The 72,089-nt window shown below is 38.5% G+C and overlaps 2 protein-coding genes across 4 annotated transcripts; one reads left to right on the top strand and one right to left on the bottom strand.

The window, feature by feature from the left end:
* Nucleotides 1-13,498: 13,498 nt before the first annotated feature.
* Nucleotides 13,499-34,828, top strand: LOC121259851. 3 transcript variants are annotated; one of them, XM_041161643.1, is made up of 9 exons: nucleotides 13,499-13,691; nucleotides 13,783-16,077; nucleotides 17,049-17,187; nucleotides 17,299-17,381; nucleotides 20,313-20,539; nucleotides 24,573-24,659; nucleotides 27,833-27,932; nucleotides 32,769-32,982; nucleotides 33,091-34,828. In XM_041161643.1, exons 2-9 carry the CDS (start codon nucleotides 13,939-13,941, stop codon nucleotides 33,606-33,608), a joined length of 3,507 nt encoding a protein of 1,168 aa, XP_041017577.1. In that variant the 5' UTR covers nucleotides 13,499-13,691; nucleotides 13,783-13,938; the 3' UTR covers nucleotides 33,609-34,828. The 3 variants fall into 3 exon arrangements, with proteins under 3 accessions (XP_041017577.1, XP_041017575.1, XP_041017576.1); XM_041161641.1 differs by having other exon boundaries at nucleotides 13,500-13,691; nucleotides 17,046-17,187; XM_041161642.1 differs by having other exon boundaries at nucleotides 13,500-13,691; nucleotides 13,777-16,077; nucleotides 17,046-17,187.
* A 10,597-nt stretch (nucleotides 34,829-45,425) lies between these two features.
* LOC121259850 (transcription repressor OFP12-like) lies at nucleotides 45,426-46,589 on the bottom strand. The gene has a single exon (XM_041161640.1). It carries the CDS (start codon nucleotides 46,415-46,417, stop codon nucleotides 45,719-45,721), a length of 699 nt encoding a protein of 232 aa, XP_041017574.1. The 5' UTR covers nucleotides 46,418-46,589; the 3' UTR covers nucleotides 45,426-45,718.
* Between the last annotated feature and the right edge of the window lie 25,500 nt (nucleotides 46,590-72,089).

Below are 72,089 nucleotides of genomic sequence, written 5' to 3'. Positions count from 1 at the left end.
ATACATACATACTGGACGGATTCAACAGAGTTTAATGCTAATGGTCTTAGGCCATCAAGTTTTAAATGACTCCAACAAGATGTCTAAGAATACCTCATTTTCATCCTCATTGCTCAAGCTGATGACATGCTTTAAAAATATGTATAATTAGAAAGCTTTTCAAGACGACCAAGACAAGGTTGTCAATTTTCAAATGGCTGAATGTGCATGTGAAATACATGTCATGGGCTCATGGCTGTGGAATTTTCAAGTTGTTGTTGTTTGTCATCATTTTCATGTAATTCTATATAAGGTATTGACCTATAATTAGAATGCAACCTAATAAAAACAAACCTAAAGGCTTCTCTTAGGTTTCATCGCCCCCTTTGATTTTGTTTTATCTGTTAAGGAAAAAAATGGCTCAACAAATCAAAACGGGAGAAAGAGTCATCCCCAGCCTATGAGGTGACTCGGCTTCGAAGAAGCAGTCTGAAGCCCATGGTGGTGGGTTTGGGCATCGGTATAGTGCATGTAGATACATACATAACAATAAATAGTAAGAGAATACATGAAATATAAATAGAGAATAAGACACACGAGTTTACATGGTTTGGCATTGAGCCTATGTTCACGGGTGATTTGGAAGGCAAATCCATTCTTCAGCCAAAAAATTAGCATCCCGCCTTGCTTAGTTGAAGATGATCTATTTCTTTGATCCGATCAAATCAGATCCCCTTTTATCATGGCTCTTGGGAATGGTGAGGAATGATAGCTTTATGTCACCTCACATTTTACGTGTCTGACTTCCCTTCCTTAGTTTTTTCCATTTTACGTGTCTGACTTCCCTTCCTTAGTTTTTTCTTTGTCTTATCACTTCTTTCTTTTTCCCTTTGCATCCTAATGATTGATTTATGGTGGACTGGGCCTGGAGCGTCTTGGGCCTGGTTTATTTACCCCCAACAGTCAAGCCGTAGCAAAGATAGTCCGTAGCAAACTATAGAAAAATATATTTTGGGAGCTGGTCCCTGGTTTTCTATTGTTTGAGTGAGGAGTTCGAGAAGACTTGTGAAATTCATAGTAAGGGCCTTTGAAGATAGGCCTCTTAGAAGTTTGTTTGTACGAACATTTGATCTTTTATCGTTAGTAAAGAGTGTGTAATTTCGTGATCATTTTTGTTTTTGTTTTTTATTTTTATGGCGTTAGTGAGTTTTTTGCCTCTTGAGGCGATTTTCTATAGGTTTTTCCATTTAGGTGTTGAGGTCAGAGCTTGTTTGTTATAACTCGTACTAAGTGGTCAGGGAGTCTGTCGACCCCCTAGGTCCATCTCAGATAGTTGTTAAGCCCGTTGATTCATTCCCAAAGGTAACCCATGCAAGGTGGTTGTGGAGATCAGGAGCTCGTTCCCAGAGTTAGTATGCTAATAATGGTTGTGGCATGAGTGTCACCACTCGACATTTGAAAAGGGCGGCGTTGGTCCATGCTGGCGTTGATGGCTTAAGTGCAGGTGCAAGGGCACGCGACTTTAAAGGGCGAGGGTTGAAGCAATCAAGGGACTGTCATCTCCTGTTGTTCATCATGTGAGTTAAGGGACTCGAGTTTGTGGGAAAGGGTTGAAGCAGTCAAAAGATTGTCATCACCCATAGTTGTTTGCTACGAGTCAAGAGACTCGACTTTCAGGGTGAGGGTCGAGCAGTCAAGGGACTATCATTGCTCATAGTTCACTATGAGTCAAGGGACTCAGTTTCATGGGCGAGGGTCGAAGCATTCAAGGGACTGTTATTGCCCGTTATTCGCCACAAGTCAAGGGACTTGACTTTGAGGGCGAGGGTCGAGCAATCAAAAGACTGCCATCGCCCATAGTTAGCCGCGAGTCAAGGGACTTGGCTTCGTGGGCGAAGGTTGAAGTAGTTAAGGGACTCAGCTTCGTAGGCTAGGGTTGATGCATTCAAGGGATTGTCATCTCCCGTTCTTCGCCATGAGTCAAGAGACTCGGCTTCATGGGCAAGGGTTGAAGTAACCAAGGGACTGTTATCTCCTATTGTTCACCGTGAGTCAAGGGACTTAGCTTTGTTGAAGGAGATGCTCGACCGTGCTATTGTGGTGAGAGACAGGCCTAGACCGCTATGTTGTGGCGAGAGACAGACTCGAGAGCTCTATTGTTTTGGAAAATTCTCCAAAAACCAAACTAGTTAGTGTAATCGAAATCACAAGAGTTTGAGACTTGCAAACCTGAGCCAAGTGGTAATACATCTGGTAAGCCTTCAATATTTGCAATGCTCGAGCAAGGCATGAGGTGTCGAGGCGAGGCGAGGCTCAAGGGTTGAACGGTCTTTTTGTTATTTGCTTTTTATTGCCGGCAACAGTCTTTGGCGCTGGATTGTATGGCATTGGGGCCGTATCGGGCTGGTGTCAACTAGGAGCACTCAATTGGAGTCAATGGGAGATAGACTCGACTGTTGCTTGGCACTGGGGTTGCATCGGATGAGTGTCAGCTAGGAACTCTCGGCTAAGATCAATGAGAGGCATACTCGACCAATTTGCTCCTGTAGGAGACAGAGCACGACGACTTTGCTATGTGTACTTAACTGCTAGATGAGTCCCACAGGTAACCATGCCTTGAAAATGATGAAGATCTGGAATGCCCGCGATGCCGAGTAGTCTGTTCTGATGAATACAGATTAAGACGCCTGAGCGACGCCCGTATTGGAGTTTTTGTGAAAGTGTAAATATGTAGAGTTGAAAAATTGTTTGAACATGATTTTTAAGAGTATTTTTGTTTTAGTTTGTAAAAGTTGTATCAATAATTTTATTTGAGTAATGATTAGGTAACGATTCAATGAAAAATGAAATACAAATTCTTTTTAGATTTATATATGCTTGGTTTGATTTTTTTTTTAAAAAAAAAATTGAAAAATCTTGAGAAATTTTGTTTAATCAAACAAGACCGAATGGCATATTCGGCTACCCAAAATCCTCCAAAGTTGAAGATAATTTTGGATTAAGATGCTTTCATTTCCGAAGAAACAACATCTATAATGTAAAAACCTCTAAAAATTCTTAACAAGGTCCAAAACCCAAAAAGCCATCTTCCAACTAATATTAAAAAAAATTAAAAATATTTATTCACATAAAAAGTAAAAGAGTAAGGCACCCTCGAGTGGTGGCTACCACCACACACCACAAGCAATCCAAATTGGGTTGCCCATGGTGATGGTGACTCCTCTGATCCATTGTTTTAAATACCGTACCGTACCGTACCGATCGCTACGATCGGTATATTTATACTGGTCTAGTATAAATATTACATATATTTCATACCGACCTAAATACCGGCCGTACTTGAAGAAATTTTGAGAAAAAGCTATCTCACGAGTTGAGATAGAGAGGGTGTATATTATTGACATATATAGGATGATTACAGTCTGTGCACACTAAATAATTACAAGCTGTTACAATTTGTAAATAAGGAAACTATTCTAAGAAAGGAATTAGAGAATGCTACAATAAAAGAGCAATAGTAAATACAATTGACTAACAGCCTGGACTTCCTAGAATAGCTATGTACACGTACTGAGATTATGAAATCTCTTCTCTGATTTTCTGCAATCCTTAAGTTTTGCTGATTTCTTGCATTCCTGCTTAAATGCTTTCATTCCTTATATTTCCCCTCAAACTTGGTTGTGGTAGAGAGAAAATGCCAAGTTTGTTTCATAGCTGCTTGAATTGTGCCTTAAGAAGTTGCTTGGTGAAGATATCAGCCAGTTGGTCAAGTGAGGTGACAAACTTGATTTCTAATGACCCGAGAGCTACCCTTTCCCTGACATAATGATAATCAAGCTCTATATGCTTGATTCGAGCATGTAGAACATGATTAATACTCATGTATAATGCACTCATATTATTACAATGCAATAATGGAACTTCGGTTAATGGAACACTAAGATCTCTAAGAAGTAGAGACAGCCATGTTAACTCAGCTGCAATAGAAGCCATAGCCCTATACTCAGCTTTTGCACTTGATCTAGCTACTGTAAGTTGTTTCTTTGCACTCCATGATATACAATTACTTCCAAGAAACGTGCAAAAACATGTTGTAGACCTTCTTGTAGTGGCGCAGCCAGCCCAATCTGCATCTGAAAACTCATATAGATCAAGTGTACTATTGGACATAATTCTAAAACCAAGAGTAGCAGTGCCTTGTAAGTATCTTAGGATTCTTTTAACAAGCTGAAAATGGAGTTTGCATAAATTGGCAAACATAATTGACACTATAGGAAATGTCTGGTCTTGTAAAGGTTAAATATTGTAAACCACCAACAAGGCTTCTATATGTTTTGACATCAGGAAATAATTCATGAGCACCAGATTTTTGTTCTCCTTTTGATGGCATAGGAGTTGACAATGGCTTACTCTCATGCATACCTGCTCGAGTGAGTAAGTCTACAATATACCTGTGCTATGACAAAAACAGATCAGTACCATGTTTATGAACTTCAATACCCAGAAAATGAAGAAACCCAAGGTCTTTGATTGAGAATTGAGTACTGAGCTGTGAGATTAGACATTGGATTCTTTGTGGGTTGTCACCTGTTACTACCATATCATCTACATAAAGTAGAAGAATGAGTACTCCATGCGTTGAGTGTGAGACAAAGGGACTTGGATCTGCTGAAATTGAGTAAAATCCAAGCTGGAGAAGATAATAACTGAGCCTGTCAAACCAAGCTCTAGGTGCCTGTTTGAGGCTATACAAGGCTCTTTTTAATTTGCACACATGCAGTAGGTTATCTCTATTTATATACCCTAGAGGTTGATGCATATAAACAAGATTGTTAAGATATCTATGGAGGAAAGCATTCTTAACATCTAATTGATGAAGTGGCCATTTTCTGACAGTAGCAAGTGTAAGAACAACACGAATACTAGCTGGCCTTACCACAGGTGAAAAAATCTCATAGAAGTCCACACCATCTACTTTACTATATCCCTTTGCAATCAATCGAGCTTTAAGCCTTTCCAGTGTGCTATCTGCTCTTAACTTAGCCTTGTACACCCACTTGCATCCAATCACATTCATATCATATGTTCTTGGCACTAATTCCCAAGTGTCATTCACAGCAAGAGCTTGTAGTTCTTCTTCCATTTCAGCAGACCATCCAAGATGATTCTTTGCAGTTGTGATTGTTTTTGGTTCAGCAGGTATGTTCACCAGGTTATGCAGATTTGCATATCGTGGATTTATTTTATGAATTCCACTTCTAGCCCTGGTTTGCATCTGATGTTGCAATGGTGGTACTTGCAATACTGTTTCAGCAACACTCTGTGATGAGGGAGCTGTCTGAGTATTGGGAGAAGAAACAGGTTGAGATGACTGTTTGAGGGTAAGGACTCTGATTGAGTTGGAAAGGAGGATGTAGATGCAATAGCATTTGGAGTTAAATTTAAAGAAGGAGGTGCAAAAGCAGAGGGTAATGGCTGATTGTCATTGTGCCATTCCATAAAACTTGAGAAATCACCTTCAATAGGAGGAGAAGCATACAGTTGAGTTGGTTGAGAGTATGGCATGACAGATTCATCGAAAACAACATGCCTTGAAATATAAACTCTACCAGTGGGTGGATAAAGACATTTGTACCCTTTATTCTTGGTGTTGTATCCAATGAAAACACATGGCAGTGACTTGAGCTCTAGTTTATTAGACCTATAGTCTCCAAGATATGGAAAACACCTAGAACCCAAAATTCTAAGGATGCTATAGTCTGGATTCTTATCATAGAGTCCGAGAAAAGGAGAGTCCATGTTAAGCACAGATGATGGTAACCTGTTTAATAGAAAAACAACAGTAGAAAAACAGTCTAACCAGAATCTGTTTGGGAGTTTGGCATGAAACATCAAGTTTAAGCCCAAATTTGTAATACTTCGATGTTTCCTTTCAGCTTTGTCATGTTGTTCAGGTGTCTTAGGACAGGCAGCTTGGTGGATAATGCCATATTTTTGAAAATAAGCAATAAGGTTCTTGTCATTAAATTCACCACCTTCATCACTTTGAAAAACATGTATTTTGGCATTAAATTGACAAGTGACAAGCATGTGAAATTGAAGAAAGGCTTGGAAAAGATCAGATTTATGCTTGAGTGGAATTAACCAAGTAAAGTTGGTAGCCTCATCAACGAAAATGGCATAGAATCTGTATTTTTCCCTAGAGGGAGTGGGAGCTCGTCCCCATAGATCATAATGTATTTTTGAAAAAGGAACATTGACATTATACTTTCCCCATTTTACAACTTGTACAACTTCCAATGGAATGTTGTTTAGAATCAAATGAAATGAACTTTTTATTACAAAGATAATCAAGAACTCTGGAATTTGGATGTCCCAGCCTTAAGTGCCAGTTGTCCTTATTTGTTGATCGAAATCTAGAAGAGAAGTAGGTTTCTTTTTTTGGAAGAGTTGATGCAGCAACATTAAAAACATATAAACCCTTCTGTTTCCTCCCTGTTGCCACTGTCCTCTGTGTTATCCTGTCCTTTATCACAAAACCATGTCCATCAAACTCAAATTTTAGTGAAAAATCTGAGGTTAGCCTACTAATTGAGAGCAAATCTTTTTTTATATCAGGTACCACAAGAACATCATCTAACTAAAGTGGTGATTGAGCAGGACCAACCATGGCCTTACCAATATGTGTAATAGGCAATATTTTGCCATTCCCAACCATTATACCATCATGACCAATATATGGAATCAAAGATTGGAGGATAACTTGACTTGTTGTCATTTGATCAGTGGCTCCCGTGTTAGGATGCCAAGATGCTTTTGATGGTTCTTCCATCTTCATTGCTACAAAACTTTGAGGTAGAGTATCATTTGTAAATGAATGATTAAATCTATTGAAACACTTCAAAGCTGCGTGGCTCCTTTTTATGACAGATTTGACAAATAATTTCATCTTTTTGTGCAGATTTGCTATTGCTGGAACCTCGAGAGTAATTGTTGGAGGGTTGGCCCTGAGTTGATGCTTTAGACCCATTGGTGTGCCCTTGAACAAAACCACGTCCCTTAGAAGTAAAGGGACCAGTCTGTTTTCTATTCTTGTAAGACTTTTGTCCATAGAACACCACTGATGCTGGAGGAGCATCAAGTTTGTACCTGTCAGAATAACTTTCAAGTAATGTTACCACTTCAGAATATGAGGGGATAGGGGGCCTAAGCATTGTGGCTGTAAAGACCTCAAATTCCTTGTCAAGGCCATTGAGAAGCCACCAAGACTTTTTGTGTTCTAAAAATGGCTTGCCAATAGCAGCAAGCTCATCACAAATTGTCTTGAATTTCCTGAGATAATCACTTAAGGAATCAGATCTTTTAGTGATAGAGGTTAGCCTTTGCTTGAGTGCAAGGCTACGGTATGAAGATACTCTTGCAAAGGCATGAACAAGAGCACTCCAAACCTCTAAGGCAGTGTTTAATCCCACAACAATGCCTAAAACCTCCTCAGACAGTGTGTCTGTGATCCAATCTTTTTATCAACCTATCAGACCTGTGCCATTTGTGATAGATTGGATTTTGTTGTGAGTTGGATGACTGATCAAGAATTATTTGGGGTGGAGCTTGAACTTCACCCGTGATAAATCCTTGTAGATCATAACTCTCAAGTATATTTAGCATTTGTGTTTTCCATAACAGGAAATTAAAGGAGGTAAGTTTGAGAAAGACATAATTTGAAACATTTTGTGAAACTGGATAAGGGTAGGTAGCTGAAGACACAGAGGAGGATGAATAATCCATTTCTGGAAGAATAAAGAACACCACTCTCTTTCAACACGTTTTGGCTCTTGATACCATGAAGAAGTTTTGAGAAAAAGCTATCTCACGAATTGAGATAGAGAGGGTGTATATTATTGACATATATAGGATGATTATAGTATGTGCACACTAAATAATTACAAGCTGGTACAATCTGCAAATAAGGAAACTATCCCGAAACGGTATGCGAAACGGTACCAGTACTAAAATATTTCGTTCCAATACCTTGACTGGTACGACGTTCGGTATGGTATTCAAAAATTTGCTCTAATCACCAGAATAATACGATATGAACGGTCGAATGTAGGTGGCACAATCTGCCAAGTGGCAAGTGCTGAATGGTCTTGATATGTCTATGGTGGCCTTTCCATTACATTGTCAATCTAGAAGTTCAATTGATTCTATTTATTAACATTTGTCTTCAATTACTGTTCACTAGAAATAAAACTAGGGTTTTAAACTTTTAATTCTTTTTCAACGCAATAAAAAAAATCTGAAAATTTCAGAAATAACAATGAAAACTTGGATGAAAAATATAAATAATCTATTTCAAATTATAAAAAAATATAAATAAAAAGAAATTCTACCAACTTATTGACCAATAATTCCTAATTAGATTATTAATGAACAAAAGAAAAGAAAAAGGGAAACCAACTAAAAACTCTGAATTCTTTTAAAACTTCCATTTTAAAACTTCTTTAATTCTTTCCTCTTGTTGAGTTTTCGAATTAGGAAAAGTCTGACATGGAAATATTCATAAATAGAATTAAAAAAAGGCAAGTAATCAACAAGACATAATTGAATTTATGACAATCTTAGCACTAGCTTATGTGTCTTATTTGAGTAATATTACGTGTAATCGTGAAGTGCGTAAATATTACGTAATTATTTTGAAAAAAAGTGAAGTTTATTATTAAAAAATTAGTTTTTTTATGTGAATCTCATATTTACTCACTTTTTTTAAAAATATTATACAATACTTATATACTTTATAATTATAAATATTATTTCTCTATATGTAAGAATCATACTGTAAAATCCTACGCAATTAGTAACATTATTAATAGCATACCTATGTAATAATATTAATAAAACTTTTTTCGATTTCTTGTTTTGGTTTCCTCGAATTTTGGGTCGACGCTTTTAATTAGATTCATCTCATTTTTCTTCATTCACCTTGATCCTACCGAAGTTGAAAGTTGAAACAGATAATTGATACTTTTTTTATCCACAAAGTGACAAAATTGGCTAAAAGCGTAATATTATCTTCTTCTACATTATTAGTTTCACACGTCTTAGGCTTAGTTTAGATATTAAGGTATTCTCATAAGTATAATGTTACACAATTTTTTTAATCTCTGCATATTATATTTTTTAAAAAGTTGTGTGAATAGTAAAAAGTTATACAAATTTTTTTTTCTCATAATACCTCACTATTATTCATTATTTTATTATTACTTTTTACTTATTTTTCATTACTATTCACTATTATTAAATATTATATCATTATTTTTTTATTGATATTCACAAAATATCTAAAAATACTTCATTATTCAAACATAACCTTAATCACCGCGTGTGTATATAGACACGAACACGTGCATATGGTAATCACAGTATTAATAAATGAGAGTTTTAATGAAATTAGATTATCATTCTCTTCTTTAAAAAAACATGCACACACATATATAATATAAAGTTCCACATGGTGTAGTAATGTACATAATCCAATGAGTGTCTAGCATAATATATTAGTTTGAGAAATCTTTTACATTTTCTTCCTTTTTTTTTTTCATTTATCATAATAAATCGATCGTGAATCAATTTGATAGCTATTACATCAATAATTATGGAAAATGTTAAGTAGCTCCCTAATTTTGCCCCGCTTGATCACTCATGTGTTCTAATTTAATTTAATTTATTTTTTAATAGTTAAAAAAGTGACTACTAGTAAATATATGTACTTTCAAAAATTTTAAAAAAATATTTTTTTTAAAAAGAAATAAAAATGCACTAGAACACACCCAATACATGCTGGATGGCCCCCTAGTATTGTCCATATACCAATACGACCTGCACTTTCTACAATTACATAACAATGTTTAATCTAAGGGTTTTTTGTGTTTATTTATCTTTTTCATATCTATTAAAATCTCCAGTAGCGTGAACTAGGGTTGTTCATTCGAGTATACCGGGACTGAGACTCAGGTTTCAAACTCAGGCCAGAACACGGACCGGGTTGGTCCGGGTCAGACTCGGGCCAAAACCATGGTGGATCCGGATTTTTGAAATCTAGAAATCTGGGTTCCAGGTTGTACCCAAATTTTTTTTAAGTAAAAACCTTTATTATTATTATTATTATTATTATTTAAATAAAAGCTTTCATTTTATTAATTTTTTTTTCTAAAAAGTCAAGTTCATGAAACGCATAATATTTGTGTTCTAAAAATACTAAATGCATGTAAAACAAAAAAATAAATCCAATATTCATCTATGCATGCATCACAATGCAATCCACTACATATTACACTATTGGTATTTATAAATTACATTATCAATACAAAATTACAAGAAATGAGTTACAAAATTAACAGCACAGTCTTTCCATCAGTGATTTAATCTCACACCAAAGAAGCTCCCCAATGAAGCCTTTGCTGACATTTCATCAAGAACTTTTCTAAGCTTGCCTAACACAAATTGCTTCATCCTAACTGGGTTATCTTCTATCTCTTTCTTTGCAAGATAGTTACATGTAAGAGAAAATTGTGACAATGTTAAGCATAGATTCCAATAGAAAATTGTACTAAGATATAGTATCTTTGAAGATCTGTTTAATGATGGACTTAAAAAAAAAATATTGATCACTGAGTTCCATTTTTAAATCAATAATGAGAAGTTGTAACCCTTGTAAAGACTTTTCAAACATGAAAAGTAAAATTATTTTCTATCAGTACTGCTGCATAACAAGTCAAACTTTTCAAAAATACAGTTAGAAGACATTCTTTTTGGCTCTCAAGAAAACAACATATACCAAGACACACACACACACACACAAAAGAGAGAGAGTTCCATATCCAGACGTGCTAGAACAGGGAAAGGGTCTACGAGGTCATGTGCAACATCTGCTCCTCTGCTTCTTCCTAGATCTTTGGCTGAAGAAACTTAAGATCTAGGCAGATCAGTAGTGAAAAGGACCCATGTTAAAGAAAAAAGAGGAGATCTAAGAAAACATTAATCCATCACTTTCACCCCAAAGTCCAAAACTTATCACAACCGAATAATCATGTTTATAATATATATGGAGTAGTTACTTCTTATCTATTAAATTCAACTTCAAAATTTTCACCGATAACAACAAATCTTCTAAAAACAAAGCTAAAGAGAAAGCATTGAATCTCACAAGACCTTCGTCGAAATCAACAAAACAAACTCAAAATTAACAAATAGAGAACAAAACATATAGAGAGAAGAAAACATACCCATGGATGAAGATGACGGCATGAGGATCTAACCCATAAAAATACTCCTCAAACATTCTCATCAAAACAAATTCAAAATCAACAAAAAGAGAACAAAACAAACAGAGAGAATAAAACATACCCAATGATGAAGATGACGGCACGAGGATGAAGACGACGCTTTGATCGGCAGAGGAGGCTAGGGTTACGACGTGAGAGCAAGAGCGAGAAAGTGGGTTTCAATGTCTCGGAAAAGAAAAAGAAAAGGATGAGTAATCACAAGACCACCCTTTACGCAGGAAACCTAGACAAAGCACCTAGCAAATCGAGAAAATCTTTGCTGAAAGACTGACGACAAGATAGATCGTGGTCATTGGTGGGGAGTGAAGAATGAAAGAGAGACACGGTGGCGGCTAGGGTTTCGCGTGTGAGTTAGAGAGAGAGATCGTGGTTGGGGCTCAAGGGAGTGGAATCGAAATTTGACTGAAGATTATTTTTTGTTTTATACAAACCCGGTACCCGGGTTTTTAATATGGAACCTGGGTTTTATACTCGGATCTGGACCGGTTATATCCGGTTTTCACAATGCGGGTTCCGGCCTGGATTTGGCTGTGCCGAAAACTGTAACCAGAATTCGGTTATTCAAGTTTTGGACCTGGTCATGAAAAAATCTGACTCAGATGAACAATCTTAGCATGAATGTCTTTTTTTGTTTATTTGAAGGAAGAGAGACAATATCCACAATATTGTTGATGGCTAGAAGTATTATATGTATGGAAGAATGCTTGGAACCAAATGTCACAAAATTTCCAAAACCACAATCTTAAAAAGAAAACAAATAAAAACACTACTACATTTCTATTATTACTACCATCATCTATACAAGTTCCCAAATCTTGGTACTTCTACGTAGTCCAACTGAATTCCCTTCTCTAAAAAGTTGTTTTAGCACGTGGTGTTGTTTGACTAACATTCTTGTCTATGATGAAATAACCCAAGCATCTTCGATGATTTAGAGCATGTGACGTTATGAGAATTCTAAAAACTCTTTAAACTTCTCATAATTTCATTATCTAATATCACTTAAATACAATTTTTTTTTTAATTTTTAATTTTTGAAATTTTCATCTAATAATTATATAATCATTATTCAAACATAAAAATCAATTAAATTTTTACAAACTTAAAAATAAAAATTATATTCAAACAATTTTTTAATATTTTTATTCAACGTATTCTCTCTCATTTTTCAAAATCCAACAAAACATCTTCACTCAAGCCATTTTTTACTATTCACAATATTATGAGATACTTCAAATTTCTAAACATGGTCTCAATATTTGTATTTTTTCTTTTAAGAGAATGTTTGAAAAAAGTTTCCATCTCATCCTATCTCATCTCATATAATTTCATCTAATTTCTTTCCCAAATATAATTAAAAAACTAATACTTTTAAATTAATCATTATAACTTTTCTAAACTTTCAAATAAAAAATAAAAAATAAAAAATAATTTAATTTTTCAAATAAAAAAAATTAAAAAAATATTTTAACTTTATAATATTTTTTATTCAACTTTTTCTCTCTCATTTTTCAAAACCCAATAAATATTTAATTCAAACTATCTCACTACTACTCACAAACCATGTTACTATTATTCACAAAATTTTCATATCATCTCATTCTCCAAACATTCTCGTCCCGTTTGGATAGTGAGATGAAATGAGAGGATTTTAGATGAAAGTTGAAAGTTAAATAAAATATTATTTTTTAATATTATTATTGTTTTGAGATTTAAAAAAGTTGATTTGTTTATTATATTTTATGTAAAAATTTAGAAAAATTATAATAATGTGATGAGACGAGATAAAATATTTTTATTATTCATAGGGGACTAGATGTTTGTTATCGTAAGTTAATGGCCTTTCAATGAACTTAAAATTAACTCTATACTTTCACCTTCTTATTGAGGATGTCAACGTAGTAGATCATAGAAAACATGTTTGATACTTGATAGCACCCCTGCTCCGTCCTCCACCGTGTTTCTCTCCAAGACGGCCAAAGAAAATGTTTTATTTATTTATTTGCTATAGTTTTAGATTAAAAAAAAAACTTTATGGAGGGAAAAGGGAAACAATGGTCAGTACGGAATTGACGGAATTGACGATTTAATCCTTCCTTTTCCGCCAGTTATAGAATCATAGTACAACTAGAAAAGGAAGAAAAAAAAAAAAGAAAAATAAAAGAAAGCAGACTTAAAAAGGACAAGCTCAAGCTCCTAAACCTTGAAAATCCCCAAACACCGCTTCTCTCTCTAACAAAACCCTCTCTTTCGTTCTCTCTCCAAACACCCCAAAATCACAGAGGCCATGCCCGACTCACGATAGCTTCGCTTGGACATGTCTTGTACGGCCTCATTGTGATATAGGATTTCGCAGTCTCTGCTACATTGGTAAGCTCCGTTAACCTTGTACGGTTTTGATCCGATTCGTTACGTACAATTTTTTCCCCCAATTTGTTGATTTTCTGCCTCTTAGTTTCAGGGTCTGATTAGCTCTTCGTAGAAGCGTATTAAGGTTTATATTTTGAGTTCTTGACTTGAATCAATGGAGGCTTTGTTTATGAGTATGGTTTAAATGGCACCGAGTGAAGCTATTTGAAACGGAAACGAATTGCTTGGGTTTAGGGTTTTGTGAGAGATGAGGGAGGGATTGAGATCTGGGAAACTATCGCTGAATCCGAGGAGAGATGGGAAAGATATAGTATCTCCGAGCAAAATTGTTCAAAATGGAATGAAGGTGTCGGGTTCTGATTTGAGCTGTGCGGGAAACCTGCATTTGATCTCGAGCAGGGTGGAGACTGAGAAACAGTCTTCGACACTAGAAATTGAGAAAAATGAGGAGGAATATGTAGAAGATGGGGAAGATGTTGCGTTAGTTGAGAATGAGAGGAAAAGGAGCCTTAATGGTGGTGAAGAGAGTGAATATGGCGGTGTCGTGAAGAAAATGGTGAAGGAAGAAGAGGTTTTGGATGATGAAGTACCAACTGGTGGTCGGGTTTTGAGGTCGAGGCTTGCGGTGAAAAGTGGGGCTGATGAAGGAGGTGGTAAGGGAGAGAGTGAAAGCAGTTTTATTGGGAAAGGTATGGGGAGTGATGTATGTGAGAATAAAATGGTTAAGGTAGAAAAAGAAGAGAATGATCAACAGGTTGGTGGGATGATGAAGTTAAAAAAGAAGCGCGGGAGGCCCCCCAAGGTGCGAAAAGAAGAGACTGATTTACAGGCTGGTGGGCTGGAGATGAATCTGAAACGTAAACGTGGAAGACCGTTGGGGAGACCGCCCAAGGTGAAAAAAGAAGAGATTGATTTAAAGGTTGATGCGCTGGAGATGAATTTAAAACGTAAACGTGGCAGACCTTTGGGGAGACCCCCTAAGGCTGGTAAAGAGGAGGTTGATCCGTTGGTTGGTAGATCGAAGAAGTTGAAACGTGGGCGTGGGAGACCCCCAAAGTGGAAGGATAGTAGTGGAGTTTTGAAGGCTGCGCTTGATAAGAAAGGAAAGTTGGGTGGATCAAGAAAAGGTGAGAAGGATATAAAGCTGAGAGATAGTGCAAATTGGAATGTATCAACTACTAGTTTGTCTGCGGAAAAGAGATGTAATGGGAAAGAATCGAATATGAAGAGGTTTTCACCAGCAAAGAAGAATAAATATGGGAAAGATTTGGAAATTGAGGACAAGGCTTCAATAGAGCTGAAATCAAAGATTGTGCAGGCATCAAGTGTCAATAAAGAGAACAAAGGAGAGCAAGCTAAGCAGGAGGATGAAGAAGTGGAACCTGGTAGATTTGTGGCAAAGCAGTTGGTAAGAGAGAAAATAACAGAATTGCTTTTCAGTGCAGGCTGGACGGTTCAGTATAGGCCTAGGTTTAACAGATCTTACAATGATGCGGTGTATGTTAGTCCAGATGGAAAGACCCACTGGTCAGTCACCTTGGCTTATAGAGTGCTGAAACAGCGTTATGAAGCTGGTGATGGTGAATCTAAGACATATAAGGCTGGTTTCGTATTTACTCCGATATCAGAGGAAGAATTCAGCATACTAAAAAGGGTAGTTTCTGAGAAAAGGGCGGGTAAAAGAAAAAGGCAGCAGAAGCACGGGTATGGAGATAAGATCGGGGCTATTGAAAAGAAAAGGCGCAAGGCTGGAGCCAGTCTGGGGGGTAAGTCAGTGAAGAGGAGAATGAAAGGGAAGTTGCTTCATGAGCAGGACGATTCAGCTGATACCTCACAAGAAGTAATGCCTATATCAGTTAGGGATCACAAGGTGCGGAAGACACAAAGTAAGAAGCGATGTGCATTGCTGGTTCGCAACAATGAGGAGGGAGTGGATTTGGATGTTGATGGCTATATTCCATATGATGGGAAACGTACTGTATTTTCCTGGATGATTGATTTGGGGACTGTACCACTTAATGGGAAGGTGCAGTACATGAATCAGAGAAGGACACGCGTAAGGCTTGGGGGTAGGATTACTAGAGATGGCATTCATTGCGACTGTTGTAGCGAAGTGATTCCAATTGCGAAATTTGAAGCTCATGCAGGAAGCAATCTCTGTCAGCCATTTCAAAATATATTTGTTGAGTCCGGAACTTCCCTGCTGCAATGCCTGCTAGACTCATGGAATAAGCAGGAGGAATCAGAATGTAAAGGGTTCCATTTTGTAGATGTTGATGGTGAAGATCCGAATGATGACACATGTGGCATCTGTGGAGATGGCGGCGACTTGATCTGCTGTGACACATGCCCTTCAACATTCCATCAAAGCTGCTTAGATATTGAAGTATGCGTACATTGACACATGTTTATATGTATCATTCTAATTACATGCGTGCATAATCAAGTTGTAGTGTCAAATTTTGTTCTCTTAGGGGTTGTTTGGGAATAGAGATGGTTTCTTCTCATCTCATCTAATTTTCTTCCCAAATGTCACTCAAACATAATACTTTTCAATTTCAAATCTTCAACTTTTTCATCTAATCATTACCTAATCATTACAACTTTCCCAAACTTCCAAACAACACAAAAAATAATTCAACTTTTTCAAATTTCATAACAAAAATAATATTAAAAAATTATATTCTAACAATATTTTAATTATATAATATTTTTACTTAACTTTTTCTCTCTCATTTCTTAAAACCCAATAAAACATCTTAACTCAAATAATTTCACTAGTATTCACAACAATTTCACTACTATTTACAAAATTCTTATCTCATCTCATTCCCTAAGCATCCCCTTAGTTTTTGGTTTTCCCATGGCAAGTGTAGTGGGTTAAAGGATTACACATTTGCAATAATCCTGAAAAAAGACCTCAAGTTTTTGCCAAATCTGTGCTAATGTTTTTTGGTTTTTCTTCCTTCTGTTTTTAGATAGGAGGGTTGGGTAGGCGCCTGACACTTATAACTTCATTCATGGTCTGACATAAATGATGGGGCATGTTGTATGCTTACCTGGCTCTTGTTTAGGTTTATACAAACTGGAGCCAATATATAGGTTTTTGTCGCCTTGTTTTGTTATTACCAAAGAGGGATTAAATGATTGCTGCAGGCAATAAAATTGAAATATAGGCTGAAGCTTATGATGAAGTGCTCCCTTAAAGTTTGTTCACCATAACATATTATTCATGAAAAATAGACATAATTGGAGAGGTATATCGTGTATATCAATTTGAATACTACATCTTTGGTGCTTTTACATAGAGAATTTTTGGTAGCAGATGAGATATCAATTCTATTCTTGTTGCAGAAGTTTCCTTTTGGTGATTGGCACTGTGTATATTGTTCATGCAAAATTTGTGGGATGGTTGATGGGAACGCATATCAGAGGCATGATGATGATGTTGCTGCTGTATCTGCATTTCTTACGTGCCACTTGTGTGAGGAAAAATGTATTGCCTATATTTATCCATCTTGATCCTGTGTAGATTCTAATGCTTAGTGAATATTCATACCTAATGGGTACCTTTGGCTGAAACATTAATAACTTTTGTCTGTTGCAGTCCATCAATCCTGCATTCTGGAGAAGGATGCTGTAAATATTGATTCTAATGGCCCATCCTTTTGTGGGAAGAAATGCCAAGAGGTGATTTTTCTTTACGAGAAATGCTCAGAGTACTCATCAATAAGAGAAATGCGAGTTATTGCTTAACTAACGAATTGCTGTCATTTCATAGCTTGGAAATTGTAATATTACATAGGATTTGCTCTGCGTTTTCATTTGAGCTTTCTGTTTTGATGCTCTGCAGTAGTGGTTGGAATTTTAACAGTGTATTGCTTACTGCTTGATTGTATTGGAGGGTTCATGTTAACCATTTCAATGAGCTTACCGGATTGTAGGATATATTTAAATACTGGCTCAGAGATCTTGCCTTTTTCCGGGTTCTAAACTTATGGAACCCTCATGTATGATTTTCACATAGCAAAATAAAAAAATGATAATAAGATGACATGTAAATTTGAAGACCTCTTTAGGTCTTATTATTAATTGTCGGAAATGTGGTTCTATTTAAGTCGTGTGGATTGAGATTAAAAAATATCACTTTAGTGCCCAATTTCTAGGATGTTAGTCGACTTCTGAAATGGTCTATATTATCTTATTCTTCAAACCGCTACCTATAAAAAAAAAAATATTATCTTAAGTTCACCTGTTTGATGCTACTTATAAAAAATAAGTTTTCCTGTTTGATGTTTTGGTTTACAAGATAGCCTTTTTCAAGTAAGTTTTTGTGGAAAATGCGCTTTTCACCCCTCAACTGGTAGGCATTTTATGCTTTGCTACTCAAACTATCAACACTGACGCATTGCACTCAAAACTCTAAAAGTTGTAATGTGCACTGGTCACCAAGCTAAAAAAAACCAAGCTCAGCGTGGTGGTACAGTTTCGACCTTGAAATCAGTTTTCCCTCAGATTGTCAATTTACGTTCAATTTTGACTATTTAGGAAATTATTTCATTTTCAGTTTTAGAAGTGATTTTGATTCCGATTTTGGCCATATTTGTGGTATGATTCTTATTTAGTTGCATCTTTAATTTTCATGTAATAATCGGAAATTTTCTGGTCTCTTTTCAATCTCAATCCAATAGGGTCTATTGATTAACTAGCCGCTAGAATAATCTTAATTCTGTTCGATGTCAACCATCTATTAAGATTTGACAGTCAAGATTGTGTAACATCATTTATTTTCATTTAATTTTCACACATCTTAATGGTTGTAATTAAACTAGGGGGCTCTGTGTCATTTTTTAGTAATTGGAGGGTGCAATTTGTCAATGTTGGTAGTTTGAAGTACAAGGCCTAAATACCTAGTTATTAGTTGGAGGGTGGAAATTGAGAAATTGATGTGTGAAGTAGATGATTAAGACATTTGGGTTTGTAGGAAAGGCAACAATATCGAATTTGGAAATTTAAAGATCTGGGTTAATGCTGGGAATTAACATGAAGATGGAAAATAATGAAAATATTTTTGTATTTACTTTTTCAAAATTTTATTTCTTTAAATGTTTTCCGGCCTAGTTTGGGCACATATATTCTCAGAATACCTCATTACTATATATTATTTTATTATTACTTTTCACTACTATTCATTATTCTATCATTACTTTTTCATTACTATTCACAGAATACCTGAGAATATCTCACTACGCAAACACAACCTAATCATTGTAATTGGAGAAGTTAGTTGTAACTGGTGAAGTTATTGTGTTCAACAATCTATAAATCAGTTAGGAAAACATTTAGTTAGGCATCTATCAAGCGTTGCATGTTATTTTAGTAGAACTGTTGTGGTTTGGGTGATGCTTTTGAGGGTGGTGGATCTATTAGCTAGCTGGAATGGTCTTCACGGTTGTTCTCAGGTGGCTGCGGTTTGGACAATGATTCCTTTGTGTCTTATGTGGTGTATTTGGATGGAAAGGAATGATCAGTGTTTTGAAGATAAGGAGTGTACAATGGAGGAACTTTGAAACCTTTTTGTGCACACCTTATTCCTAACGTTTTCTGCCACAGTGCTCAATGGAACTAATGTTATTGATTCTCTGGCTTTGTTTTCAGGTTTCTAGAATGTATTTAGGTGTTTCTTCTGTATACTCCTTGTGTACATGGGCTTCGCCTATATTATTCGTTTTAATGCAGTTATTTTGTTACTTATAAAAAAACTTATTAAAAAAAGTGTTGCGAGTTATAATGAAACTTGATATGGAATTTATTGGAAATGTTAGGTTTCATTTATCTTTCTCACAATTTTCTTTCTATAAGGCCATGGGTAAATAATAAGGATTGAATGGTGTGACACTTATTTGGCAGTGAAATCACCCCCCTAATAACAAATTTTCCAGTTTTAGAAAAGGAAACTTCAAGTACAAAAAAGTGGGTTTTGGAATTTTATGCGTAATTATTATCGGGAGAATATGATCAAAATAATGATGCACTTGGTTTGTTAACTGGGACACTATGTTTAAAACAGGAATGCGATAAATTTGGAAACCACATATTGTATGTGCTGCATTTTCCTTTATTATAGTTTCAGGGAGTTGAATTAGTCTAGGCATCTAGCTGAATTCTGCTATTTTCTGGGATTTCTGGTGTATGTTGGAATGTTTGGTTTTGGAATATATTGAAGAACAGGATCCAAGATTTCATCTAAGCTTTGCTTTGGTGATTAATTTTTTTTCTTGGTACCTATCAAAAAACTTAATTTTTTTTTTCTCGGTTAGTTAGTGGCTTTCATTTTTTTTAATTAATGTTTCCCCATGTTTCCCTTTAAGATCTGAAAGGAACTTCTTGAGGAAATTTTTAGCCCCTTGCAATTTGGAAGGGTTATCGGTTTTTCTAGGTAATGGATGAGTCTGCCAATTTGGCTCTGGATACATGCATGGCTGTCTGATTAGAAAAGGGCTCAGATATTGGCACCCGTGGCTAGTTTATATTTATCTGTTACCTCCAAGTCCTATGGTGTTTCGATGCAATTTGATTTTGTTGTGTACTGAAATTTTCTAATTTTCTTTTTTTTTTCAGTTATTTGAGAGACTACATATGCTTCATGGGGTCAAACACGAATTGGAAGTAGGATTTTCATGGACTCTTATCCGCCGATCAGATATTTCTCCTACTGAACTTCCACCAGAGGTTGAGTGGAATTCTAAGCTAGCTGTTGCATTTTCCATAATGGATGAGTGCTTTTTACCTGTTATTGATCACAGAAGTGGAGTCAATCTGATCCATAATATTGTCTATAATTGTGGGTAAGTACACTTGAACTCTACATGCACTATGTTCTAAACCACTTTACAGGACGCCAGATTAAGCTTTGGTTTAATTTTTTTCATTTCTTTTTTTTTTTTTTTTTTTTTTTTTTTTTATGTGGTTCTTTTTGTTAATTAAATCACTTGTGCTCTCTTCTATCTGCACAAACTTTGGAGCAATCATCTCAAACCCATTGATGGTAATATTTTTCTTTTGAGTAGGGGTTTTCTTGTATACTTCCTATGTACTAGGGTTGCACCCCTCTTAGCCTTTTTAATTAGATAATATTAGTTATCAGAAAAAAAACTTTTGATTTTAGATTAACTATGCCTTCAAGACTTCGATGTTTGCTAATTTGCAAAATAATTGAACAATACTAGCCAAATGGGGTTGTCTAGATGGTAGGGGCACTAAGGCCATTGCCTAAGTCCCCTTAATAAATCAAGGCCCTAAATTAGAGCATTAAAAGATCCTTAAGAAGTTAAGGCCCCTAACAAATAGTATTAAAATCCTTTAAGAAATAGAAACTCTAAATTATACCATGAGAAGGTCCCAAATAAGTAAAGTTTCTAACTAAAAGTCTCCTGTAAAATAAAAACCCTTAAACAATGATATTAAAGATCTTTCCAAATAATAGTATCAGGCTTCTAAGTACCACATTAAAACTTATAATTTGTAGATAAAATAAATTGATAAAATATCAATGACAAGCCATCGAAGAAATTTTCTAATTGAGTATTTTACATGTATAATAGATTGAGCTATTTCTTGCCAAGATAGATCATGATGATTTGCAAACAAATGTTCTAGTAATCCTAGAAGTATATTCCGATATTGATAGCTTATGTTTGTTCTCATAAATAAAAGGATAAATTCTTTTTTTGATTAGTAAATAAGAATTTTATTGAAAATAGGCAAAGCCTAGTGCATGGGACGTATACAAGAGCCACACCTAGGCATGATTGTCTAAAGCTACAATAAAATCATGTACGTTCGTGCCATTAAAGTCTATTATCGACCAATGGAATAAAGTGTGAAGGAAAAAAATCATCGTTCATGCCAATAAAATCATGCTAATAAAATCATCGATCAATGGAATAAAGTGTGAAGGAAACAAATTCTAAGCTCGTCCATTATCCGTTCACGATCCTCAAAACTCTGACCGTTCCTCTCCATCCATATGCACCACAATAGGCAGGTCGGTATCATCTTTCACATAGCTGCAATTTGATAGTTACCCCGGATGTTTGTTACCCTGGATGCCTTGCCAGCTGGCCAAAAAGTCAACAACCCTTCTTGGCATTAACCAAAAGAGTTCCACTCTCACAAAGATCTTGCTCCGTAAGCTCCTGGCTATATCACAATGCAATAATAGGTGATCCACAAACTCACAACTTTTCTTACACATGGAACACCAATCCAATACAATGAGTAGGTGTTTCCGTAGATTATCTAAGGTGAGAATCTTCCCTAACGAACCCGAAGCTGTCCATACAAGAAAAGAAGCTTTTTTGTTTTTTGGGGGGGGGGGGGGGTGGGGGACTTAGTAAAAAGGATAAATTCATTCATTGGCCTTGATGTTTTGCCCAATTTCAAATGGATTCCTAGGGTATTTTTTCAAAAAAGAAAAGAAATTTCTCTTTGATACAACCCGAATTTCAAATTCTTGACTTGGTGTTCGTTTGCCATGTCAAACCAATCACATGATGGCTTGTGGTAGAAAAACAAGTGCAGTGAGTCTTTGAAAACATAAACAATACCTAGGCAGCTTGTCACATCATTTATGGCAATCGTCTTATAGTGGCTGTGTGGAAGATGGTGCCATTATGTCTTATGTGGTGTATGTGGGTTGAGAGGAATGGACGTTGTTTTGAAAATAGAGAACGTTCATTGGGGGGGCGGATTAGAGATTTTTCTTTCCATTCTTTGTTACTTTTGGGCTAAGGCTACTGTACTGGAGTGGGTTAACTTCAATGATTTTTATGCTGCTTCTTCTAGCTACTAGACTGTAATTAGTTGCTTATTTCTTGTATACTACCTGTGTACTTGGGCTATGCCTAATTATGAGGATCAATAAATTTTCTTACTTGTATAAAAAAAGCTTGTCACGTCATTAGATTTTTTAGAAGTAGAAAAATTAACATAAAGAATAAAATAAACTAAAATTAAAAACATAGGTAATATTATGGAAGTATTTTCAGTCCCAGAAGTTGTACTTGCCAGCCACAGTGGTGGAGCCACCATTGTGTGTGGCTCACTGGGCTGCGGGCAACAACAAATGTGGTCCTGGAGAGGGGGCCATCCACATAGGTGGTCAGGCAGCCCCTGTGACCCGACCACCTCTGTTGACGATGTTTTTTATTGTTCAAAATGTGGACTGTGCATTTTGACCCTTGTCATAATTTGATTGGTTCTGATGTGTCAAATGAGTACTATGCCAATATTTTCCATCATAAATTAACAGACATTGGCATAGGGATTAATTTGAAATTCGGTATATACAACAATGATCCTTTTTTGAAACGTTTACATTAGGGACCCATTTGACCGATAAAAAAACATTAGGGACCCATTTGAATTTACTCGAAATAAATGTTTTAAAACAAGTATTAATGAAGACATGTTTTTATAGGTAACAAAGACAGATTCCAAATAGAAACACTGAGTTATATAGAAAAAGTAGATCCTTTTTCAAATGTTTGTTTGTTACAGAAATATTATTAACAATTCTCATAACTAGTTTATGCTGAAAGTAGTTTCCAAAATTAAAATTAATGAACTACTAAAAGAGTCAATCGTATATATTTTTTCTATCAATTTTTTGTTACCTATCAAAAACCAATCGGTAAAAAATCATGTGTATAAATAAAATTAGATGGTTGAATCATTTTTCTATTTATAATGAGATATTAACAAAGGTAGTATATAAAATAATCTAATTAATGATTTCTCACCTGAAGAAGGCAAGAAGATGACTTAAAAAATAAATATCTTGTGTTATTGTATTTGTATGTACCTACGTTATTTTATTATATAAAATTAAGGAGGCTTTGTATAAGATTTTCATCTATGGCCCCAATTTATGTATAGCTGCACCCCAACCCTGCAGATCCCCTGACCATCTGCACGTGCTGGCCGGGCAGGTGGATTGGCACCTACACCGCCCGGTCACCCTGTTCAACAACAGAACATCACAAAAAATTGAAATCCATCAACAATCTGACAAACAATCGCACAAAATCGAAGATCCATCACCATCAAATAAACAGTCACACCAAACCTTGGAAGAGGAAGAAGAAGAAGAAAAGGGAGTGGGGGAGGGGGAGGATGGGGGCTTACTTTTGTGGGCATATGATTTTGTTGCACAATGCTCATGTGTATATAGAGGCTATATTCTTGTATGTGCAATAATTTAATACCAATGAAATGGGTCTGAATTTCACTTGGATGTAAACATTTGTGAAATTCACATAAGAATAGATCTTCCTCTTAAGAGTAAACCCTGTATTTTTCAAAACTTAATGTTATTAAAAATAAAAAATAAATAGTTTCATTGGTGGCTGGCCACCATTTTTTCAAGGTTTAAACAAAATAGATTTGGTGGGTGTTTTTGGGAAAAAGTATTTGGGCTGGTTTCTTTTGGAATTTTGATCTATTTCCAATTAAGACATCTGTGTTCCCACCAATCAAAAGAATAAGAATGCCCGTTCCATGTACCATATGTACCCTTAGTGTCTAACAGTCGTGCAATTGCAATTTTGACAGTTAGAAATGCGAAAGATGACTGGATTTATTTCCTTCAATGGTGTGCTAGTTGTCACATCCTTAATTTTTTTTTTTTTTTGTCCTATGAGTAGCATTTTTCTATATAGATGTGCTTCTTGTGGTATCCTTATATATATATGTATTTGCTCAAAATAGTCATAACTTGCTCTATGGTCAACATGTATTATCTTTGTTTTGTCAGTCTTATGCATAATACTTTTTTTTTCTGTGTTTGTAATTTATCAAGTTTTTAATTTCCTTTCTCAGGTCAAATTTTACTCGTCTTAATTATAGTGGTTTTTTCACTGTAATACTTGAGAGGGGTGATGAGATCATCTCTGCAGCATCCATCAGGTATATATTACCCTAAATTGATATCCATTAATCCATTTCGTTGTCGCCACTTATAATGCTTTATAGTTTTGTTACTTCACAGAGATTATTGAACACAACATATTATGGAAGAGTGGAACCGATTGTGGATCTTTGTTGATCCTCAAAACACAACTATATACTCAGGAAAAATGAACAACTCTTTTTGTTTTTTTGGTGGACTTATAATCTGAGATATTTAGACTTTGTATCAGTTCGTTGTGATATATTTTATTATATTTCATTATACTATCAATTCAATCTGTTACTTGTCAAAGTTAAAAAGAAAAAATTAAGAGGTCTAGCTAACCGTCTTTGCCGTTCCAAAGTCCCACAATCTTTTTAGGAAATAGCAACTAGAATTTGTGATATTCCTCTCTTTTGTCTACTGAACCATGCCTTCAAGGATAAACGCTTGCTCTGACCCGAATTTCTTCTGAACCTGACCTGACTCTTCCAATTTTTTTCTGTTGTTAATCCTAGTTAGCTGTTCCTCAAGTATACTTCTTGTGTACTTGGGCTTGCCTTCTCTTATGAATATATATATATATATTTTTTATTTTTTTTATAAGTAAACATTTTTATTGAATAATGATAGGCATAGCCCAAGTACACAAGACGATATACAAAGATACGCCCTATCTATGTTGAAGCAATAGAGACAAGAAAGTCATGAAAGTTGAGGCCATTAAAGTCTACAGCTATGACCCATGTACATAGAGTTCTAGTAAACAAAGCTCTTAATTCCTCTATTATTTTCTCCTTGTCTTTGAACGTCCGTTCATTGCGCTCCTACCATAGACACCACAGAATATATATTGGGACCATCTTCCACATAGCTTTGATTTGTTGAATTGAATGCCTCTCAAATTTGTCCAGCTTGCCCATAGTGTAGCCACTGTAGCGGGCATAACCCAAGCTACCTCTAATCTGTTGAACACTTCATTCCGTAACATTCTAGTAGTCTCACCGTGTAGTAATCGATGATCCACTTTCTCTCCGGCTTTCTTACACATGCAGCACCAATCCACTATAATCACCCTGCGTTTCCTCAAGTTATTTGTTGTCAGGAGTGGTGAAGGGGTTGACTCAAGTGGTGAAGACCTTGGTCTTGAGGTATCACTCTCTTCAAGGTCCAAGGTTTAACACCTCATGTGTGCAAACAATCATTTGGGGCCACACTTCTTGGTGAAAAGCTAGCAATTTAATTAGTTCTATGTAGGGAAACTTTCGAGGGTGGGTGCACGAGATCGGGGTTTACTCTACAGGGGGGGGTTCGAAGGGCACTACCTTGGAGAGGTTTCCCTGCATCAAAAGTTATCTGTTGTCAGGATCTTACCCAGGGAAGCTATTCACGTGAAAAATGCCGTTTTAAGAGACGCCTTATGTCACCAAATCCTTCTCCAGGGAAACTAATTATTTGGCAAGTGTGTGAGAGACTTATAGAAAGAGCGAACTGAGAATTTACCTTTACCTGCAAGTATCCACAACAACACATCAGCTCGCTGGTTGCTCAGTTTTATGGAATACAATAGGCTGAAAAAATCCTCAAAGCTGCCCACTTCCCAATCTTGGGCTGTCTTACTGAAATTGATGTTCCATTGAACTTGTTCCCCCGATATCACCTTGAGATTAGCCACTGAAGCTTCTTTTTACATGCCACCTGGACACAGAAGGAAATATTTCCTTTAAAGCACTATTTCCACACCATCTCCAGAATTTAATCCTAGTGCCCTTGCCCAAAACAAATCTTGTATGTCTAGTAAAGATCCCCCATCCTCGTCTAATGTGCTTCCAAACTCCCACTCCATGAGTCCCACACACCTCTCTAGTACACCCCCCCCCCCCAAAAAAAAAAAAAACCTCCGTATTTGCACTCAATCACAGACTTGCATAGTGCTTTGGGTTCCATATTATATCTCCACAACCATATTTTTCAAGTAACGCCCGATTAAAAACTCATATTTCTAATACCCAACCCACCAGAGGAGATTGGGGAGCATACCTTGTCCCAATTGACTAGATGGAATTTGAATTCATCTCCCACTCCACTCCACTCCACAAGAAATCATGCCGAAGTTTTTCAATCCGGGATGCCCACACTTGCAGGAATAGGGAATAGAGACATGAAGTAAGTAGGTAAATTAGACAGCGTACTCTTAATTAAGGTAATCCTGCCACCCTTTGACAGATACAGTCTCTTCCAGCCTACCAATCTCCACTCTATCTTCTTGATCACTATGTCCCATATTGGAATAGCTCGAGGCAGCCCCCAACGGGAGGCCAAGGTATTCCATGGGGAGAGAGGCAACCTTACATCCCAATGTGCTAGCCAACTGTCTTATGTTTTTAACACTTCCAACTAGCACCATTTGATTTGTCAAAATTCACTTTCAAACTAGACGCTGCTTCAAAACAGAGTAGGAGGGCCTTCAGTGCCTGAACTTGATTTTGGTTTGCCTCACAAAAGATTAATGTATCATATGCGAACAACAAATGGGAAATGTTAATAGTACCCCAATTGGGGCCACCAATCGGGAAACCCACCCTAAAGCCATTAATAACCTGTGTCGAAACCAGTCTGCTAAGCGCCTCCATGACAAGGACAAAGAGAAGTGGAGACAACGGGTCCCCTTGTATTAAGCCTCGGGTGCTGCTAAAAAAGCCAATGGGCCCCCTTGTCTTATGAATAAAACTTCTTGATTACCTATAAAAAACTGTTCCAATTTTTAGTGAATCTGGAAAGGGTTGGTTTGGTTTGGAAGAAAACAATTCCACCTTTGGTTCGGGTTGGGTCAGAATTATTAAAAAAATAGGACACTCCTTACTGTTCCAACCTGTCAATTTTGTTGTTTAAATGTGATCTGGTGAGTCGGTGACTGGTGTTATAAGTTTGTACTTTTTAATAAATTTGAATAAAAATTCTTTATGATATCTAGTTGTTTAAGTTGGAATATAAAAGCTGATAAGAGGGAAATATATGCATATGTTCTGTCATAAACTTGTATCATATATACAATGGGGTTCCATATTCAACTGCTTGGTTCATTCTGTACCCAAATTGGACCTGTTATATGATCACTATCCAAATTAACTAAAAATAAAAAGAAGATTCAAATACTAATAGTTTTATCATCTAATACTTTGTTGAACAGGATTCATGGAAACCAATTAGCAGAGATGCCATTCATTGGGACCCGCTATATGTATAGGCGCCAAGGGATGTGCCGTCGGCTTCTAGGTGCCATTGAATCTGTAAGTTCAGAATCTAATTCTGTTTTGTGGGGTGGGTGTGGGTGTGGGTTTGGTTTCTTGCTCGCATGGGCCAATGCTTTAGAATGCTGTTACTGACTCTGTTTAACCTCTTGTTTACTATTTGAAGGTGGCAGAAATCTATTTTTGAATTTGTGCTTGCTGCTTCTCCGAAACTCTTTATGTGTGTGTGCGCGCGCATGCGTGCTGATATTTCTTCATACATGCTTGAGTTGTCTTTAATTTTGGAGGCAATCTAAATGATTTGACACTGTTCTAATTTGATGCATTAGAAATGCGTCTTGATTTATTTAAGAGTGAGTTGCCTGAGTGCTGGTGCTGCCTACATGGCATAGACTTATGTTTTTAAACTAACAGGAACTTAATTACTAATCCTAGAGTTGTGTCAAAATAGTTGAGAAAAATACAAAATGGTGTTGAATGGGGATGAAGAAGGGGGTCTCAAAAGTGTTGATTTTTATGCTTCAATTTATTTTAACTTTTTGCTAAAAATAAGAATGCTTTATGAAGATTGACTCAATAATTTCCCTCATCCTGCTGGAGCATAAACATTATACATCTGTAGTTTCCCTCCAATGCTTTAGAAGAGAGTTCTACTCTCTCTAGGTTGGATTTGAAATTTATAACCTAATTTTGGAATGAAAGTTGACGTAAATCTTAGAATGTATTATGTTTTATAGACTATCAGGTTAAGGAGACTTCTGCCTAGGTATTGCCGACTTTGAGCTTTAGTTGTGTAATAAGCAACATATTGAATTTAGTTACCCTACATGGTAATTTTCATAAAATGATGTTTATGCAGAGATGTTTTAGAGAAGCGCCTAAAAGATAAATTTGAGTTGCTTTTTTTTTTTTACACATCTATATGGAACTGAATCCATGACTTAATCTCCACCCCTTATTTTTTTTATTGGTAATCAAATTTATATTGATCAAAAGAGTAGGCAAGGCCGCAAGAGCCCAATTATACGGGTCATATACAAGAGTAACGCCTAAACGTGCTAGTTTAGTGATACATCATACAAGGCATTCATGTAAGTTCATGTCATGAAAATCAATTACAATTGACCAATATAGTAAAGTATTGAAAAATAACTTTCTAAGCTCATCCGTTAACTGCTCTTGATCTTCAAAACATCTTGCATTCTTCTACCTCCAAATGCACCACCGTAGGCATGATGGGATCATATTCCATATTGATGCAATTTGAGAGTTGCCCCGAATGCCTCTCCAAGAAGCAAGGAGGTCGCTTACACTTCTCGGCATTACCCAAGATAATTCCAACCTAGCAAAGACTTCATTCCACAAAGTCATGGCAATCTCACGATGAGTAGTAGATGGTCAGTGGACTCTCCGCTCCTTTTGCACATACAACATCAATCCATGACTGTGATTCGGCATTTCCTCAAATTGTCTAGATTGAGGATTTTCCCCAAAGAAGCCGTCCATACAAAAAATGTTGCCTTTAGATGTGCCTGTCTTCCAAATTCTCTTCCATGGGAATGTATTTGTGTTGTGTGTGGTCATGGCTTGGTAGAAATAGCAGACTGTGAATATCCCTTTCTCCAAAAAAATCAGTTTCCCAATCTTGTGCATCTTTGAGAAATGTAACATTCCATTGGAGATGATTAATATGTCCACAATTGAGGCTTCTTTCATTCTTGCTAAACCATAAACGTGTGGATAAGTTTCCTTGAGTGCCCTATCGCCGCACCATGCATCATGCAAAAATTTGACCTTGGCTCCATTACTTGATGTATCCCAACCTCTTCTTTTATGCTTCCACAAAGCCACTCCATAAGGCCTACTCACCTCATTAGAAGACCATCCTTCCCATGATTCCCCATGCTTACGATTCCCTCCCCCCCCCCGGGGGCCGCAGCCGCATTCATAGTGATATCTCCATAACGATTTGTCTGGCAAGGCTTTGTTGAAGGATTTCCATAACCATTTACCAAGCAACGATTCTCCACCCCTTATTTATTCGAAGAGGTATTGCCATCGAGTCAATTAAATTAACAAAAATGAAAAATGTGTAAACTATTCGGAATTCTGGATGTTTTTTATTCGAAAAATAATTTTTAGGGCATCCACTTGTTTGAGCATTGATGAATGATGATGGTGCATTGAGCTATTATATGGTACTCTTGAAGAATTATGCAAGTTTTCCAAGATAATCCTAATATTTGTCCACAATCCTACACCTTGCTTGCCGCCACTTCATTGCCCCCCCCCCCCCCCCCCCCCCCCCCCTCTCCCCACACACACACACACAAAAGATTCCATACTTAGGATCAATAACAGCCTTCCACATTGTCTCCTCTCTTGATGGTACCTCCATAACCACTTCCAAAGAAGGGCCTTTTAAAAATCCTCAGCTTACGGACCCCCCACCCTCCACTAGAGATTGGGAAGCAAATCTTATCCCAACTAACCAGGAGCAACTTGGCTTCCTCCCCACAAGAAAGTGCAAAAAGCTTCTCTATCTAGTTAACCACACCTGCAGGTGACGAAAATAAGGATAGAAAGTATGTTAGAAGATTAGAAAAAGTGCTCTTGATTAATGTGGTTCTTCCCCCTTTTGACAAGTAAATCATTTTCCATCTTGCCAACCTTCTCCCAATCTTCTCAATCACCCTGTCCCAAATAGCTTTGCCTTATAAGCAGGCCCTAGTGGGTGGCCCAAGGTATTTCATGGGCAAAGAAGATACCTTGCATTTCAAAATATTTGTCAAGCTTCTACTATTATGCATAAAACCCACTGGGGGCATCTTAGACTGTGCGAGGTTCACCTTTAGGGTTGAAACAACTTCAAAATAAAGCAAGAGAACCCTCAACGATTGTACTTGGCCATGATCCTTCTCGCAAAAGAGCAAAGTGTCATCTGCGATGGGAAACAATGTTGGTGAACCCCACCAAAAAGCCTGAGAGAAATCCACCATCAATAGCGTCTCTAGCATCTGACTAAGGCTGTCCATCACAATAACAGACAGGAAGGGAGACAACAAGTCCCCTTGTCTCAGTCCTCGAGAGTTAAAGAAATCAGTAGAACGGCCATTCACCAAGACTGAGAAGCAGGCTGTGGATGCACAATGCTTGATCCAAGTACACCACCTCTCCCCAAACCGCGCCTTCCAAACAAATAAAATAAAAACTCTCAATTCACATGGCTGTAAGCCTTCTCCATATCCAACTTGCTTAACATGCCAGGCATAGCTGCTTTGATTCTACTCTCCAAACACTCGCTGTCAATTAACACCGAGTCCAAAATTTGCCTCCCTTTGACAAATGCAACTTGAGGATTTTAGATAATCTTTCTCATTATCGTGCTCATACGATTGGCAAGAACCTTGGAAATTATTTTGGTCACACCATTAACTAAGCTAATGGGACAGAATTCTTTAACATCTGAAACCCCTGCACTCTTTGGGATAAGAGAAATGAAGGTCACATTAAGGCTTTTTTCAATCTGAATAAAATTCATGAAAAATCCATCCTGATCAGGGGTTTTATCTTTAATCACCTCTCTCATCACTCGTAGAATCTCATCCTCATCATACGGTCTTTCCAGCCAATTGGCACTCGAACTATTGATAGATTCAAGGCTAAACCCTCAAGTTTAGGCCTCCAAGCAAACTGTTCCATGGTCTTTCATATAAGAGGACGGTGTGGTCCTTGATCTTGGAGTGCTTCGAAAAAACAGCACCATCAATGTGAAGCGTCTCAATGGCGTTGTTGCTCATATGTAAATTGGCCACCCAATGAAAGAACTTGGTGCACTTATCTCCTTTCAAGCAAAGAGCCCGTGATTTTTGCCTCCACGAGATCCCATCCATCAGGATCAACCTCTCAAGTTCGGAAGCAACTCCACTTTTCCTCAATGTCTCCTCATCCTAAAGTGCACCACTCACCTCCCTACCTTCTAAATCCTGCAACTCCTGAAGGAGAAAGTTGTCTAATCTTAGATGCCTGATAATATGTTTTGGTTTTATTTTTTCTTTCCCTTCTCCATTATTCTCAGCATAATTAGCGTGGTGCATTGAACAATTGTACAACAGTCTTGATTATTTTGCAATTATGCGAATAGTGCCATTAATGATAAGATCATTTTCACTATTCACCATGATTGTCCGACGTCTGTGTTCATGTTCTGTTTCCATTAGATGTTAGTTGTTAAGCAGTTGCGTTCTATTTTTACTCTCATCGTGCCCATGCATGAAAATGGGGATGGAATATGTGACAAATATGGATTACTTGATTAAGACCCATTCTGACCCTATCAAATTTCTGCAAGTTTAAATGTAAATTAAATGTTACATACTCCAAACTTAGATGCTAATCATCATTTCATGTCAAGATTTTGATTCTATGTTTTACCAAATGGATATCAAGGCTAAACTTGATGTCTTGAGGAAAGCAGACGATCAAACGAAGAGCCAGTGAAGAATTATTTCGTTATATATATATGTCACCAGTTTCTTCATCATCAGCTGAGTCACATGATTCTTCCTCTTTTATCAGTTTGGTTTCTCATGATCATTGGCCTTTTGTGTATCCCCTTGTGGTTACTTTTTAACTCTAGTAGAGAATTCGAATTTATGGACATTGCACAGTTTGAACTTTGTGCACCTTCATTGAAAATCTATTACTAGCCTATTTGGAAGTGTTTGTGTAGAATGATATCTTATTTTTCTTTTATTTCTATTTCCAATGTTCTCATTTAACTGATCCATTAGAAGTAAGCTGATTATGCACTTTGAGTTTCTGATTTCAATCTGGCCATTTCTTTTGGTATTGCTTTCCATGACCTGTTGTTAGGTTCTCTGCTCTCTGAATGTTGAGAAACTAGTCATACCGGCAATCTCCGAACTTAGAGGAACATGGACTTCCATTTTTGGTTTCAAACCCCTTGACCTATCTGGCAAACAGAAAATGAGGAGCATGAATATGTTGGTGTTTCCTGGCATAGATATGTTGCAGAAATCACTTTTGAAACATCAATTTGATGAGGAAAATTTGGCTTCTACACAAGGTAGTGTAATTGGTAGATACTCACATGCCTTCACGGAAATTCACATCCTTTAAGTTCACGTGTGCTTTCTTCAAATTTTAGTTGTTTTTTTGTGAAATATTCTTGTAGGTTTGGTGTCCACTGAACATACGGTGGCTCATAATTCTGATTTGATACATTCAGCTGGGTCAGATCTAAATGGTTCTATTGGGGCTGCTGTAGCTCATGCACATGATTTAAATCAACCAGCTGCTGTTGAATCTGGTTTGCATCTTCCTGGTCGCTCTGGTGACATGACAGGTGAGACTATCGATTTACCCAAATGTGTTATTGGTCAGAAATGCCAAGTTCCAGTCCAGTTGAGTGACGACAATCTGGAGGAAGACAAAACTGTTATGAAACCACTTGATTCAATTTGTAATGCAAATGGACCAACTGAGGGATTAAGGAATATCATATTGCTGCTGCTGGTTCCATTATTAGCGAGAGAACAACAGAATATGATTCCCTGTCAGACCATAACTGTATTTCTGAAGTTGAGGGCAAATTATTCACGGTACCTCATATTGGATTTGAAACTTCTGATTGTGAGAAACCATGTGTCTGTGCTTCTGGGATGGATACTGAGAATGCTGATTGTGAGATGAAAACTGTAGATAGCATTGTTCACAAACTGAATTCTTATGAAGAGACTTCTGTGTGCCACTCTGCTGAGTACATTATGTCTCAGTGCCGAGATGTGGCTTGTGTAGATAGATTAAAAATTTCTACTGAAAATGTTCTCCATAATTTAGGGGCTACAACTCGGATGTCTCATGATGTGAAGGGCATTAAGCCTGACAGTTTTCAACAGTTGCAGGATATGGGGTGCGTTCCCGAATCAGCTGAAAGGATGCTCGACACTCAAGAAGGGAAAAACAGGCATGCTGCTGTTCTATGTACATCTAGAGCACTGGATGGGATTTGTCCAACATCTACTGAGTATTCTGGTTCTCAGGTTCAGCCCAAGACCATAAATATTTTTTGCAATAAAGCTATCTTAACTATACCACCAGCTCGCATGGTTCACTCAACTCTCCCCTCAGTTCACGAAAGGGAGCAAGCCAATACAAGTGGTTTTCCCGTTGAATGCAACGTTAGTCCTTCCTGCCAGGGCAATAGGCCGGATGCTCATGAGGTTGAGATCTCTGCTGCAGTTGAAGGTAAATGTCATTTTTCTAGTGAAGCTTCTTTAAATTCCACCATGAAACCTAATATCCAGACTTGCATGAGCAATGGAGTTTGCATGGCCTCGGAGCTCAAATGTGGTTCTTCTGAGGTTACTGCAGATGGCCCCCGTGAAGAGAGAGAATCATCAGCTATTAATCAGACAAATGTCAATTCTACTGACCAGGATTTAATTCTTGATGGGCCTGAGGTGAAGAACAAATCTTCGAAGCAGGTTGAATTTGGTTCACAGGTTGATCATATTTGTGTAACAAAGTGCAATCCGAAATCTTCAGAGCTCTCAAAGTCTGATTCAAGTATCACACAGTGCAATTCTGAGTCTATGTGCAACTTAAGCTCTGCTTCTGATGTGGCTCTTCACTGTGCCTCTGGTGGGGTAATTCATGTGGACCCCTGAGGTAATGGTTCTATCAAACCGGGCTAGTTAGTTTCCTTTTGGTTCGTCTCCAGCAGAAAGCAGAATTTTGATGGCAGCTGTTAACTGTGGCGCTGGTAGGCCTTGGTTAACCAATTTTGTAAATGACTAGGATGTGCTTTAGACCTTTTTTTTTTAATGCTTCGGGGGGGGGGGGGGGGGGGGGGGGGGGGGGGGGGGGGGGGGGTGTGGGGGAAGCCAATTCTTTTTCAATGTATAAATATTCAATATAGGAGACTTTTCAAAGCTGAGGAGTAAGGAGCAGGGGCCGGATGGCCATGGCAACCCCGCCAGGACAAAAAAAAAAAATTCATGTTTCTTTCAAGCTCAACCCGAAGTTCAGATACTTGGGGTTCTTTTTTTTTCTTATGTTTTGCTGTTAAATGTACAGTTTCTAAATAGGCTAAGATCTTATGTAGGGTGGCCGAATGTCATTTCGATGCCTTTGAGGGTTGCGTATTTTGGAACTCTCCCGTCCTATTTTTGTAAATGGAACAAGCTCATTAGCCTAATCATAAATATAGTCTGCTATCATCCCAGCTTTGTACTATTTAGTATGCAGATACTTCCCAGTATGCACACTCGTGGAATATGTTTTGCGTGTTCTGTTCATGAAATTTATTTATTTATGTTTCTGTTCTTAAAACTGAACATCATCAAACGATTCAAACCTGTTCTAGTCGTACCACACAATCAACAGTCCATCACTCGTGATAGGCATTAATGCGTGAGATAGTTGTCGTACACAAGCACCGTTTTGCGTCATCAAGGAATGTCGTAAGCGTGAACGACGATTTGTTCAGTAAGGGATGAATGCCCGTTTCATTGTTATCGTAATTTAATTTTTATCTTATCTTCGATTGTTCTTATCTAGTTAGAGTAATCTGCCCCTTTGGCAGACTATTCAAGGATTAAACATGTACTTTCATTAATCATAAAAAACTTCCTTTAAATCGTACACGTTTGACCCTTAAATAGTCTGCCAAAGTGTCAAACTATTCTAACTAGATAAGAACAATTGAAGATAAGATTAAAACTAAATTACAATAACAATGAGACGGGCATCCATCCCTTATTGAACAAATTCTAAATATCTACTGATTTAGCCTTATTGATAACTACTATTGCTAAAGATTATCTATTTGGTGCCGTTGAGTTCTTATTGCACTTGGACTCCGTCGATTCTCTCCGCCTCCAAAAAGCTCCGACTCCGACGGATGTTGAGACTGATAAAACTCGTACAAATAAGGTGCAAGGTGTTGAAATTCCTCTATCTTTAACCAACAACAATCGGACAACGGTCTATTTTTCCATTTGACAAGAAATTTCTCATACCCTACACACCTTGTGGACACTACCTGATCATCTAAAATGGCTTCAATGGTCTCTCGTGGTTTGCAATTCTTGGATAGCGTAGCGGGGGTGGTTTCTTCCCTAGTGTGGAATCATCTCTTTGGTAAGGGGTCAAGTCTTCCACATTGAAAATGGGACTAAATTGTATGTCCACGGGGAGCTCGAAGCACCTTGAAAGGTCCAACCCTGCAGGAATGTAGCTTGGTCATTGCACCTTGAGGAAATCTCTCAAGTTGAATGTTTGTAAGAACGAAGTCTCCATGTTGAAACTCGACATGCCTACGACGACCATCAGTGTGTTGTTTATATTTTACGTTGCTGCGGGTTATACGATCATGCACTTCCTGATGGACTTCTTGTAAATGCTTACAGAAATCAGTAGCCCCTTCACTGAGTCTAGGAGGTAAAGGTAATGGGACAAGATCCAACGACGCTCTCAGCTTAAGCCCTGTGACCACTTCAAAAGGTGAGTGACCTGTGCTGCGATTAATTGAGTTGTTATAAGCAAATTCAGCATGCAGAAGGAGGAGACCCCAAGTGGCACCATGATCTGCAACAAGGTAGTGCAATAAGTTGCCCAGAGTCCTGTTGACGGCCTCCGTTTGCCAATCGGTCTGTGGGTGAAATGCACTAGAGAATTGAAGTTTGGTTCTCGTCTTTGCCCATAGTGTTTTCCAGAAATAACTAACGAACTTAACATCACGGATGTGATATTTTTGGGTATGCCATGCAACCGGACCACTTCGGAGAAAAATATAGTAGCAACTCATGAAGCATCATATGTTCGGCTGCAAGGGAGGAAATGAGCCATTTTAGAGAAATGGTCTACCACCACAAAAATATAGTCATGTCCCCGGATGGTGCGCGGAAGACCAAGTATGAAGTCCATGCCGAGATCCTCCCATGGTTGATCTGGTACAGTTAGACGGGTGTACAACCCCGTGTTTTGCCTCTGTCCCTTGGATAGTTGGCATATTCTACAGCGTTGCACAACTTGCTGGACATCCCGTTTGAGGCTTGGCCACCAGAACTTGTCTTCAACAAGCTGGATGGTTTTGTCACTGCCAAAATGGCCTGCAATTCCTCCTGAGTGTAGCTCGCGGATAACAAAAGCTCGCATACTTGTATAAAGTAGACACAACAGGTTGCCAAAAAAAAAAAGGAATCCATTGATAAGGGTGAATTCAACATGTTGGGGAGAGGATCTTTATTGCAACGTTGTATATATAATTCCACGTTTGGGGCCAGCGCTGTATTTTTTCTTAAGGGAGTGGGCCAATCCTGAAAAATTTGCGAAACACTACATAATTCTTTGCGAAGGTGCACTTCTTTAGGTGTATGGAAAAACTTTCGAAGCGGAGGACTTGTAAGACTTGATAGAGGTGGTTTGAGTGCGTAAGATAATCATGGCTATACACAAGGATGTTGTCGAAATAGACTACGACAAACTTGTTTATAAAGGGTTGCATAATCTATGTCATCACACTCAAGAATGTACTGGGGGTGTTCGTCTATCCGAATGGTATCACCAGCCACTCAATAAGTCCCTCCTTTGTCTTGAAGGCAGTTTTTCACACATCGCCAGGACGTAGTCAGATTTGATGGTAACCACTCCGCAAGTCGATCTTAGAAAATATCACCATGCAACACGTCTAGCATATTATCCAAACGAGAAATTGGGAAGCGATATTTTATCGTGATTTTATTGATAGCTTGGCTGTCTACGAACATGTGCTAGCTGCCGTCCTTCTTGGGTGTAAGTAGAGCGGGTACTGCACAAGGGTTGAGACTCTCGCGAATAAATCCTTTGTCAAGTAAACTTTGAACCTATTGTTGCAGCTTTTTGTGCTCGGCTGGGCTCATCCGATATGCTGGCAAGTTGGGCAAGGTTGCCCCTGGAATCAAATCTACCGCATGTTGTATGTCCTGCATGGGCAGTAGTGTCTAAGGCAGTTCGTCTGGGGCGATATCCGAAAACTCCTCCAAAAGCCCTATGATTTCTGGTGGTAGTGTTTCCGTCGTTGGTGGTGGGCTAGCTACTTTGGCAATCAATGCAAAAATAATACCACGATCTTGCCTTGCTTGAGTGAACCCCCCACAGTGCTAGTATTCAGTCTTCACCAGAGGGATAGTCAAAGTCGTGGATCTTCATAGGTTTTAGGACCACCTTCCTGCCACCAAACAAAAATGAATACGAGTTCTTATAGCCATCATACTTGACTCATTGGTAGTATAGCCATGGGCGCCCCAATAACAAGTGGCAGGCTCTCATCGGGATCACGTTGCAATGTAGGGTATCAATATAGTGTTTTCTGAGGGAAAAGGTGATCAGATATTGTTGTCTCACTGGAATTGAGGTGTCATTGACCAACTTAATTTGTATGGTTGCGGATGTTTCTCCACTAGAAGTTTGAGATTTTGTATGACTTCTTGGGGGAAATCATGTTCATTCTGCTTTCGTTGTCAATAATAAGGTTTAGAGACTTCCCTTGATGTTCCACTCGAGTATGAAATATGTTATTGCGTAACCAATCATTGCCACCCGGTTCTTCCTTTTTCTGTCCTGTCAATACTCGGCAGATCACACAAACAAGCAGTTTAGATCCTTCTAGTATTTCTCCAGGCCCCGTGGCTTCAGGGTCCTCATCGGTATCCGATATTTCTTTCTCCTCTACCATCTTGAGTTGGTTCTCGCATGCCACGGTCAGCCTCTGTTCTTTTGCGGGGCATACTACTACGAAGTGTCCACATCCCCCACATTTGTAGCATTCCTTAAGCTTGCTCTTGCCAACATCATGCTTTGAGATTCCCTGTTCTGGTGTCGTTGGAGTTTTGTGCCAGGTGCGATCATTTGATGAAACTTGGCCCTTCTGGGTTGGGTTACTTTTCTGTGTAGAAGTTGTCCAATTGGACATGGACTTCGGAGTGGTGAAACTCCGTATTGTTGCTCCAGGCAGAGTGCCAGCTGATAAGCCTCTTCAATGCTCGTTAAACGAACGGTAAGTAGGTCCTTTCGAATGTCGTCTCATAGGTTTGCTTTATAGTGTGTGATTGATTGTCATTCCGTTTCGGATACTCGACTGCGGATGTTGAGTTCATGGAATTTGTTGGTATAATCATCTACTAAGGCCGATCCTTGTCTTAATAGTAATAGTTCTTCAAATAGCATCTCCTCATAGTCGATCGGTAAGTACTTCTCTTACAGTTTTAATTTCATCTATTCCCAATCCGTAATAGGAGGTTGGTGGAGCCTGTGCAGCTGTTCCTCAACACTTTACCACCAAACTCTTGCTTGCCCCTTTAACTTCATTCTCACAAAATGCACTTTGCGGTCATTGAAATAGTCTTCTAAGGCGGTAATCCAGTCCTAGAAAGCATAAGGGTCTAGCTTTTTATGGAAATCGGATACCTCCACTCTAATTTGTCGCATGGCCTCATCGTGGTGATTCTCAGGAAATTCCATACGATTCATGAAGGACTCCATACGGGTTGTGAAGGTGTTCTCACCATTATACGCTCGTGGCATCCACCGAGATCCCTGGAAGGGAGTGAAAGGTGGTATGTGTGTTGGTCTTCGCTATTTCCATCGCCTTCGAGATGTAGTTTTGGTCCCCCGTTCTCTGGTGTGTCCTCTTGCTTGTTCTTACCTGATCCCTTTTGTTTATCAAACACATGGTTCCAGACGACATCGACCTTCTTGTTGAGAGAACCCAGTTAGTTAATTACTTCCAACAGGAGGTCGTCGCGTTGTTGAGGCGTTAAGCGGGTGGCGCTAGGATGCTTGTTATTCCTTGAGTTCATGGCGGTGATGCTGGGAACTTTGGCATCACCACCATGTTTAAGGGAAGTTTTTGATGATTAATGAAAGTACATGTTGTTGAGGATACTTAGCCTTACTCTAAGGCTTAGTATATGCTTACCATATGTGACATGTTTGACCTTTAATTCTAGGCTTAATTCTAGGAATATTTCATTGTATCAATTTACTCCTACTTACCATATATGTTGTAATCAGTCTTTATGCTTTGTATACTGTAAATGGTTATAAATAGAATATACTCACCACTTCACAAGTGTGGTGGTTTTCATCAAACCCTCTCATGGTATCACGAGCCTCTTTGGTTTAACAGCCATCGTTCCTTTTTTTTCTCCATGGCTTCCGATTCCTCTTCCAATCTTCTTCCTTTCAATACCTTAATTCACATGATCACCATCAAGCTTTCTTCCTCAAACTACCTTCTATGGAAAAGCCAACTCCTTCCTCTTCTTGAGAGTCAAGAATTGTTGGGCCATGTCGATGGAACCCTTGTGCCGCCACCCCGTTTTGAACCTGCCAACTCTAACACGCCTAACAACAAACACTTGGCGTGGAAAATTGCAGACCAACGTTTACTCAGCCTCTTACTTTCCTCCCTCACCGAGGAAGCCATGGCTGAGGTTGTTGGCCTCTCTACTGCACGTGATGTCTGGCTCACTTTGGAGAACACTTTTAGCCATCGCTTGAAGGCCCGCGAATTACGTCTCAAGGACGATTTACAGTTGATGAAACGCGGCTCCAAACCAGTTGCAGAATACGCCCGTGCCTTCAAGGCCCTATGTGACCAGCTTCATGCAATCGGACGGCCCGTCGACGACACCGACAAAGTCCACTGGTTCCTCCGCGGCCTCGGCTCCGATTTCTCCAGTTTCTCCACCGCGCAGATGGCTCTCACCTCGCTCCCCTGTTTTGCAGATCTGGTCTCTAAAGCCGAAAGCTTTGAGATATTCCAGCGGTCCCTTGAGCCCTCTGCCACAACTGCTACGGCTTTCACCGCCACCAACCGTGGCCGGCAAAATCACCATGGTCTCCCCTCTTCCAACCGAAGCAACCAGCGGGGTCGTTCCAGAAACCCTGGCAGCAACTCTTCCAACTGCGGGCGCTTCACCTCTGGACAGGGACGTCGCCCCCCTCGCTGTCAAATTTGCCGCACAGAGGGTCACTATGCTGATCGATGCAATCAACGGTATGCAAGAAATGATTCCTCTGCTCACCTTGCCGAAGCCTTCAGCACCTCTTGTTCTCTCTCTGGACCCGAAGCATCTGACTGGTATTTGGACACTGGGGCTTCGGCCCATATGACCACTGATCCATCTACTTTGGATCAGTACACTAATTACACGGGTAAGGACTCTGTGATTGTTGGAAACGGTGCATCTCTACCCATTACCCACACTGGTACTCCTTCTCATGTTCCAAATATTCATTTATTAGATGTATTAGCTGTCCCTCATCTTACTAAAAATCTTCTTTCAATTAGTAAATTAACGTCTGATTTTCCTCTCTCCGTTACATTTACTAATAATTTTTTTACTGTCCAGAATCGCCAAACAGGAAGGGTGGTGGCGACCGGTAAAAGAGATGCAGGTCTATATGTGCTGGAGCGCAGCAATTCTGCCTTTATTTCTGTCCTTAAAAATAAATCTCTCCATGCTTCTTATGATTTATGGCATGCTCACCTTGGACATGTGAACCATTCTACCATTTCTTTTTTAAATAAAAAAGGGCATCTCTATCTTACGTCTTTATTGCCATCTCCCACTTTGTGTAGTACATGTCAACTTGCGAAAAATCATCGTTTGCCTTATTCTCGAAATGAACATCGATCGTCTCATGTGTTAGATCTTATTCATTGCGACATCTGGGGTCCCTCTCCCGTCAAATCCACTTTGGGTTTTGCCTACTATGTTCTTTTCATTGATGATTATTCCCGATTTACTTGGCTCTATCCTTTAAAATTTAAATCTGATTTTTTGGATATTTTCACTCAATTTCAAAAATTTGTGAAAAATCAACATTCCGCTCGTATCAAGGTCTTCCAAAGCGATGGTGGTGCCGAATTTACTAGCAACTGTTTCAAAGCTCACCTACGTAACTCTGGCATCCACCATCAACTCTCGTGTCCATATACACCTGCCCAAAATGGTCGCGCTGAAAGAAAACATCGCCATATGACAGAGACGGGTTTGGCTCTTCTATTTCACTCTCACCTTTCCCCTCACTTCTGGGTTGACGCCTTCAGCACTGCAGCTTACATCATAAATCGGTTGCCCACACCGCTTCTTGGAGGTAAGTCACCTTTTGAACTTCTTTATGGCTCTTCTCCAAATTATGAGAATTTTCATCCCTTTGGTTGTCGTGTTTATCCTTGTTTGCGTGATTATATGCCTAATAAACTTTCCCCTCGCAGTATTCCTTGCATTTTCTTAGGTTACAATCCTTCCTATAAAGGGTTTCGTTGCCTTGATCCCACCACCACTAGGCTATATATCACACGACATGCTCAATTTGATGAAACTCACTTCCCTTCCCTTGATAGCTCCCAAGCCCAACCCCTATCCTCCCTCCATATTTCCAATTTCTTGGAACCATGTCTCCTTCATACTGACTTACCCTCATCTTCTATCGCGCCCCCTTCCCAGCATGTTCCTCAATCCGGCTCTTCCCCGTGTGATCTTTGTACTGACCCTGTGGATGAGTCTGTGCAGGCTGTTGATTCTCTTGCAGGTTCTTCTTTGTCGCACCCGGCTTCCAGTCCACCTTCCACTGAGACCACTACTGAGACCACTACTGAGACCATTGCAGATCCTTCTACTCCGGCATTTCCATTGGCTTCTCATCCTATGCTTACACGAGCTAAAGCTGGAATTTTCAAGACTCGGCATCCGGTGAATCTTGGCATTTTGGGATCCTCTGGACTTCTTCCTGCTCTTCTTGCCTCTATTGAGCCCAAAGGATTTAAATCTGCTGCCAAAAATCCTGCCTGGCTTGCAGCCATGGATGAAGAAGTACAAGCTTTGCAACAAAATCGCACTTGGGTTTTGGTTCCTCGCCCTGCCAACACCAACATTGTTGGTTCTAAATGGGTGTTTCGGACCAAATATTTACCTGATGGATCCATCGAGCGTCTCAAAGCTCGCCTTGTTGCCAAAGGCTATACACAGGTACCTGGTCTCGACTACACTGACACTTTTAGTCCTGTTATCAAGGCTACCACTGTCCGTGTTGTGCTTTCTCTTGCTGTGACTAACAAATGGCCTCTTCGGCAACTTGACGTCAAGAACGCTTTCCTCAATGGTACTCTTACTGAACATGTTTATATGGAGCAGCCGCCTGGGTATATTGATCCTCGTTTTCCTCATCATGTCTGTCACTTGCAGAAAGCTCTCTATGGTCTAAAGCAAGCGCCTCGTGCCTGGTTTCAGTGCTTCAGCTCTTTCCTCCTTACACTTGATTTTTCTTGCAGCCGTGCTGACACCTCTCTCTTTGTTTTTCATCAGCAGTCTGACATTATTTATTTGCTTCTTTATGTTGATGATATTATTATTACTGGCAACAACTCGTCTCTTCTTGACAGTTTTACTCGTAAGCTTCATTCTGAGTTCGCCACCAAGGATTTGGGTTCTCTCAGTTATTTTCTTGGTCTTGAAGCCTCGCCCACTCCTGATGGTCTCTTTCTCAGTCAGTTGAAATATGCACGGGATATTCTCACTCGAGCTCAGCTACTTGACAGCAAACCTGTTCACACCCCCATGGTTGCTTCTCACCACCTTTCTGCTGATGGTCCTCCTTTCTCGGATCCTACTCTCTACCGCTCTCTTGTTGGTGCCCTTCAGTATTTGACCATCACACGTCCATATATTGCCCATGCTGTCAATTCTGTCAGCCAATTTCTGCACGCCCCTACAATTTCTGCACCCTCTCACATGTTTGATCCTGAGATGGGGTTAATCTGGTGAGACGCCAGAAAGTTGTGAATTTATTTCATTTACGTAGTGGGAGGTCCTGCGTCACTGTCTCTCCCTTTTCCATAGATTCAGAAAAGACTGGAACCCACTTTTCTCGAATGAATTAAGTTAATTTCCAACAAAACACGAACGAAGATGCTTCGGATGAGGATCTGTTGTTTTGTTTTTGTCTTTTTAAAAACAAGCCCCTGACATCAAGTATTAGTAAACCAATAACAATCCATATCAAATGCAGAAACAAGTCATCACTACTGGCATCTAGTCATTTACCGAATCTCGTGTGGGGCTTATCCTCAACTCCTCTTTCGAAATATTAGAAAACAAGGGGGACAAAATCAAGATTCCCTGATATTGTCTCTGTTTTGACAGTACTAAATTATTAGTTCATATTTGTCTTCATTTTAATCCAAATGTTGTCTTGATGCTAGGATTCTGTCCTTTGGAAACAGTGATTCTGTACTACTTTTATTGATTATTGCCAATTATTTGAGTACTTGTATATCATCATCGTTTATGTTTCAGTTTCATCAGTATCCATACTACATATAATATTACTATCCAACCATGCATACATATATTGGCTTCCCAATAGACAAAATTACAGTAACTTCAGAATCACGTGGAGCTTAATGATCTTAATCAACTTCTTAGAAAATTAGTACAGTAAGTTCAAAGGATTTCATGAGTTCTTTGAAACTTAGATGCTATATTTTGAGCTTTCAGTTCTAATTTCACATGTATATTTCTGTACTGTACGTTTTATCTGGCTATTGAAATGTTCTTTTCTGTGCAAGATGGAATTTTATGTCGTTTGGTAGGCAGGAGGAAAAGGAACAAATTGAAATCTTGGATGATAGATGTAAAAAAAAAAAAAAAGAAAAAAAGAAAAAAAAAAGCAATAAATACGATCATATGGCTTGTAATTTAATTATAACGAAAGAGACTTCACAATGAAATTTCCTGTAAGGAATAAAGTTCCATTTTTATTGTCACTGCATTGTAAGCTGCATGCCACTGCTAAACATGAAGCATGGTGACAAACTCCTGAAGATGCAATTGTCCTTTTCATCAGGAGAATAGGAGAAAATTAATTAAAAATACTATTTCTTAATTAATTCGTTAAACCTTTGAATCATCACAGCTGTAGTATTGACTAGTCGTGAGCTTAATATTATTAGTACTGGTTAAATGCTTCAGCATTTAGTTTCGAGATTTTCACTATGGCAATTTGCCCGAGAATACCCGATTACTATTTATTATTTTATTATTATTTTTTATCTATTTTTTACTATTATTTATTATTTTATTATTATTTTTTTACTAATATTCTCAAAATATCTAAAAATACTTCAATACTCAAATGCAACCTAAATCTATGCCTGCAGAACGTGGCCGGCCTCATGTTTTTTAGGTATTTTTTTTTTTTTATAAAAAAATGGAGCAATAAATGTGTAGTGTCTACCCAAGCAATTAAGGGACAGAGGATCCCATTCCGAGAGAGGGTGGGGGCAGGGGTTGAAACTTGAAAAATCAATGTGTATTGTACGTAAGTACATCTTACTTATATATGGAACTGAAAAGTTAATGCATATGTCGCTTGTATCATGCATGCCTAAAAATGTTCAATTCTCAAATTACCTAAACAATACGCGCGTTACCTTCCTACATATCTAGGTAACATTAATTACAAGATGAACTTAAAAATAAAATAGCCTCAAAATATAATGTCACATGGAAAGAAATCATGCAAGTATTAAAAGATGCATGAAGGATAAGTCTGAAATGATTAATAGATAACTCTAAAAAGGTGGACCAACCTTAGTTCCCCACAACTATATAGTTAATCATCAATATTAACTGACTGACAACGTACCCACGTTACATGTACATGCAGCTTTGTCTTAAGTCGTCTTCTTTTTATCCCCGGCCCGGTGGTAGTAAAACCCCAACCTTAATTTAATCTAACCGTTGTGAAGTTCACACTTCTTCATAGCAACGAGCAAGGTTAGGATCTGTGCGCCTATAACCCTCGGACGGTTGCTGCGACATGAGGCTGACGAGTAGATCCGCAAAAGCTCCCACAATGAACTTGTGGGTGTTCTTAGGATTGAGCGCAAGATAGCATAAAAGAAGCTCATGCAAGAATTCCCAGTTGGATTTCACGTCCACGAGCTCACGCGCCTCTACCATCTCCTGCATGGAGCGTCTGAAGTCGGCGTAGGGGTCTGGTGAGTACTTGGGGACCGGCACACCGTTGTTGAACACCTTCTCTGGCTTTTGTGCTGCTGCAATAATGGGTGGTAAGTTCGACTCATCAATGGTGGATTCGACAATGGAGTTGGAGCGGCCAGGTGAGGAGAAGAAGAAGCGGTGGGAGGCAAAGGCGGAGGCGAAGTCTGCGGCGGTGGCGGTTGTGTCATCATCTGGGTCGGGCTCGACATAGGAGGAGGATGAGGCAGTGGCGGAGAGGGGGGAGGAGGAGTCAGAGGTGTGGTCATAGAGGGAGTTAAAGTTTCTAATCATGAGGGTTGATGTGGAGGTGGTGGTGGGTATTAATGTATGGTCATGATGATGATCATGATCTGGGGTTTGTGATGAAGGGGATTGGGGTGAGGGAGGCCATTTGATCTTCATGAAACAGAGGTTGATGTTTCTTCCTAGTGTGCTAATTGGCATCCTCACTAGTCTTGATCTGCTAGATTCACAGGCCTAGCTAGCTAGCTAGCTAGGAGAGAAAGAGACCGAGATATTAGTAATTAGAGAGGATGACAGATGAGAGAGATTCGAGGAGTGAAGCCCTATTTATTTGTGTTAATCGTGTTTGGCTACAGATCATTGAGAGAGAGAGAGAGAGAGAGAGAGAGGGGGGGGGTCTATATCATATGGTAGGTGGTCACGTGGTATAATTAATGTATGAGTAATGTTATATATATTTGTAAAATATATAAACGTTGTGCAGTTATTTTAAAAAAAATTAAGATTTATAATTAAAAAATTATTATTTTTTTATATAAATCTCGTATTTATCTATTTTTTTTAAAGCGATTGCGTAACGTTTGTGTATTCACGACTGTAACTATCATTTCTATTAATGTATTAATATTTAGTGCTTACAACCCAAAAGAAAAAACGTGCATGGTGTTGTGTTTATAGCAATTAAGTTGCCCCATTTAGATAGTCCATTATTTTTCTCCATTTTATCACACATATTTAACATGATGCTGTTTTATTTATCGGCCAATTAAGTTTCGTTTGTTTTTAGAGATGAGATAAATTGATATTAAAGTTAAAAAATTGAATAAAATATTATTAGAATATATTTTTTAATATTATTTTATTTTAAGATTTAAAAAAGTTAAATTGTTTATTTTATCTTGTGTGAGAATTTGAAAAACTTATAATGATGAGATGAGATTAGACGATAGGTTTTCAAAATTTTGGATTTTATCCTTGAAAGCAAATGAATAAACACTTAAAAAATATCCTTTTAATGAGCAGATCAGTAGAGATTAAAATATTTAAAATGAAGAGTGCTACTCACTACGAAATAAGTTTGTCTCCACATAACTATATATGCACACCTATCATAGTCATGATCGAATGGTCGAATTTCATAGCATGCATCATTACTTGAGATTTATCTTAATGCATGCACAGGACATTTTCAAACCAACGAACAATTAATTGTCAATTCTTCAATCCAAGTAAGTTGATAGGAACTGCAAGCATGCATGCATGCTCAACATTATAAATAGATGAGTACTGCTATTCTAAGATAATTACGTCACACACCGTTTACATGTTATATATAATTTGATTAGAAAAAAAAAATTTAAAATTTAAATCTTACAAAGAAAATTTTACTAAGTTATATATATATAAATGATTATCGTGTATTTTATACACCGACTTAAGAATAAAATTTAATAGATATTAAACTTTGCTACAATATTTTGAAGTTTTGTGAGTATAGGAGTGATGAGTAATCATAACTTAATTGGCACGCATAACTGTGAAAAGGACACCGTTTAGCTAGTCATGGAAACCTGTAGATATATCGACGAAAGATGCCGTTAAAGGCGGAAAAGAGTGTTTGGAGAGAGTTTTCAGCCTATCTGTACGTATATACATCTCAGTATATAAGAACTGATCATTAACATGATTGCAGACAGATCATGATTTCCATGGCCTGTACTGCTATCTGGCTCCAGAAAACCATAAAACAAAGCACTCATTTACTGCACAAATCAAGATAAATCATGTGGACTATGTACCAAGGCAATGTTTTTAGCTTTCTGCATTATATATTGGAATAAATTAAAAAATTGATGCATTGGCCATAGTACTTGGTCCACTGTGATCTGCGATAATACATAGGAAAGTGATATATCAGAGATATATGATTATGTTATCAGTTAATTTGTATAAGATCTCCCTGGAAGGACGACTTGTCTTATACTGGGTCCCACGACGACATGCATTCTATAATGTCGAGCAATATCTTGGTAAAATTTGCTTTTCTTTATTTCCATGAAATTTCCACATCTTCGATCTGACGCTTGAGTGGTACGCGTCATATGCCTATTTTAACTTCTATGGATAATCATCACTCATGATCAGGCTGCTGGCCGGGTTGGACCTGAAACACCCGGGAAAACTGGAATATAATTAGGATGCAATCTGGCCTGAAAATAGACCAAATTAATGTTCTTTGCAGATAGCAATGAGAAGTCTGGTGGGCAATTAGATGCATGCAAACTCTGAATCATTCTCAGCATGCAGCACACCCAGGGCAGCCTTTCATTTTTTTTTTTTTTTCCCCCCTAAAATTTTCGGGGAGAATTTCGTCCCTGGTAATGTTGAGCCAATCAACACAGTACTAATCATATCAAATCAAAGAAATACTTTGGTTCTAAACGAATTATATAAAAGTATATCTATAAAATAATATGATTTGACGTGGTACATACATTAAATTGTGAAGTTATTTTTATTATAAAATATTAGATCTAACGGATTATATAAAACAATATCATTTTGTGAATTTATTTTTGTATATTCCATTTGTGTCGTGGTACTTCTCATCATATTGTGATTGGAAACAGGGGAAAAAATAATAATAACTTATCCATATAGGCTAGGGTTGCTTGGCATAGGATGAAATCTCGCTAAAAAAATGTTTGTAATAGAAAAATGATATTTACAGTCTTAGAATATGCAAATTCTACATATTCCATTTGAAAAAAATGAATAAATATGAGACTCACATTAAAATTGCATACTCTATCTAGTATTTTTGTCAAATATGTGCTATATATCAGACCACGAAAGTTGCCTACAACATCACAGACTGAAACAGTTTTGAAACTAGCTAGTGCCTCGTTTGTTTTTACAGATGAGATGGATTGAGATAAAAGTTAAAAGTTGAATAAAATATTATTAGAATATTATTTTTTAATATTATTATTGTTTTAAAATTTAAAAAATTTGAATTATTTATTATATTTTATATGAAAATTTAAAAAAATTATACTGATTAAAAGATACAGGATAAGATGAAATAAAAAATTTTGTTAAAGTGAACTAGACAAGTAACCCAATTTTGGATGTTTTGGTCTGTTATTAACTTATAATGGGAAGAGCCGATTCACCCATGAGATGCTAATAATGGAGAAGAGGCATTGCAGAGAAAGGACATTGCACTTGTGACCACTGCCCAAGAACAAAGCTGGTTCATGACTGATCAATGTCGTCTACGTGGACGATGCAGGAAACCTGTGCCTAATTGTCCTACAAAATTGGCCTCGTCACCATCTCATTGGATGCTTTTCCTATAGCTAGGACATGTCTTTACACACCCAACAATGCCATCCCTTCATTGCGCGCGAGTGGAATAGTACTACTTATGATCAGATATTTTGAAATTTGAAGTTGTGGTATTTTTATTCAATTATAAAACATCATGTTAATTAACAATTATGTTTATAAATATAATTTTAATTACATAATATATTATGATAGGATTAGTAGGAAGTTTGACTTCAAAATCCGGGCTTCCAAACCCATTCCGTTCTAAATGTGGGCTCGTTCAAGCAGATTGGATCATTGTATTAGACGATTAGGTTAGGGCACAGGCATATAAGCTTTTGGGCTTTGACACCCATGTTACATTAAAAACATTAAAAGTTAAAATAATTAAAATTAAAATTAAAAAATAGGGGTGGTTGTCCGATCACCGCTCAGGATGTTACCGCTAAATTTCCAGCCATCCCTAGCAGCGGCCAAATTGATGGTGATTATTCCCGCCGCCATCCCTAGCAAGTAATAGCCAAAGTGGTGGTTATAGGTACATTGTTTAGGATTAAGAAATTTAAGGTTATGTGGTGTATTTTTAAAAAAGATATTGTACATCCACTTTATGGAATCTTGTCATTGGAGGGTGTACCACATTTGTCCAAAGATGCACTCCAAGCTTTTTTGGTTCTCATATTATTTCTTCAATTGTTTTTGACTTTATATGACTCAATCTACATTTTTTTTTTCTCGGCAAAGTAGATAGCATTAATAAGGAAACAGATACATATTGTCTGATAAAGTACAAGCTTAAATACACGGGGGTCTTTACCACTATAAAATTGTAAAATGTAGAGTGGGATAGTGGAGATGGGTAGGCTTCCATAAAAATGATTGGAAGCTGCCCATTGCGCTAAGTTATGCGCATATCAATTTTTGGATCGATAAATTTTTTTTGCTAACCAAACTTCAAAATCTGTGAGAGTGAATTTGATGTCATTGGTGACTGCTTCCATTTCCCAATCTATTGGGTGATTTTCTCCAAGAATTGCATGGATTGTTTGTAGCGAGTCTCATTCAATGTGAATTTTCCTGAATGCACGAGATTTTGCTTCTTTGATCCTTGTCAGTGCAGCTGTGGCCTCCCCAATGTTCGGATTCTTGCTGGAAATCAGACTTGTAATTGCAAAGAGGAGGACACCTTGGTCTGAGCAGCAGGTGGTTGCCGTGATTGTGCCTTCAGGTTTGACTGCTATGTCAAACTGAATGATGTAGTAGCCTGCAAGCTTGTTTTGCCTTCCCACAGACAGGTCAAATTTTTTTTTTCTTCCCAAGCTATTTTGTGATCTAAGAGTGATTTTGAAACTTTTGTGATTAACCAAGTGTGTGAGGGATTAACAGACTCATGGATGACTTTATTACGGAGAAACCAGATATTGTCAATGGCCAGTGCTACAAAAATTTGGAAAGATTGAGACTCCTCTTCAGGTATATTCAAGGATGTAGAGGGAGACAAGATGACACTAATCCATTCCGAGATTGGGTGTGGGGTGAATTTTGTGGTGTCTATAGGCCAATTGGAATGTCTCCAAAGAGTTCTAGTGTAGTAACAGCTAAGAGTGAGATGAGAGATGGTTTCTTCTTCAGAGTGACACAGAGGGCAAAGAGTTTGGTCCTCAACCAGGTTAGCAATTCTTTTCAAGAGTGCTCTAGTGGGTAGGATATTTTGTGAGACCTTCCAAAGGAGAAGCTTTAATCTATCCTAGATTTGGAGTTTCCATAATTTCTTCCAATGAGTGTTGGGAACAAGATTATTATTAGGAGGGAGCATGGCTGCATAAGCAGATTTTACCAAGAAGATGCCAGAATAATGATGTTTCCATTTGATTTTGTCCTCAATTATGGAAAAATTATAGTTGGATAACGAGATTTTGGAAATTTCTTTAGCCGAATCTGTTGAGAAAAGAGTTTGAAGGAGGAGGGTATTCCATCTCCTTGGTTCTTCAAGTGTGAGTTCATTAACTCTCAGGTTTGGCTCAGTCCATTTTATATTTGGATTCGGTTGAGGGATGTGAGAAGGAAGGGTTAGAACCCACGGGTCTTCCCAGACTCTTGTTGAAATCCCATTATTAATTTGGTAACAGAAACTGGATTTAAAAAAATCTCTTTGTTTGAGGAGGCATTTCCAGAACCAAGAGTCAGTTAGTCTCAATTGGACATCAAGCGAATTTTGAGATTTTGATGGACCAAGCGAATTTTGAGATTAAGGCTGTATTAAAAAGGGAGCATTTCTTAAGACCTAGACCACCTAAAGACTTTGGTAAGCACAAAGAATCCCAAGATTTTGTGAAGAAAACCATTTTTCCTGGTTGTGTCTTTGTTCCACTAGAATTTTCTGAAAAGAGTATCAATTTTTGAGGAGATAGCTTTTGGCATTTTGCAGGTGGTCATGATATAAGTGGGAATGGAAGATGCCACCGTTCTGATTAAGATAGTTCTACTAGCTTGGGAAAGGAGCTTTGATTTCCATGCCTGAAGTTTTGATTCAATTTTACCTAAAGCCTCCTTGAAAATTTCCTTTTGGAGTGACCAATGAAGAGAGGCAAACCAAGGTATCTGAGTTTTGTTGGGCAAGTTTTGAAGCTGAGAAGGTCTTTTATCTCTCTTTTTGTGGCCGGGAGAGTGTTATTGCTGAAATGGATTGTGGATTTGCTTTTATTGATTTTCTGCCCAAACCATTGAGTACAAGTGGCCATGCATCGAGCGAAAGCTGAGGTAGTGGATAGAGATGCTTTTCCAAAGAAAATGAGATCATCCGCAAATAGAAGGTGGGAGATTTTCAGACCTCCTCTCGTGATATTTATGCCCTCCAGATTGTTTAAGGTTTCCTCCCTATGAAAAGTCTTGAAAGAACTTCGTTTGCAAGGATAAAGAGGAAAGGGGATCGCCTTGACGGAGTCCACGGGATGGGTGAATCATGCCAGTAGGGGATCCATTGAGAAGGATGGAGTAGGAGACAGTCGAGAGGCATTCTTGTATCAAGTTTATCCAAGTTTGACTAAATCCTAGGCTTTTGAAGATGTTAAGAATAAAAGACCATTCTAAGTAGTCAAAAGCTTTTTCCATATCAATCTTTGCGGCCATGAGTCCTTGCTTTCCTCTTTTTTTTTTTTTTTAAGTGATGAAAAATTTCTTGGGCAAGGATGGTGTTCTCTTGGATGAGTCTTCCCGGAACAAAAGCAGTTTGATTGGGAGATATGATGTTTGGCAAGAGCGTTCTGAGTTTATTGGCTAGAATTTTTGCAATGATGTTGTATATGACGTTTGCGAGACTGATTGGACGAAAATGATGGATAGTATTTGGGCGATCAATTTTGGGGACAAGGGCTATGTTTGTATGATTCATTTCCTTTAAAAGCTTTCCTTGTTGAAAGAAATTTTGGCTGGTTGCAATAAGGTCCGTTTTGATCAATTCCCAGTAGGATTTGTAAAACAGCCCAGTGAAACCTTCTGGACCAGGTGCTTTTGTGGGAGGGGTTTGATTGATTATATTGAGGATTTCCTCCTCCGTTGGGATTTGGCAGAGATCCTCATTTTCTTGTGCTGTGATTTTATGAGGGAAAAGTCCGTCAAGGTCCAGAGGAGGTTCGGGATTGGTGGATTTGTACATGTTAGTGAAATGATCAAGAAACAAGGTGGAGATCTCGTTGGGGTTCGTAATCCACACACCATTTGGTTTTTTGAGAGTGTCAATGGCGTTATTCCTTCTTCGAATGGAGGTTGAGGTGTGAAAGAATTTGATGTTTAGATGTAAAGAAGTGAGCCAAGCGACTCGGGATTTTTGACGCCAAAGAGATTCTTCATGGCGAAGTTATTCATTAAGGTTTTCTTTTAAAGCTTCTTCTAAGATGATGGTGTCGGGTGAAGGATCTTTTGACTGTATTTGATTGAGGGAATCTGAAAGTGTTTTGATTTCAGTCTGAATATGGCCAAAGGAAGTTTTGCTCCAGAGTCTTAGTGCTCGTTTTGTTGAATTGAGTTTTTTAATCAAAATGAAACTTGGGGTTCCAAGGATGTGGATGCTCCAGGCATGTTTGATGGTATCAAAACAAGAGGGATCCCTGGTCCAAAATTCCTCAAATTTGAAGGATTTTTTCTTATTTCCAAGATGAAGTGTTGAGAACAATTGGTGAGTGATCAGATGTAACACGTGTTAGGTTCAAAACAGATGCATCTGGAAAAAGAGTGTTCCAATCTAGGTTTGTGATAGCACGATCCAATTTCTCCCGAATGTTAAAAGCCCTATGCCTATTGTTTGACCAAGTGTATTTAGGACCAGAGGATTTGAGATCAATGAGGCTGTTTCTATCCAAAAAGTTTTTGAGGCCGTTTGAGGTTGATGAACAGGCAAAAGGTTTACCACCAAATTTCTCATTCTGATTAATAATGGAATTAAAGTCCCCAATAGCCAACATTGGCCCCGAGAAAGAGTCAGAAATTTTGTTCAGGTTGTCCCAAAAATACTGTTTCTCCAAGTGTTTAACGGGACAATAAACTGAATTTAAAAGCCAAGGAGAATGAGGAGGATCAGAGTAAACTAAACAGGAAATTATATTAGCATCAGCAAAGATAACTTCAACTTTTACACCAGAAAGCCACAGGTACAAAAGGCCTCCCCATTTCCCAGATGGGGCAATATGAACAAAGTGGAAAAATCCTAGGCTATTTACAGTGCGTGAAACATTACTAGAAGACAATAAAGTTTCTGAAAGGAAGATAAAATCAGGACTGTGAATCCTGATATTTGCTCTTAGGTTTCTGATTGCGCGAGGCTGAGCAATGCCTCGACAATTCCATGACAGAATCTTCATGGGTCACTTGGTGGCAGTATTGACCCTGCCACTGTGGTCATTGGATTTAGGGGAAAAAGATTCATCACTTGGGACTGAGAGGGGTTACCCGTCGGTACTATGTTCTTCCACATGTAAAGAGAGAATCTACTCTTCTTCTTTCTTCCGCATGGTGGGTTTCCCTTCCTTGGGGCTGTCGTCGACATCAGGTTTGAGGTTGGCATTTTCTGAGTTATCTTCTGGGACGTATCTTTGGTCTGGTCTAGATCTTCTTCTGCTCCATGGAGATTTTTTACTTCGTCTGATTCCACTGGTACAACTGAAGACAGGAGACATTTTTTCTCAGGAGGGTTTGTCTCAGAGCTTTCACAGGATGAAGATTTTCTCTTTCTGGGGGCTAGAATTATTAGGTCGTTGGGGTAGATGTTTTGGGAGAGGGGGCAGTTTACGGATTGTAAATGGGATAGAGGAATGTTTTGGTGGGTTTGGGTTTCTGGGTCAAGTGTTGAGTTTGTTTGATGGATCATAGGGTGAGGTTGGAACATTGGGCTTTGGGGTTGAGGGGTAAATGAAAGGCAGGCTTTTCCCGAGGGGCTAACGAGAAGGGAAATTTGTGGGTTGTTTGCTTGATAATTGATCTGACCTTCGTTTGAGTTCAATTGGGCTATTCTTTTTTTGAATATGGATGGTTCGGGGGACTAGATAGGTAGGTATTCCCTAGTGAGTTGAGGCACTAGAGGGCCGAGGAGTGGGGACATTGGGTATGGACACGATTCGTCCGTTGGTTTGAGGCGAGGGGTGTTTTCAGAGGGGAGAGGTGGCTGCAGAGGCAGTGATAAGGGATGAAATAAATGGGATTTGACTGGTGCCACATGGTTGACGAAGGAGTTGCTTTGGAGGTTTGTTTGGCCGAAGGTGTTGGGATTTATGAGGTCATTTTGGATGGTTTGTGTTAGATGTTCAGATGCATCTCAGGGATTACGACTGATTAAGTCAGCCATTGAATGAGTTGTCTGGTGATTAGGATGAGTGACACGTGTTTGGGTTGATGGGGGAAGGAAATTCGGTACTGTGCGCCATGGGTTGGTCCTCGTTTGCATGCATGGGGAAGAAGAAGAGAGTGCAACATACCCTGCATTGTTCCCAGCATAGATGGCCAACTGAGGATATTCCAGCTCTGTGGGATCTTCCTCTTCTGGTGATTGTTGGAAAAGCTTCTCTTTACCTTTGTTGTGAGTATTCAAGTTGACCTGAGGTGAGTTTGAATGATGAAACGGAGATTCTCTAATGCGAATAGGCGGCAGCGGTGATGGCTATCCAGGAGCATTTTTTCCTGATTTTCAGGATGTAGAGCAACTTCATCATTTTTGGGAATCCTACGAGACTCTTGGCCTTCCACACGAAGCTCTGGGCTATATTGTGGCAGGCAAGATTTTCCAAAATAGAGTGGACAGAAGTGTTGGACATGGCCAATGCTTCCACAAATGTAACAAAAGTCTAAGAGACGTTCATATTTGAAGGAGATCTTTGCTGGGAGTCCTTGGAGACGAGGGTAAATGATACCATCAATTAGTGGCTTTGTGATGTCGACTTCCACCCTAATTTGTAGGAAATGCTTTGTTGAGACAGTAGGCAGGGAGATTTCATCTACATCTAACAGATTGCCAAGTGCTTTACCTATCTTGACGGCATTTTTGAGGGTCATTATCTCCAATGGCAGCCCTTGGATTTGGATCCAAAAAAACTGAGAACTTGAGGTTGATTTCTTTCAGATTTTGGCCTGGGTGCCACTCTTTGAGTACCATGTGAAAGCCTTTGAAGTTCCATGGTCTTTGGTTGAAGACCCTTTCTTTATCTTGTGAGTTTGGAAAGGTGAATAGGAAGGTGTTGAGACCAATATCTTCTTCAATAGTTAGGCCTGAGATGAAGCTCCATACTGCCTTGAATGTCGCTTGAAAAGTGTGTTTATTTAGAGCCTTCATTGAGATCAGCTTTCCAACTAGAGTGAGGTCAGAGATTTTTTTGGCTTCATCTAGTTCTGGTTCAAGTATGAGGTCATCCCATGACAATGATTCCGTTTGGGAGATGAGTTGCTCGATGTCTGTTTTAGTGCCTTTCATAGTTGTCTGCTTCCGGAAAGTTGTTGGTGAGATTAGAAGGGGATGTGGTGGGGATGACAAAAGTAGAATGGTTGGTGGGTTTCTGGAAAGGTAGGCGAGGTTTAATGGTCAAGGTGAGCTGTTATGGTGAGAATGGTAGATTGAGGGTAGAGGTTACGGGTTTAGATGGAAGATTTTGCCTAGAAAGGTAGGGGTTACAGTCTACTGAGAGAGGGAAAAGCTTCATCCTGAGAGAGCTGGAGACTTATTAAGCACCACTTAAGTTTGACTCAATCTACATTGGTATCGTGTTGTGTATTTTATGTTATCGTGCTACTAATGTTTTGGGCTTTTAAGGTGTTTTTGGGCTTGTTATTATATGATATGGGTTTGAATATTTCACACCATGCAAACAGCTCGTCAAGAGTATTTGTGTGACTTGAATACGTAAAAAATAAAAAAATAAAAAAATAAAAAACTGTAAGGTTAGTCTCTCTCTCTCTCTCTCTCTTTTTGGCAAATTGATAGTGATATATTAAACCATAGTCTAGGAATACAAAGTCCAGCAGAATTAAGAGAAATTATACAAGTAGTGGGGGTGGATCTTTTCCACTATTTAAATGCAAGAGACAAGGTGGGATTTGTATTAGAGGGATATTTCCAAAAACTTGCGTTGCCGCTGCCTATTGCGCCAGATTATGCGCGCATTGATTTTGAGATCAATGAATTTTCATCGCAGTCCAATCTTTGAATGAAGTTAAGTGGTATTTGATATCACTGATGATGGGGCTCATGATCCATTCTTGGATTGGAGGTGAGTGTGTGATGGCATAGATGGTCACCCATAAGTCTCCTTCGAGGATACTTTTTTCTAGTATTTGACTTTCAGCTTCTTTGATTCCTACTAAGGTTGCTAAGGCTTCTCCTATATTTGAATTTGCACTGAGTATGAGATATGTTTTTACAAATAAAATATCAACATTGTCTTTCCAGCAAACAGTTGCTAGGATGCTTCCTTGCTGTCTAACCGCAACATCAAATGAGCTAAGATGATATTCATTTGGGTGTCTTTCTTCATTTGAAGTTAACTGGTTGCCTTCCCTTGACCATGCTATTGAATGCCGTTTGAAAGTATTGTGTACTGACTCAACGTAACCCTGAGGTGTAGGGATAGACTGGGTGTGCTCCAATTTATTCCTGATATACCAAAGATTGTCCATGGCAATAGTAGCAAACATTTGAAAATATTGATGCTCTATCTCAAGAATTTTGAGTATCTCCAAAGGGTTGATGATATTTTTTTTTATCTAGTTGGAGATATTTTGATTTGCAAAAAGGGAAATGTCAATAGGCCGGTTGGAATGTCTCCACAAAATTCTTAAGTAGGTGCAGCGAGGAATAGATGAGAGAGGTCTTTCGGCTCAGTTTTACACAAAAGGCATAGCAGATGATTTTTCTCAAGTGGGATGACATTGTTAATCAAAGTTTTTGTTAGGAGAATATTATGGATAATTTTCTAGAGAAGCAGTTTCAGACGATCTTGCAATTTCAGTTTCCATAAACCTTTCCAATTAAAGGAATGAGCATTGTGAGGAGAGGAATAATTCACCCTAGCAATTGCTAAATAGGCGGATTTTATAGAAAATATACCTGAAGAATAATGGAGCCATTCAATTTTATCAGGTATGTGATGGAAGTTGTGGTTGGCCAAGGAGATTTTCTGAATTTCCCTAGAGGTATTATCCAAGGTGAGAGTGTCTAGCAGAATAGTGTTCCAGCGCCTAGGTGCTTCCGGAATGAGTTCAGAGACCTTAAGGTTATGCATGGGGATAGAAATGTTAGGATTTGGAAGTGGCATGAAGGAGGGAATGGTAGGGATCCATGGGTCAAACCTGACTCTAATTAAAGTTCCATTTTTAATTTGGTAACAGACACTAGATTTCAAAAACTCTCTTTGTTTGAGAATACTCTTCCAGAAACAGGATCCGAGGGCTTAGGGGAAACTTCAAAGAAATTTTTGGAATCTAGGTATTTTTTTGAGATCACTTCTTTCTAAAGACTGGTGGACCTGTTGAGAAAGAGTGATGCATATTTCGAGATAAGAGCTGAATTGAAGGCAAACATTTGTTTGAGACCTAGTCCTCCCATTGACTTTGGAAGGCAAATGGTTTTCCAAGACTTTGGGGGTGAATTTTATTTTTTCCTCATTCTCAAATCCCCACCAAAATCTTTTGAATAGAGTATCCAGTTTATGAGAAAAATGTTTTGGTATGAGGGTGGTATGCATGACATAGGAAGAGATTGTACTAGCCACCGCTCTAATCAAAACAATTTTTGCAACTTGGGAAAGGATTTTTGTCTTCCATCCTTGAAGTTTGTTCCAGATATTTAGAGTTTGGAGGAGAGACTCTAAAATTAAAGTAGTTTTTGACTACATTGATCAAGTCCGAATTGGTATTCCTGCTGAAATGGATGGAAGATTTCCTATGATTAATACATTGTCCCGACCAAGAATTATAGAGATCCAAGCAGTAAGCAAAGGCTTGAGCAGTTTGGGCTGTGGCTGAACCGAAAAGAAATAGATCATCTGCGAAGAGAAGATGGGACATAGAAGGTCCTCCTCTTAATAGTTTAATGCCCTTGATGCAGTTGTGGTCTTCTTGTTGAGTGATGAGTCTAGAAAAGACTTCAGTTCCTAGAATAAAGAGGAAAGGAGATACGAGATCTCCTTGCCTAAGCCCTCTTGAAGGTTGAAAGAAACCTTGGGAGGCTTCGTTGACTATGACTGAGTAAGACACAGTGGATATATATTCTTTGATCCAATTGATCCATTGTTGCCTGAAACTAGCTTGATGAAGGATGGAAAGGAGGAAAAACCATTCCATTGAATCAAAAGTCTTTGGCATGTCGATCTTGATAGCCATATGTCCCAATCTACCTGACCTTTTTTTTTTTTTTTTTTCATGTTATGAAAAATTTCTTGGGCCAAGATGGTGTTTTCTTGAATCAGACGGCCAGGAACAAAAGCTGATTGGAAAGGGGAAATAATGTTGGGAAGGATGGATTTGAACCTATTAGCAAGGATTTTTACAATTATTTTGTAGCAAACATTTGAGAGGCTAATAGGTATAAATTGACTAACTTCATTTGGGTTGTCAATTTTTGGAATTAGGACCAGGTTGGTGTGATTGAGTTCTTTGAAAAGCTTTCCATGAATGAAAAAACTTTTTATAGCAGCTATCAGATCAATTTTGATGACTTCCAAGAAAGTTTTGTAGAAAAGACTAGTAAATCCATCCAGACTGGGAGCCTTTGAGAGGGGAAGTTTTCTCACGATGAGCGTGATTTCTTTATATGTGGGGATTTTGCAAAGAAATTCATTTTCACGATCAATGATCTTCCAAGGAAAGAGATTTTCAAGGCCATTGGGAGGAACAAGATTAGATGTTGTGAAGATATTCTTGAAATAATCCTGGATGTTAGAAATGATAGTGGAATGATCGGTCATCCATTGGTTCCTTCTTGTTTTAAGACACTCATTGCTATTGTGCCTATGCCTGATGGAAGTGGAAGCGTGGAAAAACTTGGTGTTTAGATCAGTGGTGGTGAGCCAAGTAACTCTTGATTTTTGCTTCCAAAGGGATTCCTCCCTCAAGAGTAATTCATTGATGTTTTCCTTTAAATTAGCTTCCAAAGTGTTGGATGGTGGAGATGAATTTTGTCCTTGGAGAGAAGAAAGAATTTCAGTGAGATGCTTGATTTGAGTTTGGATGTGGCTGAAACTTCTTTTATTCCAAGCGTGAAGTGCTTTCTTGGTAACTTTGAGTTTTTTTTGTGAGAATAAATGAAGTAGTTCCAGCGAATGGGGTGTTCCAAGCATCCTTGATAATTTTAAAGATGGAAGAGTCTTGAATCCAGAATTCTTCAAATTTGAAAGATTTGGAAAAATTTATCCTATTCGAAGTGTCTAAAAGGATCGGGGAGTGATCAGAAGTGACTCGTGTGAGTGTAGTTAAGGAAGCTTGAGGAAACAAATCTAGCCAGGAAAAGTTGGCAATACCTCTATTGAGCTTTTCTTTAATCAAATGATGGCCGTACCAACACTATTGTTGGTCCAGGTAAATTTGGGTCTAGAGGATCCTAAATCTACAAAGCCGAATCTGTCTGTAATCAATTGAAGGCCTTTAGGAGTTGAAGATTGGGCTAACGTTTTACCTCCTAATTTTTCTGACTGAGAGAATAGAATTGAAGTCTCCTATAGCTAAAGAAAGGGACCATTGAAAGACTCTGTAATGTTGCTAAGAAGGTCCCAGAAATTTTTCTTTTTACTACAAGGAGCAGGACAATATACAAGATTCAGAAGTCACGACATATGGGGGGATCCAAATACACCAACATAAAAATAACATAACTAGAAATATTTACAAGTTCTATATCGAGCCCAGGTCGATGTAGTAGCAAAAGGCCCCCTATTTTCCAGAAGGAGAGGAATGCACAAAATAAGAGAAACCTAACATATTAACCATTCGTAAGTGTGACTAAAGGATAAAAAAGTTTTAGAAATGAAAATAGCCTTAGGGTTATAGACCCTGATATTTGCCCTTAGGGATTTGATTGCATGAGGACTGGCAAGTTCTCTGCAATTCCAAGCTAGAATCCTCATGGGATTTTTGGGAGCAGTGGGGACCCTGCCACCTTAGTTGTTGGATTCATGGGGAAAAGATTCATAGTCTGGGTTTGAGCATTGTTACTCGAGTCTTTCAAATCCTGGTGTTGGTATGGAGCATAACGAACAATGTTGGTGCTAGTCTTTGGTCATTTCCTCCTCAAGCGTTCCTTCTTTGCCTTTTGAAGTCCTTTGATTTTGACCAGAATCTCTCAGGATGGAAGGGCCTCCTCTCCTATCTTGGTGGTATTGGTTTCTTCATTCTGCATTTGCTCCACTACTATAGCTGCACTTAAGAAGCATTTTTCGTGTGGGAAGGAGGGATGGAGCTTCTCATCAGGTAAGTCATTTCTCTTCTTCATAGTCTCAAGGGGAGGATTGATGGAAGGGGATGGGATGGTAATGGGAGAGGCCATCTGGTTATTGCTGAGAGACTGGAATTTGGGGGAGAAATCTTTCAGGAGAGGGGGATCTAAAAAAGGGGCGTGATGGGCTTGAGAAAATGTTTAAGTCGGGCTTAACTGGAAAGTATTGATGGCTATACAAGCCCTGCTCGAGGGACTAACCAAGAGGGAGAGATTGTGATTGGGCTTGATGAATTTGGATGTGCCTTTCTCAAATTGGAGCTGGGCCACAATTTGTTTAAAGAGGGAAGTGTTAGGCATAGGTCCATCCAGGAGATCTGTTTGAAGAGGAGCAATCGGCTTAATATGGGTGGGCCTTTATGACGTTTCTTGATAAGGGTCTTTGATGAGTGACGAGCCCAAAAGGGGTTGCAGATCGGGTTGATGGGGAATTATTTTTGTTCCCGAAAGGGATACTTGGGCAGAAGGATGACATGTGCTGACTTCATGTGTCTGGAGTGTTGGGATATCGGAGGCCTGAGTGCTAAGGGAGATAGGTTGGCTGCTCTCTATTAATGGTATTGACGAGATTGTCTGGTAGCTTGGATCTGTGCCACGTGGTGGAGAGGCAGATTTGTCTGGACCATTTGTTCATGCTTCTGTGAGTTGACTTCCAGCTTGATGAACAATATCTTTGTGTAGAGACATGGTGCTGCTGGTTGCTCCGAAGAATAGCTTTTCGGTGCAGAATTCTTTCTTTTTGCCTTCTTTGGAAGCTCTTGCATGTGAGGGATTTGTTGGACATGAGAGATTGGTGGAACAGGTGTGGGTGTTCTATCAAAAGTTCATCAGGGTGTGCCATACGTCTTTGGTCTTGAAGGTCTGCACGCATCCATGGACCAAACCAAGGCTCCTCTATAGTACTAATATATATATAGGACATGCCTGCTAGAGATGACCTAGTCTTCCACAACCATAGCAAAACTCTGATAGTCTCTCATATTTGAAACTAACCTTAGTAGGGCTTTTGTTGATTCTAGGCAAAGTGAAACCCTCGTAGAGGGGTTTGTCCGTATTTATCTCCACCCCCATGGTTGGTAGATAAGATGGATCAATATCAATTAAACGTCCTAAGAATCGGCTATCTTCTCAGCATTATCTTCTGTCATCATTTCTAGGGGTAATCCGTAGATCTGGATCTAGAACGCAGAGTGGGACAGATTTATTTCCTAGAGACTAAGTCTTGGTGGCCATATCTTTAGTACAATATGATACCCTTTAAAGTTCTAGTGGTGTTGGTGGAAGACTCTACCTTTTTCTAGACGGGATGGAAAAGTGAAGAGGAAGGTATTGGTCCTTAGGTCTTTGATAGTAAGTCCAGGAACAAAGCTCCAAACTGCCCTTATTGTGGAATGAAAAGTATGTTTATTTAAAGCTTTGGTGGAGACCAACTTACCAATAAGAGCATGGCTTGAGATCTTCTCGGCGTAACCAGAAGCTGGGACCAAGATGATGTCCCATGTTAAAGCTTTCATTTGGTCAATGAGCAGATCTATATTCGGCTTGTTTTTTGACATGGCTAGGGATATTGGGTTAGAAGAAAGGGCGGGAGAAAGGTAGGTGAAAGGTACTGGGTAAAAGCAGAATAAAGGGAAGGTTAGGTGGAGGTCATGAGGTTAAAGTTGGTTAGGTGAAATTCATGGGGTTTTAGGACCAGGTAGGTGGGAGTCATAAAGATAGAAACTACGAAGAGGAGGAAAGGAAATCATCTTTTGGGAAAGAGAGACGGAGACCCATTTTATGCAGGTTAGCGTCTCACATAGTCTAGATGTGTCTACCAAAAAATATAAATTACACAAATTTTATTGGACAAATCACCCCTACTACATATAAACTAAGAATAAAAGAGGATATGAAAGAAAATAAAAAGGTAATAATCTAATAATTGGTCTAAACCCATATTTGTTGGCCAAGCCGAGGAAGCAATAATGAAAAGAGAGAGTTTTTTGTAGTCTTTAGTAAAGAGTAATGATATATTAAGTTATAAGGTGTGCAAGTTTTGCACACTTCATTTGAAAAAAATGGGATATTCTACCACGATTTTTTCATGTGAATTTCAGATTTTTCTACTTTTTTTTTCAAAGAGATTGCATGGAGCATGTACATCCTAAAACTGCAAATATCATTTATCATTAGTAAACTCAAGAGTTGCAGCTGAAGGTCACATGTTAAAGTGCACTAATTTGTTCAACTTTTTTTGGAGTGTAAAGTGGGATATCCATTTCCTGTTCCTTTAAATCCTCAATTAGGGAAAGTTGGAGCATAATTGAATAGGCCATAGTATCGGATAAATTAGAGGTTTGGCTACACAAACTTGACGCATGACTTTGTTTGGGCAAGAGGCCCACATGCTAGTGGAGACTAGGTAATGTTGCTTGAATTTTGAATATTTTGAGTCTGGAATCGAGGAGAAATACCATGTGCCATATGTGGTGCAGGAAGCTTGTGCAGGCTTGCATGCCATAAGGCTTTCACATTTGTCAAAATGGTACAATATTGCTTGGCTGAACTTCTAAATCGATGGCAGTTTGGTACAAGTGCGCCTTCATCACGTTAGCAGCTAGAAAGTAATAGATTAGGCGCCACATCATACACACTGGTTTGTATCGATGGTGGTTGTCCAGGCCCTATTGATGATACCATGATCAGTTGCTCTACTCCTTTGCCCAAGCTTCGAGTAATGCTTAGGGACATCATATGTATAATATTCTACATTCTCTAGAATGATTCTTCCAACAATTTATGAAGACAAAGACATGAACCGCACGTTGTTGATCTGCTGATGTCCACACTTTTCCCTTTGTCACCAACACTTGCAGTTGCAACAAATCTTCTTACTAGATTACCTTCAGTCGAGCTGAAAGCAAAAGCTCACTTCCTACTTCCTCTTAATATATATATATATATATTTGATGGCCTCCTAATTTCTTTCTTGAATAGATCTTGAGAAATTTGGTGGAGGTTTTGGGAGATTCTTGAAAATGGATAATGCGACGGCGTGTGTAACTCATCCACAAACAGCGAGAATTTGTGTTGAGATTGATGTTTCAAAGCCACTAGGTCATTCTTTTTTGTTAGGAATCCCAGGGCTGGAAAATAGCCATTTTCAAGAGGTTATTTTTGAAACAATTCATGCCTTTTGTTTACATTGTCGGAAACAAGGTCATCTTGTTCATCAATGCAAATGGCTAGAGAGAAGTCAAAATAGAGGGGAACCTGCGAAACATGATGTGGGGAACTCAGAGAAGCCAAAGAAGGTGTGGAAAGTTGTGAGTTCTAAGGAGCAGGACAAGCCATCTGTAGAACAAAAAATTGTTGAAGCTGGTTTTAATGGGCTGCGCCGAAAAGAGATTCTGGATGCTATTAAGTTGACGAAGATAGGGTGGTTATAGGGTCGCAAGAGGTTTTGTTTGTTGCCGCTGATGGTCAGGTTTGTTCTAAAACTCAATTTGACATATGGATTTTGCTGTTGGGTTGATGGAAGGTGTGGAAGTTATGCTGAGGGGTTATGTCTTGATTGAAAAATCTCCGGTTTGGCGTGATTGTTGGTTTTAGTTAATGGAGAAGGATTCTGAGGATGAGGAAGGTCCTGTGATGGGTGCTTGTTCATCTCCTAGGAGCTCTCTTAAGTTATTGATGAGGCTTTGGAGTTTGAACTGGGAGGATTGGCAGATAGGGGAAGTATAGGGGTGGAAAGGAGTATAAAAGAGGAGTTGTTTTCGCATGGCCGAGTGATTTCAGATGTTGATCCTGATAAGGAATTGAAAGAGTTAGTAGTAAAATGTTTTGACTTAGACCCGGATTTGCACGTTCCTTTGAAGAAATTTAGAGGGATAAGGAAAGAAAAATATATTGCTATTTTGGAGCGACATACTCGCTCAAAACAATTACTTTAATTGATGTTGAACATATTGACATGGAACATTAGGGGTATTCTCGTCGAAGAGTAGGCTTCGGCTTCTATTAAATAAAAGTCGCCCATCTGTGGTGGCGTTTTTAGAACCAGGTGAGAATAAATGTCGCCAATGGGCGAGATGGATGAAGTTGCCTAATTTTGTTAATAATGCTGAGGTTGGGGGGAAACTTTGGCTTTTTGGGGATGATAACCTCGAGTTTGAATTAATTTCGATGATGGATCAGGCTGTTAGTGGTTGGTTTATTCATGGTAGTTTGCAAATTCTTGGAACATTTGTCTATGCAAGTTGTTTTCGTATAAGATATTTGACCTTTGAGATTTTTTGTGTGATCAAGACCCGAGTAGTTGGCCATGGTTCATTGGGAGTGAGTTTCATATTATTCATTGCAATGATGAAAAAGTTGGTGCTATTATGTAGGCTCCCCGTGAAAAAACTGAGTTTAATGATTGTGTTCAATAATGTGGTTTGCTTGATTTGCCTTATGTAGGAAACCGTTTGTCTTGGTGTAATGGTAGACTTGGGGTGAGATGTATTTAGGCGAGATTAGATAGAGTTTTGGTGAATATGACTTTTATTAATTTATGGGTAGATGTGTGAGTTGAATATCTTCTGAGATCATCTTTGGATCATTCGCCGATGTTGGTGTCGTTGTGTCGTGAGCAAAGTATCGTTGCCAGGCTGTCGTTTTCAGCACATGTGGGGCACGCATGAGGGGTTTCTTCCCTTGGTTAAGGAGGTATGGGATGTACTTATTGATGGCTGTCCAATGTTTCGGATTAGTAAGAAATTGAAAGCATTGAAAGGTGCTTTGAGAAAATGGAATGTTGAGGTGTTTGGAAGTGTCAAAGTTGAATTAAAGGCTCTGGAAAATCGTATTTGGCTTGGAGCAATCGGTGTTGACTGATTATTCTTCTCAGACTGAAGCAGATTTATTAAGTTGTAAACAACATTTACAATGGTTGCATAGAGAGGAAATCTTAGGTTGTCAAAAGTCCCGCGTTAAATGGTTAATGAGGGTGATTTGACTATGGCTTTCTTTCATGCTATGATGCGTATTAAAAAGAAGAATAAAAGGGTTGAGAAAATGCAGCTGGAGAATGGGCAGGTTCTTGAAACTATGGAAAAGGTACATAAAAGTGCAGTCGATTTTTTTCAGGATCTACTAGCTACGGACGAAATTCAGTTTGATGAAGACACCCTCTCTCTGATTTTGTCGTCAATCTTAGATCTGGAAAATGAAGCATTAACTGTGAAGCCTTCAATGGAAGAGGTAAACTCTGCACTTTGGTCTATTTCATTGGATAGTAGCCCGGGCCCTAATGGCTTTTCGGCTAGCTTTTTTATTATTGCTTGGGATATTGTTAAGTACAACATTTTGGAGATGGCCATTGATTTTTTTGAGGGGAAGTCTCTATCCGCATTTTTTGGTGCAACTAATCTGGTGCTCATTCCTAAGGTTGATGAACCTGTGGGTTTCAGACAATTCCAACCTATTAGCCTTCAGTGATTTATAAAATTTTGTCGAAGGTGATGGTGTTTCGTTTGGCTCCGCTATTGCATAAAGTTATTTCTCAGGAGCAATCTGTGTTTATTAGGGAGAGAAGTATTTTTGATAATATGGCTATTGCACAGGAGTTGGTTCAAGGGATGAATCGGAAAGTGAGGAGGGAATGTTATGTTTGAAATAGATATGGCCAAGGCGTATGATAGGGTTAATTGGTTGTTTTTATTGGAGGTATTGAAAAGGTTGGATTTTTCAGATAAACGGAGGAATATGATTTTTAATTGTATTTTTTCTCCATATTTCTTAGTTATGTTGAATGGGTGTTCGAAGGGATTTAGGCTTCACGGGGTCTTAGTCAAGGTGATCTCTCTCACCGTATTTGTTTATTTTATCAGAGGAAGTACTCTCGCGTATGTTGACTATGGAGTTTCACTTGGGAATGATTAAGCCTTTCAATTCTTGTGGAGGTACCATGATTAGCCATTTGTTGTATGCGGATGATCTACTGATTTTTTCTAATGGTGGTAAAGCTTCAATCAAAAGACCTTTAGAGGTAATTCATTTATATGAGGCTATGTTGGATCAGCGGGTTAGTGCTCATAAATCTTCTATGTTTTTCTCTTTTAGTTTTTCGGTTGATAGAAAATTGGAATTAAAAAGAATCTCTGGTTTTGAGGAAGGTGCATGGTCTATTTGGGTATCCCACTGCATGTGGGAAGAATGAGATAACGGATATTTGGCCCTCTGATTGCTAAGATTCAGAAGAAGTTAGCGGAGTGGAAATGTAAACTTCCCCCCTTTGGTGGTAAAATTGTTTTAATTAAGCATGTTTTAAATAGTATGCCTATTCACATACTTACAGTTTTGAATTTGTCGAAAGGAGTGTTGTCGGCATTGAAAGGGATTTTATCCAATTTTTTATGGGGTCCATCCTTAGAGAATAAAAAAGGAAGCAGATTTCATGGATGAAAATTTGTTTGCCGATAGACGAAGAAGGGCTCGGGATCAAGGTTTTGAATTTCGAATCGTACCAACCAGTACGGCTGAAATATAGCGTACTAGAGCAGTAGCTGGTATAGAGAAGTATTGTGTTTCTTACCGGATAAGAACCGGCCGTACCGGGGTGTTTCGGCCGGTACTCCAGATTTTGACCGAAATGACAATTTCGGCCGGTACATATATAGATGTTGAGTGATGTGAGCTTTTAGTAATTTTGGTAAAATGGCAACGACATTTTGTCGCAGTAGTAGAAAAGTAAAAAGGAGTCGATAGTAGAAACGTAACTTAATGCACCTCGTTTTATGAATGCTTTCTTAATTTTCTTAATTAATTTAAAATAGATATGGATATTTTCTATTTTAAACAAAATGATAAAAAAATATATTGTATTTTATTAAAATGATCATTTCTCCTCGCTTGAAATTTTGGATTGTATTATTGTTTTATGTGATCTCAATGAATTTTTTTATTATTTATTTTAGTTTGTAGTATTATTTTTATTTTTTGTGTGATCTCAAGATGAGTGATTTTATTTTAAAAGCTACTTATTTAGTTTTACAAACATGTGTTATTAAAACTTAAGACTTGTATTGAGAAATATTATTCGGTTTATCACTTATTTTATTATTATTTTGGAATATAGTTTATGTGTGTATATATGTATAATTTATCCATGTATAAACTATTCCAAAATAGTACACAGAACGGTACGAAATATTTCGTTCTAGTGCCTTGGCTGAAACATCCACTAAAACTGTATTCAAAACTTTGCTTGGGATACGTGATTTATCAGAAGTGCAAACTTCTTTGCTTATGAAGTTTGCTTGGAAAATTTATCAAGGTAACTCTTTGTGGGCTAATTTTTTCTCTACTAAATATGTAGGGGATAAGCATATTTAGGTTGGAATGTAGAGTTGCTATGTTACTTGGTTTCTGAGCAGTTAGTGCATATCATTATTCGGTCGGATATTAGATTGAAGGAGGGAGAGGATAAATGTTTTGGGCTCATTCAATTGATGGTAATTTCTCCACTAAATTTGCATGGTAGCTTGTGCGGAAAAAAAGGAGTTTATGCTCCTGGTGCTGTTGGCTGTGGCATGATGTAGTTCCCAAGAAAATGTCATTTTGTTGTTGGAGAGCTAAAAGGAAATCATTACCAGTTGATGAGGCTATTATGCAGTTGGGTATTCGGATGGTATCAAAATTTTCTTGTTGTGTAGAGCCTAATATGGAGACGTTAGACCATGTTCTTTGTAAGGGGGAGGGGCCGAAAAAAATCTAGAATTATTTTGCAGTGATTTGTGGGATTCGGTTGCCACGGGTTCTGACTTGGGATGGAATGATGGTTTTATGGTGGAGGCGTGTGGCTTCTTATTCGTAGGTTGGCTGGATCCGTGGTGTGCTTCCCATTATTATTTCTTGGGCTCTTTGGAGGGCTAGATGTGCTTCTCGGATGGAGGGTGTTAATTTTGATTGGATGGACATTTTGAGAGTAGTAAAAGTGAATTTAAGGGATATTTCAAATTGCTTGCGGAAATTCAAAATGATGGGCGCTAATGATTTTTTAGTTTTGCAGGATCTTAATTATTCTATGATTCCAGTTTGTGAAAAATTAACAAGATTAATAGCTTGGAAGTCGTCGGATATGATCATGCGATGAATACTAATGCCGAGTGTCGTGCTCTTCTTGATGGTCTTCGGTTGTGTCATTCTCTTAGGTTGAGAGATTTATTGGTGGAATCTAATTCAAGTATTGTGATGGGTTGGCAATCTCCTGGGATATGAAAATATTGGTTTCTTTGGGACTTTGCTCAATATTCGCTTTCAACATAATTTTAGAAAGGCTTACATGGTAGCAGATTTTTTGGCAAAAGAAGGCACGATGGGTAGATCTTTTGATTTTATTGGTGAGGATTTGGTGCAAGGAAGGCTACGGGGCATTGTTCAACTAGACTTATTAGGAATTCCATATATTCGTTTATGATGAAACGTTGTAATCATGGTTTTCTTCCACCTTTGTGAGGGTTTTAGTAATAAGAGGCTTGACCTCATTTAAAAAAAAAAAAAAATGAATATACATAATAAGAGGCTTGACCTCGTTTTTAAAAATATATATATTTGATGGCCACTAGACTGCATGCTCTGCCTGTGCAAAGTCACCTTGATAACTCCGAAAAGATATTTCCAAGCAATATACGTGGGAATTACTAGATAGCTAGCATCTTCTAATTAAATTAATTAGGCTTCTACCTCTCACATAATTGTAATTAATTTCGTACTACTAGGCTACGCCAATGCTGAATTAATTGGTTGATCGCCCAGCTTAATCGAGTTTGGCTGGCTTCAAAGGATCACGATTATTTAATGAGTCGTCTATGTAGAAACCAAACACATCAAAATTTAAAAGCTGGACATGCATATTAATACTATATATGTAACACCCAGGCCCATTGGATTCTTTTCTTTTCCCTTCTCTTTCTTTTCCCTCCTGCCTCCCCTAGCCCCGATAAACTTCCCCAATTTTCCCCCTTTTTCACGTGGCCACAATATTGAGTAACCTCCCCTACCCCCACGACGTCGTTTGAGGTGAGCTTCATCTTTCCACATGCATTTTATTTTTCCGACGGTTTTTCACTTTCAGTTTTTGCACTTCCGAAAACTCCTCCACCCAAATCTCCATTCTCTCCACGACTAGGCAGTTTGAGCTTCCTTTCCGTTTTTGAGTTCTCTTCTTTATTTCGTTTCCGTCCATCACTCAGGTCTCTCCCTCTCTACTTTTTGTTGTCTTCTACTTGCAGTGCATTTCTATTTCCATCCTGACAAACTCTCTCTATCCGTGTCTCTCATACTCTCAGTTCTCTCTCAGAGTCTCTCTCGTTCACTGCAAACCTCCACCCAGTCACCGTAGCCAGGGCCATCACTCACTACTGCGGATTTGATAACTACCCCGCATGGCCACCATCACGCCAATCTGTGGCTTTCACAGATGAACAAACGAGTCACTGCTCCCCCCTCAACACCACAACCAAGGGAAAGCAACCACTGCCCAACCCCTCAAGAAACTGCTACCACCTTGTCTCTTGCCAAAAACGGTAACGCCGCCACCATATCACAGCACAACAGCTCCGAATGGAAACCAACGTGCCGAGATCACCCCGCACGACAGAAACCGCAAGCCCACAGCCTAAAACTCAGCCCTGCACTACCACGCTGTCATCGTGAGATGCCTCCACAGACCACTAAACACCACGGTTAACACCACCATGAGCCACATACCTTTCGGTTAACACCCAAAGAAAATCACCTTTGTTTTCTTACACCCGAAACAGAAGCACCCCATAGCCATCCACAACCCTCCCCAAACGGACATCTCAGCCACGGCATGGTGACATCCAGCGACGTTGACAACTCATCCGTGCCGTCGTCACCTTCACAGAAAGTATTGCCAGGAACTACACGCCATTCCAACTCCCCCGCTTTGCTCACGGTAAGCCACCGACACCCTCTCCGTTTCTCCCTCTCTCGGCTTACTCTCTCTCCCTTTCTTCATTTTCTCTCTCATCACTCTCTCTCTCTTAGTGCTCAGCTGCTAGCTCGGCCCGTGTCTCCGCCACCTCGCAGCTGCTCTCACGGTGAGTCTCTGCCGCACGAGTACCCTGGTTCTAGCGAAAACCTCCCTGCAAACGAAGCTATGTTTATGTTTTTACGTAAAGGCCCTTTACGTAGGTGGTTGGAACGATTAGTTCTATGGAATTACAATTTTGCCCTTAATTTTAAAATATGTTGTTTTAAAGTTATATTTCAGTGGGTTATTTTTTACGTTGGGCATGTTCATGTCTTATTATAGAAAACTCTATTGCTTTTTTTCTGCTTCTGCTCACTTTTAATTAGTTTGTAAGTTGTTTAAAAAGAAAATATTTTATACGATTTAAATTATGTTAATAAGTATAGATTTTTTACCTTTTAATTTCAGAAGTAAATGGTAACTATGTATTGTTATTTTGAACGCTTTAAAACTAATTTAGTTTAATTTTATTAAATATTTGTGGTTTACTTTAATAGATTTTGATATAATTATATTATCTAGTATTAAATTTTATAGTTTGATTTCAATTG

This window comes from Juglans microcarpa x Juglans regia, chromosome 4D (assembly GCF_004785595.1).
Source record: "Juglans microcarpa x Juglans regia isolate MS1-56 chromosome 4D, Jm3101_v1.0, whole genome shotgun sequence".
Classification (NCBI taxonomy): Eukaryota; Viridiplantae; Streptophyta; class Magnoliopsida; order Fagales; family Juglandaceae; genus Juglans; species Juglans microcarpa x Juglans regia.
Note: the sequence above shows the minus strand (reverse complement) of the source record. Positions and strands in the feature narration are given on the sequence as shown.

Bases quoted from the DNA above. Each gene is read 5' to 3' on its own strand.
- LOC121259850 (XM_041161640.1), bottom strand. From the start codon at position 46,417: ATGCCAATTAGCACACTAGGAAGAAACATCAACCTCTGTTTCATGAAG.
- LOC121259851 (XM_041161641.1), top strand. From the start codon at position 13,939: ATGAGGGAGGGATTGAGATCTGGGAAACTATCGCTGAATCCGAGGAGA. The intron at 16,078-17,045 runs GTATGCGTACAT...TTCTTGTTGCAG, and splicing joins AAAGCTGCTTAGATATTGAA to AAGTTTCCTTTTGGTGATTG. The intron at 24,660-27,832 runs GTATATATTACC...TTTGTTGAACAG, and splicing joins ATCTCTGCAGCATCCATCAG to GATTCATGGAAACCAATTAG.